Source organism: Eubalaena glacialis, chromosome X (genome assembly GCF_028564815.1).
Source record: "Eubalaena glacialis isolate mEubGla1 chromosome X, mEubGla1.1.hap2.+ XY, whole genome shotgun sequence".
Lineage (NCBI taxonomy): Eukaryota > Metazoa > Chordata > Mammalia > Artiodactyla > Balaenidae > Eubalaena > Eubalaena glacialis.
Genome location: NC_083736.1, coordinates 1,927,444 through 1,999,532, shown reverse-complemented (window position 1 = coordinate 1,999,532; position 72,089 = coordinate 1,927,444). Strand labels below are relative to the sequence as shown.

The window sequence follows — 72,089 nt, the reverse complement described above, 5'->3', positions numbered from 1 at the left end:
ACCAGGGTCTCCAGCCGCTCGGCCCTGGTGGGAGGTGTGAACAAAATCTCTCCCGGCACCCTTCTCTGTATGACAACGGCTTCAGAACTTGGATTGAGAAGAATAAGCGCCCAAGCATCTCTGCAAACAGACTTGTCTGTTATTTTTACCATAATGACAGGAATATTGCATCGCACTCTGGTGTTGCAAAGCCTCCCCAGAGGTCAGAGGCAATGAATTACAGGGGTGAACTCTCAGGGAAGAGTGAATGGCCAGACGGGGCAGGAAGGGATGGAAAAGACAAGGGTCCCTAATCCCCATAAAACTACTCACATAACCCCCGGTAACTATAAAGACCTGTGATACGCCTTGATCTCGTGTCCTAGAAGCTTCTACAACTTGGGAGCACCCACCCTTCCAAAAGGAAACAGCAATTCCAAACATCACGGGGTGAAAGAGAAGTCCCTCTCCAGCTTCAAGAGGCTGATTCTCAACAAAACTAAAATCCTTAGATCAATAACTTCTCTATCCTCGGAAAATCCCAGGAGCGCTCACACAGCTGCCACAACTACCATGTGTGTCCGAGGATGCCGACTTGCCCTGCTGTGCACAAGAAGGCAGCCAGTGGTCCTGAGGACGAGACCACAACTGTGAGAAAGGGACCTGTGGTCATTTCTTTGGGAAGAGGGATGAGTACGCCCCCTCTGAGCCTGGTGACACGCTCCTAGAAGTCTGGACACCCCCATCCCTGGGGACCAGGGTCCCCTCTGTTATTGTTTTCCTGAGAACAAGAAAAGGAGGCATGAGGCATTGTATACAGAGGGCAGAGCGGCATGGGCAGTATTTGTTTCCTGCTGTGCCCTGTTCCCCATCTTTACATCTTTCCCTATTTATTTTCTATCTATCTATCCATCTATCTATCTATCTACAATGTCCAATGAGATCCTTCCTAAGCTGTGAAGACAAGAAATCAGCATTTCAGCCCCCTTCTTCCTCTTGAGGCAGGAGATAGATGGGCTCCAGGCGAGACATTTACAACTGGCCTCCTGTTCACACCTCCTGGGGTGAGAGGAAGATAGACTCCAGGCCGGACATTCATTACCAGCCCCCTGTCTACATTTGCTGAAGCAAGAGACAAACGGGCTCCAGGACTACATGTTTATGACCGGAATCCTGTCTATATTTCGAGATCTGCACCTCGATATAAAAACCAGCAACAGAAATAAGGTAAATAACCGGACATCGGACATTTTTATGGCAGGGACAGAGTGGGACTAAACCCTGTTAAAAGATCAAGAGATCATACATTTCCCATCCTTGGGGCAAGGGAAACATTGCACATGTGCAGAAAGCCTCCTTGGGGGTCAAAAAGGAGGGGGCACCACCCCATAATAGGTGATGCTAAGGCCGTCCCATAGGCCTCTGGGCTGAAATCCATCTTGGACAAAAGTTCCGCACGTGTGTTGAGGAGGGTCCTAGGGCAGGGCAGGTGTGGAAAAATAAACCAGATAATTGGCCAAAGGTAAACAAAGACGGGGAAGAACTGCCCTATATGAATGAACTAACCGCCTCTTTCCTGGGCTTCTCCTCGTTAGGGGGGACACCCGCACGCTTTCTCTCCCGGTGTGCATCTCTGCCCTGCTTCTGTCTTAACTAAGCAAACCGTTTCTCTGTGTGCTTTCCCACTTGTTGCTGTGCTATGTCTCTAGTCATAAACTTTGTACCTGTTTTTACAGTTTCACCTCTGTGAGAAATGCATTTTTCACTGGGGGCAAGAGCCAGGGGGTGTGGTGGCTAGCATTCCTGGTTTTCATCCAGGCCCCCCAGGTTCAAGTCCGGGGCAGGGAATTAAGATCTCGCTTCACGCCACCGCTCCCTGCTGCCTCTCCTGGGTAACTGCTGTGGCCTTTCCCCCAGGGGTTGTTCATGATGCTTGGGGTTTGGGTCAGGGGCCTTTGTCTTCCATCCCTGACAGCTGGCCTCAGTCTAACAGAGATGCTTGGGAAGCCTTGAACTTCTGGATGCCATCCCTCTTGCGAAACCCTGGGCTCCTTGTATAAATGCATCCACACCCTCCACTGGGCTTCCACGGGGTGGAGGGAGATTTGGGTCAGCTCCACCATGTGCACGGCCCCAAATGGGAAGTATAGTTGATTTACAATGTTGTGTTACTTTCAGGTGTACAGCAAAATGATTCAGTTATATGTATACGTATATACATATTCTGTTTCAAATTCTTTTCCCTTGTAGGTTATCATAAAATACTGAGTAGACTTCCCTGTGCTGTATATACAGTAGGTATAGCACAGGGAACTCTACTCAGTATTTTATAATGGAAAAGAATCTGAAGAAGAATATATATATTTATCTATTTTATTTATAGTAATGTGTATCTGCTAATCCCAGACTCCCAAATTTATCCCTCCCACCTTCTTTTCCCTTTGGTAACCGTAAGTTTGTTCTCATGTCTGGGAGTCCGCTTCTGTTTTGTAAATAAGTTCATTTGTATCATTTGTTTAGATTCCACATATTAGTGAAATCATATATTTATCTTTCTCTGTCTGACTTACTTCACTTAGTATGATCATCTCTAGGTCCATCATCTTTTTTATGGCTGAGTAATATTCCATTGTGTAAATGTACCACACCTTCTTTATCCGTTCATCTGTCGATGGACACTTAGGTTGCTTCCATGTCTTGGTTATTGTAAATAGTGCTGCTATGAACAGTGGGGTGCATGTATTTTTTTGAATTAGACTTTTTGTCTTTTCCAGATATATGCCCACGAGCGGGATTGCTGGATCATATGGCAGCTCTATTTTTAGTTTTTGGAGAAAGCTCTATACTGTTTTCCACAGTGGCTGCGGAAATTTACATTCCATACACTCTTTTATTTTAATTTTGATACTCGTATACATTCTGAGTCTACAAGGAGTCCTTTCTGAATGCCTTCCACCCTCTTCCCTCTCCTCAACAGTCTTCAGAGCGCTGGTTCTCAAGAGAGGTGGCATGAGGTCCCCCTGAGGATGATCTGGAAATCTGGGGGTGCCTCTTGCTGTTCTCAGAATGACTTAGCACCTGACTGTCATCTGTGGGGAGTGTCCTTTAGACGAGGTACAGCGGGCTAATCACACGCTGAGGAACCTCCCACCGCTTACCGCACGACGGCTAGGTGGCGCGTCAGATGCTTGTGTAGAAAAACCTTTCAGAATGATCGGAGGCTAGGACCCCGCTCGCCTTTTACACGTGAAGCAAATTCTCGTACAAATAGAGGAGGATTTACTGAGAACATATGTGAGGTTCATGAGTAATAAAAGAGTCAAAGAGGAAAGGTCACATTAAAAATTGTTGACAAGAGAGACAAAGGGTTGCCAATATTTAAAACTCTTGAAGTTACTTAAAGGCAATAAAATATTTTCCCCCCATGTAATCATCCGGGAAACAGATGGGCCATTAGCCAGCTTTCAAAAAGTTCTGCTGGGCATGTGAGCAACCGATGGCCTGACTCAAATGGATGGGACGTGATGGCCAAGAAATCTTAGGAAAAGACTACAAATCAAAGAGTGTTCTTGTCACAGTTAATGATGAAGTTAAGCGGGTTCTGATGAAGGAGAGATTCTTATACACCATGGAACAAGACAGCTCTCTAAATGAAATAGTTTTCAGACATTTTGTTCACTATTTGGCATGTTTGTATAAATCTTGATTCAATTAAATAGTAAAATTGAATTATTAAGAAATAAAGTAACTTCGTATGCATCTAACTGTCTAGCATCTGTTTATCTATCATCTATATATCTATTTATCTATCTATCTATGCATCAATCATCTATTTGTTTTCTATCAATCTATCATCTATCTATCTACAATGTCCAATGAGATCCTTCCTAAGCTGTGAAGACAAGAAATCATTTTTGTTAAAGTTAAGGGGATTATCATAGGATTTATCATCATACTTACATTATGTATAAATAACCTTGCTGGTTACTTCTCTCTTTACAAGAGTCAGATGCAGATAGGCTCAAAAAAGAAAAAAAGAAAAAACCTGACAGAAGTAAATTTCTCTCTTTTGGATGTTTAAAAACATTTTGGATGTCAATCTTTATGGATGATTTAACAACATCACGTTGATTGGTTTCAAAGATCAATTAGATCCTACCACCGTACTGGGTAATGAATCCATTTGCAGTGAATACAGAACATTAGCTGTATTTACTTTAGGATGAGCTTTAAAAATAACTTTGAAGCCAAAGCACAATCGAATCAATCTAATCAGAAAGGTTCTGAGACAAGCTGAGACTTCTTTCCCCTCTTTGGAGAGGAGCTGCCTTGTTTGTATCACTCAGCATTTGGCAGTACGCCAGTGATGGAATCTGAGCGCTGGAAAAAACAGGGCGGACATCACAGATGCACGTTGACACCTTTATTTCCCGCAAACACCTGAGTGCAAGAGTGTGGGACTGCAAGGCAGGAGAGGCGGTTGGTTCCTGCTGATCTCGGCATCCCTGCTTCCACGATCAAGACACGGGAACCTACCCGGATTCTACATGTAGAACCATGACCACTTCCAGGGTGAAAACAGTCTCTGCTTTATTTTACATCTCTTCACCATCTGTGCTTTTTCTTGGCCGCCTATGGCTATTTCCATCTTATGTTCCTTTTGACTATCCTACACAAATATTTGTCATCTGTATTTATTTCTCCTACCCCTTGATTATATTCGTGTGTCCATCCCTCCAGCTGTTTGTTTCATGTGTGCACCATCTTATATAAATGGCTTTTTCCCTTCCTATGTCTCTTAAACTCAGATATATTCAGTAGACGCTAACCCAAGCACGTGGTTACTTTAACATAAGCTTGGTGAAATCACACGCCCAAGCATTTACACGGACATACAAATGACAACAGAGCTCGTTCACCTTTAATTCTCCTTTATTGTAGGTAGACATTGCATTTCCTTCTTTATTTGCATGCAGTGAGGTTAGAGGGACTTCAGCTGAAGGGCAGGAAGGGACTTGCAAGCTACCGATTATGAGAAGGGGCCCCAGAGAACTGAAGGGAAAGGGCATCCGAAGAAAGAGGAAGCTCTGGGATTCCCATACAAATTCACACACTCAGGACAGACCCCATGAGTCCCCCAGAGCCCCTCAGAAATTTCTGAATCGCTCTCCTGTTTAATTTAGGCAGGATATGACAAGACCCACAACCTTTTTGTGTTTTATTTGATTGCCCAAAACTGTAAGGTAGGGTAAAATCCACATACAATGTCCAAGAGAGAGGAAAGAATTCTTTCCAATTATGCTACCAAATGAAAATTCAAGACTTCTCCCGTGTGTGCATAGAACCAGGCGGAACATTTTGCTTATTAAGTTAGGCCCTGCCTCCTTTGATTTTTCTAATAGCTCTGTCTGCACAAGGCATTTGTCCAAAATTCTTTTGGTCTTCCCCACTTGTACGTAGGAAATGCAATCAAGCAGAAGAGCAGAGATAATAAAACATGAATTGTATACTCAAGTAACCTTGTTCTTATTTCCTAAATAAGACCACTCACCTTAGAACATTTAACTTCTATGAAATCTCAGCTCCGAGGAGATTTTAAGGTGTCTCAGAACACATGATTGGCTAGGGATAGAGTGAGTGTAAGGTCACTGACCCTAAAAGTCAACAGCAGACTCTGGGGGCTCCTTAAGCAACGATGGAGTGAATGACAAAGGGGTTGCAATTCAGGACTCTCCCTCCCTCATATCCTGCCTGAACTTGGAATCTCTGAGCTACGCTGATGTTAAGACCTAATTCACGAGGATGTTGGAATAATTAACTGAGGTAATGTCAATAAAATGTCGGACACATGGCAGCGGTTCAAGCATTGCTTTGATCAAAGAAAGAAACGTTTCCTTTCCAAGAAAAGAATTTGGTATATTACTTCAAAAATTGATTATCAGCCATGTACTGTAGGATTCCAACTCTATGACATTCTGGGAAAGGCAAAACTATGGAGACAGTAAAATTATCAGTGGTTGCCAGGGGTTAAGAAGCGAAGAGGGATGAATGGGTGGACCATGGGGGAATTTTAGGGCAGTGAAAATACTCTGATACTGTAATGTCATTACACATCTGTCCCAACCCATAGAATGTACAACACCAGGAGTGAACCTTAAGGTAAACTATGGCCTCTGGGTGACGATGACATGTCCGTGTAGGTTCATCACTCATAAAGGATGTACCATCTGGTGGGGATGTTGATAGTGGGGGAGATCGTGCATGTGTGCTGGGGTGTAAGGGATGTAGGGAAAATCTCTGTATCTTCTGCTCAATTTTTAAAAAATTTTTGGTCACGCTGCACGCGGCATGTGGGATGCTAGCTCCCCGACCAGGGCTCGAACCCGCGCCCCCCTGCATTGGAAGGCGGAGTCTTAACCACTGGCCCTCCAGGGAAGTCCCTTTTCTGTGAACATAAAACTGCTCTAAAAAGTAAAGTCTACTAACAATAATAATAATACAGTTTATTATCTGTGAAAACTTTGACGTATATTGGAAAACGTTGTGTTGTACCCGATGCCAAGCAAGATCCGGGACCAGACATTTTGCATATTTGTTGATTCATTTGAGAAACTCGACCAAGGTGCTTATTATGGGATACGAACTCTGCGTGCAAGGCATACAAGACAGAAAGCCCTAAGGACCTACCCTATAACGCAGGGAACTCTGCTCAGTGCTATGTAACAACCTAAATGGGAAAGGAATTTGAAACAGCATAGATGCATGTATATGTATAACTGAATCACTTTGCTGTACCCCTGAAACTAACACAGCTTTGTAAATCAACTCTACTCCAATAGAAAATAAAAAGTTAAGAAAAAGAAAGTCCTCCATGTTTTCCTACATCTATGTGTAAAACAAACTCTAAATAAAATCACATATATTTTTTAAAAACGGCTTAACTTTTTGACTGTATGACTCTTTATTTTCCCTCACCGTTAACTGGTTTGATGACGCAATTCTGCCTCACCAGAGGGGATTTCTGTGTTCGACAGGCTTAGTGTATTCAAAAGTGTTCACTTCAATCTGATTGACTTGTGAATGAATGATGCTACTAAATACCATGTCGGTTACTTATGGGATATTCTATGAATTTCCCTGTGGGTCCCTGTGAGGCATAAAGCACAGGGGCCCATGTAGAGCTGAGTCAGGGGGCCTGCCTGGCAAAGGGCTGAGGTCACGCAGGGCAGAGACGCAGCCAGGACAGTTGCTACGGTAGCTGAAACCAATCCCATTGCCCTCCGTCCGCCGTAAGGCAGCTTCTGCATTTACTTTTATGGTCCCATCGTAACTGCTGGTATTCCTGGTGTAAATATGCACCTCACTGCAGAGAACGGCCAGGTGTGAGGGCTCTGGGTGTGAAAAGTCTGAGACTACCCCTTGCGCCTGAGAAAGAGGATGGCCAGCAGATGCAGGGGTATGTGGAAAGTTTAGGTTCAGTATACTTATTCTGTCCTTTATCTTGTTGGCCAGACGTTTTGTGTTATCTATATCTATCTATCTATCTATCTATCTAGCCATCATCTAATATCATTATTTGTCATTTGTCATCTACCTATTATCCATCTTCTAGCTACCTATCATCCATCTATCTATCTATCTACCTATCTGTCATCTCTCTATCTACCTATCTGTCATCTCTCTATCTCCCATCTATCTATCTACCTATCTGTCATCTCTCTATCTCCCATCTATCTATCTACCTGTCATCTCTCTATCTCCCATCTATCTATCTACCTATCTGTCATCTCTCTATCTCCCATCTATCTACCTATCTGTCATCTCTCTATCTCCCATCTATCTACCTACCTATCTGTCATCTCTCTATCTCCCATCTATCTATCTACCTATCTGTCATCTCTCTATCTCCCATCTATCTATCTACCTATCTGTCATCTCTCTATCTCCCATCTATCTACCCATCTGTCATCTCTCTATCTCCCATCTATCTATCTACCTATCTGTCATCTCTCTATCTCCCATCTATCTATCTACCTATCTGTCATCTCTCTATCTCCCATCTATCTATCTACCTATCTGTCATCTCTCTATCTCCCATCTGTCTACCTACCTATCTGTCATCTCTCTATCTCCCATCTATCTACCTACCTATCTGTCATCTCTCTATCTCCCATCTATCTATCTACCTATCTGTCATCTCTCTATCTCCCATCTATCTACCTATCTGTCATCTCTCTATCTCCCATCTATCTATCTACCTATCTGTCATCTCTCTATCTCCCATCTATCTATCTACCTATCTGTCATCTCTCTATCTCCCATCTATCTATCTACCTATCTGTCATCTCTCTATCTCCCATCTATCTATCTACCTATCTGTCATCTCTCTATCTCCCATCTATCTACCTACCTATCTGTCATCTCTCTATCTCCCATCTATCTATCTACCTATCTGTCATCTCTCTATCTCCCATCTATCTACCCATCTGTCATCTCTCTATCTCCCATCTATCTATCTACCTATCTGTCATCTCTCTATCTCCCATCTATCTATCTACCTATCTGTCATCTCTCTATCTCCCATCTATCTATCTACCTATCTGTCATCTCTCTATCTCCCATCTATCTATCAACCTATCTGTCATCTCTCTATTTCCCATCTATCTACCTATCTGTCATCTCTCTATCTCCCATCTATTTATCTATTCAACCATCCATCCTTCCACCCCACTTGTCCAGCCATGTATCTATCCCCTCTATCTGTCTGTCTATCTATCTATCATCTATCTCTATCTATGTCTATCCCTATCTCTAACTATCCATCTCTCCATAGCCCTCTATCTATCTCTCATCTAACTATTTACCTGTAGAAACTCACCACATTTCCAAGTGACCACACGGACGCAAACATGAAAAATCGAATAGCCCCTGCATTTCCAAGAGAATGTGCTATGTAGGATGCTTTTGCAAAGAGTTCACATTCTTTTCCCTTCAGGAAGTGATCAGAGCCCTTCAGCACGGAAGCCAGCTAAGCTGTAATTCCATTTGGACTCCAGAAACAATTCCACGTAACTCTGCAAAAACAGCAAGTGAGTCTAGATTTCATGCACAATGTCACAAGTTCTGGGATATGCATTAACTAGGGGCAATGATTAACGTAACATTTGTCTGATATAAATAAAATTTGCCATAGATCTTTTAAAAAAATCTAGGTGTAGTTTCATCATCAAATTTTAAAATGACTCTCACCTGCTTTTGGTAAAGGTCATGGACGTCTTATGGTTTATGGTATATCCATCTGTTCAGAGTTTTTCCAACATTTTAGCAATTTCCGTTAATATTTCAACTCTACAGCTGATGATTAGAGAACTAAAGAGTTTAGACTCTGAGTTGATCCCGCTGTTTCAAAAGCACCAGTTGGGCTTATACTATTTGAAATGGAAGAATTTTTTTTCATGGGAGTGGAATTTCCGCTTGGTTTTTGAAAATCTGCTCTGATCCATGAGGTGAGAGATAATATACATCCTCTAGAATTGGAGTTGGGTGTATACCAAGCATTGGCAAACCCAGAAAGGCATGACGACCAAGAATGTTTATTTAATTTTACCAATAACCTGTATTGATAGACACATTTCTTTATACACAGAATCCCACATGGATGTGTAAAGCATGGGTCTCTATGGGTTTCCTGTGCTCTGATATTGCATAGATCAATCAGATTAGCATAGGATATAAGAGGAGTTTCAAAGAACCATTGCAGAGTCACCTTGAACTAAGATGGCACTTTTATATTTCCAGCCACGCTTTTCCTGCCAATATCAAGCAGTTTACTCCAAACCTTAGAATTCTTTCCTTTACCAAAAAAAAAAAAAAAAAAAATGCACTTTACTTTCCTTTATCTCTGAACCAGCAAGCTTTGTTTTTACTGAAAGGAAATCTTGAAAATTACCCTCTGTTCGTTTTCCTAGCCGTGTCTACCCAGCTATGTTTTCCATTGACGTAGATGTCTACGTGGAATTCTGCGCTCTCCCTCTTGGAAATTATATTTCTTTTGCTGTTTCGGAAGCATGAAAGGTGTCTGGTGAGCCATCAGGAGGTAGTGAGATTTTTAATGACTTTTAAGATTTCCCTTTACTGCATCCAAGACTCAAATCAAACATGGAACAGTCGATTCCTTGCTGTTTATTGTAAAGATTCATTAAGCAAATCTAGGGAAATTTTATTGTGCTAAAATACCAAGCGGTATGTCAGGAATAACATTATTATCATTGCTGCCTTTTCAACCTTTAAAAACACACAGAAACCCACCTTAATCCACTGCCCGCCAGGCAAATACCTAATATGGAAACTGTAGTGGTTTGAATGGTGACTCCTAAAAAAATATGCCCAGGTTCTAAGCCCAGAACTTTTGAAAGTGACTTTATTTGGAAAAAAGATTTTTGCAGATGGAATAAAGTGAAGGATTTTGAAATGAGGTCATCTGGATGAGGGTGGCCCTAAATCCAATGACAGCGTGCTTCTAAGAGACAGAAGAGGAGAGACACAGACACAGAAGAGAAGCCCCGGGAAGACAGAGGCAGAGACGGGAGGGATGCGGCCACAAGCCCAGGGACGCCTGGAGCCCCCAGAAGCTGGAAGAGGCCGGAAGGACACCCCCCTGGAGCCTCAGGAAGGAGCTCGGGCCTAGGACACCTTGACCTCAGACGTCTGGTCCCCAGGACTGGGGAGGATGGATGCCTGTGGTTTTAAGCCCCCGTTTGTGGTCACTTTTGTTACAGCCACCCCAGGAAACTCATACAAACACTTTCTTGGAACTCCTGCCTTTTCATTTTGTAGCTACACCCGTCTCCTTGGTCCCTTGGTGCAGAAACCTCTCCTGGAAAAGAGGAAGGCTGTGTGGCTGTTTTGAAGTGACACTGTGTATGTCTGGGCTTCGTCGGCACTTTCAGACGCTACTGCCTCTCAAAGAAGGTGTGTGGGGACTGCCAGCTGAGTCTTGCTTTCCTGACATAATAAAAATTGTCCCCCCTATGCTCTCCTCTCTGCTACATCTACCACTCATAGAATTGCACACAGAAAAGAATGGAGACAATACATCTGTCTACCAACTTCCAACAGTCAGAGATGCTTCCTGTAGGAAATTAACCAGACAGGGTAGAATGCATTCCCTTTAACAGAAAATAGGAAAAGCAGATGCGCATGGGAAAACACATCATGTTTAGAATGAATAAGTATGATGTGTTTAGTGTATGAGTTTTTCCCAACGGATTGTGGTTTTTGGAAACTTATAGATCCAAATCACTGTCATCCTAATAATGAGAAGGTGTGCCTTCGATCCAGGAGCAAAAGTCTGATTTTGAAATCATTGCAGTGACACTGGCGCTCTCAATATTTTTTGGATCCATCTCCTAAAGTAAAGGAAATAAAAGCAAAAGAAAACAAACGGGACCTAATCAAACGTAAAAGCTTTTGCACAGCAAAGGAGACCATGGACAAAATGAAAAGACAGCCTACGGAATGGGAGAAAATATTTGCAAATGAGGTGACCAATAAGGATTTAACATCCAACATATATAAACAGCTCATGCAACGCAACATCAAAAAGACAAACAACCTGATTGAAAAATGGCCAAAAGAACTGAATAGACATTCTTTCAAAGAGGGCATGCAGATGGCCAACAGGCACACGAAAAGATGCGCAACATCGCTAATCATCAGGAAAATGCAAGTGAAAACCACAATCAGGTATCATCTCACCCCTGTCAGAATGGCCATCATCAAAAAGAACACAAACAGCAAATGCTGGAGAGGGTGTGGAGAAAAGGGAACCCTCTTGCACTGTCGGTGGGAATGTAAACTGGTACAGCCACTATGGAGAACAGTATGGAGGTTCCTTAAAAAACTAAAGATAGAGCTACCATATGACCCAGCAATTCCACTCCTGGGTGTATTTCTGAAAAAACACTGGCACTCCCTCTTCTATTCTTGTGTCCCCTGGCTCTTGTGGGATAACACAAGCATTCTGCAAATTCTTCTTCAGCTTTGAGAAGGGCCCCCAAGTGGTGTCTCCTGGGCTCATGTACAAAGCAGACAAATGGATTTAAGGTACAACATGATAAATATAATGAACACTGCTGTGTGTTATATATGAAAGTTTGTTAAGACAGTAAATTCTAAGAGTTCTCACCACAAGGAAAATATATATTTTTTCCACTTAATTTTATATCTATGAGATGTCTGATGTTCACTAAACTTACTGTGATAATCATTTCATAACGTATGTAAATCATTACACTAAATGTATACAGTGCTGTATATCAATTATATCCCAATAGAGCTGGAAGGGAAAAAAAAAGCGATAAGCAGTGAGATCTGTAGAAATGTTCCCACCGACCACTTTCGTGAACTTGCCTCAAGCCATAATATCAGTGAGAGACAGAGCCAGGAGTGGAGTTCACAATCCCCCAGAGTCCAGTTAGCCATGCATTACAGGAAACCATGGCAGTTCTTGACTTAATTTTTGGAAAAGAAATATGGTCCGGATTATACTTACTACCTGTCCAAGCCAGAAGTTTTGTCCATATCACCCTAGGGAAATGCCCTGTGAAAGGACAACCCCCAGATCTGGAAGTTATTTCTCTGCAATTTGGTGGGTGACCACAGGCTTCATCTGATCAGACTACTTCCCTACAGCAGCCCCATAAAATTCCCCCAGATACCGAGGTGGGGATTAGCTCCTTATTCAGCCTTGATATGGTTCCATTATGGCCCTTTATTAACGGACCAAAAGCTCAAAGAAGACCCTTCATGAGAGTACAGCTTCTTTCTCAAAGATGGTGCAGAACAAGGAAGAAAGGAAAATATTGAGGTAGATTCATCCGAGGGTGTGGCTCTAATCTGCTCTCTCTGTCTTGTTGCTTTAACCTAAATATCTCCCCGGACCAGCCTAAACCCTTCCAGCTCTGATGCCAGGGGCCAGATTGAAGGTTTTATCATCTCTTACTTTCCTGACTGCAATGTCTTTCTCATTGGCATCTCCTCAAGACCCACTCTTGTTTAGTCCAAAACCCACTTGACAGCCAGGAGGGTGTAACTATATATCCGTCCATCTTGCATCCTATGGAAACTCACTTCTCCCAGCATTCATTAGGTAGGAACTGTTCAAGTCCTTAGCACACTCTCCTAAGTGTTTGTTGAATGAATATATAAAACAGGTGAAAAATCGGCTTCAAAGCTGCCTTGAATTCATGAGCTAAAATAATGACATCAAAACAGATGTGGTCATAAGTCGTGTAAATAAGAATTCTTTCATCATCTTGAGCGCTGGAATCACGCATAAGAAATGGTTCTCTGCATCTGGTTACATTCTACTCCTCTGGAATCTCAATTCCATGCAATGAAGTTGGGTTTGGAGGTTGTTGTCTGTTTTGAATTGTATTCACTTGCCTCTTACACGAGGGTTTTTTTCTGGTAGCACCAACAGGACCTCTTTATCATGAATATCATGGAGAGTTCTTTGAAGTACCTGAAAAAGAAAAAAGAAGTCATATTGCCAATCGGAAAAAAAAAAAGAAGTGTGGTCATATTCTAAGAGTTGAAATGTAGAAAGAGCTTCTGATTTTTTCTCCTAAAATGCCACCAGAAGCCACCACTTTGCTACCCTCCTAGAAAACTATTTTATCTAAGATCACCATGAAGCTCAGTTCCATGTCACAATGCCATTTCATGATCTAGCTACAGACAGCTCTGCTAATGTAACAAAAATTGCTCTACAGAAACACTTTTATGAGATTTTGTCCATAGCGCAGTAACACTAAGGAAGGAGTCCTTTGGGCAACATATTTGGGTACCATAACGATATTTGTTCACCCAAAATATTAAATATTCTTAATTAAATTGGCAATGATTTTCTGGGGGAAAAAAAGAGAGATGGTCAGTTCCCGATTTTACCTGGTCACGCATCATTCCCTTGTAGGTAATAACTTTATCAGCACAGACGGCAAATGATGTTGAACTTACTCTGTTCTTAAAAGGAGCATCGGTTGGCATTCTTGGAGTCTCAGAGGAGAAATAAAGAGTGAACTTGTTGAATTCATGTCCTCAGAAGACAAGAGCCAATTTGAACTAGCACAGGACATGATCAAGGAAACCAACAGGTGTGGCTGGAACCAGTCTCCCCAACTGCTTCTTCCTCATCTCCAGACCAATGGGGTCCTCACATCCAGCCTTCCCTTGGTATTTCCACTTGGGTCTCTCGGTGATAGCATCTCGAACTCAGAGCTTGCCGTGTGTAGGGTTTTCCCTTGAGCACCATCTTTGCAAATGGCACCGGCATACCTCCAGTAGCTCAAACAAGAAAACAAGAAGTCATCAGTGATAAGTATCCTGTCCGTTCTTCTGCACCCCAGCCCACAATCAATGACCAGCAAGTCTGGTTACTCCTATTGCCAATATGGGTCTCAAATATATGGGAGACTGGCTCCACCCACACCAGCTGGTTTCCTTGGTCATGGTGTTCTTTGCCATTTCTAGTGCTGTTACTCCGGGCAGGTCTACCATCCTCGCCCACCTAGCCTACTGTTGCCAGCATGTCCCCTACAGTCCCCGATTTACTGGCTATTACTTCCCACCACCCATTCTCTGCATCTCCCCACATGGCAGCTAGAATGAGTGTCAGGAAAGCCATGCTTTCCTTATAACCCACCAAGGTATTCCCTTCCCATTTTTTTTTTTTTTTTTAGGAAGAGCCATTATTATTTTTTTTTCTTTTTTTTTTTAAATTTAATTTATTAATTTATTTATTTTTGGCTGTGTTGGGTCTTCGTTGCTGCGTGCGGGCTTTCTCTAGTTGCGGCAAGCAGGGGCCACTCTTCGTTGCGGTGCACGGGCTTCTCATTGCAGTGGCTTCTCTCATTGTGGAGCATGGGCTCTAGGCGCGCGGGCTTCAGTAGTTGCGGCACACGGGCTCAGTAGTTGTGGTGCACGAGCTTAGTTGCTCCGCGGCATGTGGGATCTTCCCGGACCAGGGATCGAACCCGTGTCCCCTGCATTGGCAGGCGGATTCTCAACCACTGCGCCACCGGGAAAGCCCTTCCCTTCCCATTTAGAATATCCTATAAGCTGCTCATCATAATCTTCGGGACCTCAACCATCATTCTCCCATTTTACAAAGACCAGCACAGAGATGCTGGAAGCCACACCGCTTTGGCCATAAACCCTAGCTCCACGTCTTTTCCTCCCCATCCGGCTCTTTGCAAGGCTGGCTCTGTCCCGTCTTTCAGTGCTCAGCCAAAATAAAGCTCTTACCTTAAACATGAAAAGTCTAGGAACATGTCTGTGCTTGTCCAGCCCCACCTAACATTTCAGAGATGCTTTTGATAAGGACCGAAGCTTGTCCAAGAAGGCCACTTCAGATTCTAGGAGAGATTCAGAGGGCTGACGCCCACCAGCGGGCAGGCTTTGTGATGTGTGCCCTAAAGTGTCCTACACGGTCCCCCTCTTAGAAGGGCCTCCTTGCACTTGGGTTAATACTCTGCTATCACCATCCCAAAATTATTAAGCCTTTTTAAAGCAGGAGCCTGGCGTTTCCATTCTGCACTGGACCCTGCAAATTATACAGCCAGTCCTGACCACACATCAGGGCACACAAGGATTGAACTTGTCTGGGGCATAATCGTTCAGACTGAGAGCCAGCGTGGGTTTAAAGATATGAAACAATGCCCTCAAATGTGTGTGTTGCTTGTGTCTAGATTTTTGGAACATTCCTTCAACAGGGACCTAAATTTTGCTCTCCGGGTGAAAGTTAGAAAGTTTGAATCACTGATAAAAATTCTGCCAAAAAGCAGGGATTTCCTGGCGGTTTAAAGAAAGGATACAGGCGACGGAGATGTAGGGGCAGGGGGGTGTTTTGCATTTTCTGAGTGGAAGTTTGCTTGCCTGTTGTCTAAAGGCAATGGAAAATTGAGTAGGACATTTTTGGGGCAGCAGCAAGAAGCCTTCTGAATCCGAAATCTGTATCTTCCATTCTGCCACAACCTGCTGGCCATCCTGGAAAATGTGGCTGGAAAATGTCCATTGCTCCATCAAGAGGTGGCTGGACTACTGCCCCTCAGCCAAGAACCTTCACCTCAAGGAATCCAGGCAACCCACGCAGACTGTACTTTTCGGAGATGCGGGCTCTTCTGTATCTCGCCCTGTTTTCTGGAACAGTGTTAAGGAAGCTCCTCCTGGCCAGAGGCTGGACTTTCCGAAGCCATTTGCTCTGAGTTAACAGGGATCGCATAATCCCAGCCCTGGGAGTCTTTACCATCTGGATGTCCATCCTGGAGTTAGAATTTTCTCCTGAAACCCAGGAGCATCCAAAGTCACGTTTCATCGAGGGGGTCTAATGGTTGCATTCACTCATCAGTAACACACCTACAAATGCCTTGACTGAGAATGTAAGCTCCACTCGTGTAGAGACCTCCTTAACCACAATAGACACAAATACTGTGTCTGTGACAGTTTGAATGGATAAAGAAATGGTTCGGGAGAATAAGGAATAGGGACCAAGTTTGGACCAGGGAAGGCAAAGCACAAGAGTTAAAAAGAAGCCAGAACTCAGAGTCAGAAATGAGCATGGGAACGTAAATTGTCAGGAACTCACAGAAATATTGGGGGAGATACTGGACTTCCCACCGGACATGGGATGGGAGAGAAAGTTTTTTCTTCAGGTTTCAAATGTTAGAATGACTTCATCTAACATTGAGATTTTTCTTTCTCTGCTTATATATAATTTTACAAAAAATGTGTAATGGTCATCATGCTATGCCATAACTATTGGAACATGGTCTTTTCACTTAGAAGTAAATATGGATTTACATTTTAAAAAGTCAAGTTTCATAAAAAAAAATTTGGATTTTCAAATGCCATTCCAGGTAGAGGCACTGTTTCCTTAGATAATTTGTATCCAAGATCAGAAGAAGGGGTACTTATGGCAGCAAAGCATATTGGAATTACTTGTGTGCAAATCTTGCCTCCAATTCTTGTTTTTTGTTTTTCGTTTTTTTCATTCCTGGAACAAGAGGGTCTCAAGACAGAAGAAAGGATGCATCTTTGCTCTACACCTAGCTCAGTGCCCGGACTCATCTAAGTGCTCAATTAACGCTCTCCAGCGACGGGATGAATGAGTAAAATACATTGTAATCAATATATTATTACTCAGAAAAATCCAGATATTAAATCATGCACTTCGATTATTCCCTCTCTCTCTGTTTTTCTATAACTTTTGCTTTCTGCTATTCCTATCAGAACATTTACATCATACATCCTATCCCACCAAAGTTATTACCGGTTTGAGGGGCGTCTATAAATTATATTATTTAAGATGCACAAGGCAGGTGGGGGTGAACTTCTTGATCCAGTTGAAGGTGAAAAGTTGAAAAATGTGTCTGTCCCTTGCAAATTCCTTTTTTAGGAATGAAGTTTAAACTGACTTGTCATGGTCAGCTGTGTGACCCCAGCAAGCCCCTGGTAGTCCCAGAATCCATGTCAAGATCCATTAAAAACAAAACAAAAAAACTTATGCTACCTTTATAGAAGTGAAAGAAATGTATACATTTAAAAAGTTGTTTCAGGATTTTGAGTCAGACAAGTTCGCAGCTATATGAGTGTGCCCCCTAGTGGTTAAACAATCTAATGATTAAAAACACCTATTGCCCAGTAAGTCTTTTGATTATTGGCTATTGGGGATGGGAGAAAATAATTTTTTTATACGTATATAAATACTTTTTCAAGAGAAGTTTTAGGCTCACAGAAATATTGAGAGGAAGATACAGAAAACGAGGAAGATACAGAAAAAATTTTAACGTAACTATATTTGCAGCCAGAATTTTATAATTTATACCTTCATTTTGGGACAATGGTTAATTAGTGATCCAGTTTAGAGTGTTTTGACAAATGACAAAGCTTTGTATCATTTTGATATGTGATATATCTTCCATTTAAATTTTTAAAAATTTTTATTGGAGTGTAGTTGATTTACAATGTTGTGTTAGTTTCAGGTGTACAGAAAAGTACAGTTATACATATACATATATCCACTCTTTTTTTAGATTCTTTTCCCATAGAGGTCATTACAGAGTATTGAGTAGAGTTCCCTGTGCTATACGGTAGGTCCTTATTAGTTATTTATTTTATATACAGTACTGTGTATATGTGTCAATCCCAATCTCCCAATTTATCCCTCCCCCCCCCCTTTCCCCCTTGATAACCATACGTTTGTTTTCTACATCTGTGAGTCTATTTCTGTTTTAAAGTATCTTCAAAGCAGCTATTTATCTAGTGCTCTGTGCGGGGCTGCATGCTAAGTCTTTTCTAGGAGTCATCTCTGTGAATCTTCCCAACAATCCCATGATGTGGGCACTGTTTTTACTGGCATTTTACGAATGCAATTGAAGCAGAAATTTGCCCCAAGTCACTTGGCTGAAAAGAAGCACAGCTGCTATTGAATCCAGCCTGTCAAATGTTTTAGACCTTTTTTTTTCGCATCTCTATAGATACCACTATGCAGAAAAGAGAACGTTTCCTCATCTCTAGAAGGCTTGTTTTTCTTTTGTTGTATGATTTCATTTATTAAAGAATAAAACTAGAATTTCCTTCCAGTATATTCTGTCCAACTATGAAATTCATTTAGATTCTTTTAGAAAGAGCAATTCCAACTTAAAAAAAAAAACAAAAAACTGCTAGGCAGCTAACATACTCTGGTTCTCAGATTTTTTAAAAAAAACAAGGCAAGATTATATAGTGAGAGTAGGGAAAGCAAGAAGAAGTGAAATCACTCATGACAATCTGTCATATTAGCCATTATGCATTTCAACATCTGCAACTGAAAAGTCAAGTCCAAAAATAAAAACAAAAAAGATTCCCAGGGACTGCCTGAGAAAGTTGCTAGAATATTTAGCCCTCTGTTCATTTCATGTAAAAAATAAAGTATAAACAAGGAGGTGAAGGGGCTGGTGTGTAGTCAGGTGCGTTCACAGGTATGTACTCAGAGGGGGCTTGAGAACGAGGCCGAATGGAAGGCTTGCTTTTTCTGCAGCTTTTTATTCAACATGTGACCAGAGGAACTCGAAAGGAAGAGAGAAACAATCAGAGTCCCATTCACTCTACGATGTGGTCTTAATATAACCTTATATAACCTGTTTCCTTCATCCATCAAACAAGGGGTGAGACGGTCTCGGAAGAGCTTTCTTAGGCTAAACTTCTAAGATTCTGTTCTACCACATCCTAAATTCAAAAGGCATCTTCTCCTAAGGTGATAAAATAAGGATGTGTTGGAACCCCTAGGATAAGAAGCGGCAGAGAAATGCCTCCACCTTTTGTGAACTTATCCTTTTGTCCATGGATCGTTTCCAAGATGGTTGCCCAGGATATGTTAGGAATAAAAAAAAAAAAAACCTTTGTGTAACATCCAAGAGTAATATGACTATTTGTGTTTGACTTTAGGTTTTCATATCATGCTTTAGTAAAGACAATGAAAGAATAGAGGTGTGTTGATGTGTTTAAAAGAAATCGAACACACATAATTAGGTTACTCCTGGGCTTACACCTGCAGAGGCATCGTTGGGGATTTGGGGTTGGTGTGGCCAGGGGTCCAGTATTAGTCCAATAACTGACAAGCTGTGTCCTCCTAAGTAACTTACAGAACATTTCCAAGCCCCTGATATTTCTTGTATAGGAGTAGAGTGGGTTGAATTATCTCCCTGCAAAATGTATGTGGATGCCCTAAATCCTGGTACCTGTGAACGGGACCTTATTTGGAAATAGGGTCTTTGCAGATGTGATCAAGTTAAGATGAGATCCTATTGGATTAGAGCCTTGGATGGATGTTTTTACAAAGAGAAGGCAGTTTGGATTCAGATACAGAGAAAGGGAAGATGCAGGCAGAGATTGGAGTGATGCATCTACAAGCCAGAGAACGCCAAGGGTTGCCGGCCACCATCAGAAACTGGGAGGACACAGTGAAGGATTCTATCCAGAGCTTCAGACAAAGCAGGGCTTTGTGACTCCTTAACTTTGGACCTCTGGCCTCTGGAACGCTGAAAGAATAAATCTCTGTTGGTTGAAGCTACCATGTTTGTGGCGAATTGTTAAGGTAGCTTGGGAAATTTGTGCATAGGGTTATACCTAAACCATGAGGGTGAAGTAAGAAGGAAATAAGATACTCCATCAACGTTCTGGCACATCCCCGGGAGGAGGGGGGAGGGAAATCAATGCAGGTGCCCCTCCCAGGTTTTTGAGCCCAGGTTTGGTTGCTTTCAGGAATCTCCTTGCTCTGGACAATGTTTTATCAATGGTTGGAGAGCCTTCCAGACTATCAGAAACCAATTGTTATGTAGACTTCTACAGTGTGCACCGAAAAATTGTACTACTCTTGGTTCATTTTCTGTTTGGGGTGGGCAAAAATAAATCCTTTTGATTGGTTTGATGGCTCCTTTCAATAGATCCTTTCAATGCATTGTTACTTAAATGGCAGGTGTTTTGCATCTTTGATCAAAGAGGTTACCTTACAGGTAGAGTTTGCTTTAGAGCTACACAGCCATTGGGACAAACGGTTGTGGATGCTTCTTCTTTAGCACTGGACGACGTGTTTAAAAACCTGGAAATTAGATCAACGTTGAGCACCAAGAATCCAAACACAAATGAACGAAAAGCATTTACAACCAATAGACATCGAACCATCTGGAATGGGAGTAGAATGTATTGGCTTTTGTAGGGTTGGAAAAGTTTTCCTTTATTCCCTTCTAGGTTCATTAGATCACCTGATCATTAAATGAATATAAGACAGATGAACAGGAGAAAGAACAAATTTAATTACGTACGTAAGGGATTCCCACAAAGACATGAGCCTCCGGTGCAGTCAGGGCAACTGAGGTTTACATGCCAACTTGCGGTAATGAGAAGGCGGTAGGGGTCCAGGGCTTCAAAGGGCAGGAAGACAATGCCCAGAGATATGAGAAAAGCAGATGCTGGGTAGACAAGTGTTTCCCATCGTGGGCACATAAGTCTTTGTGATATAAAAAGTTACTCCGGTAAGTGTTCTCTTTCTGGTATAGATTCCCTATCTAAATTCTTTTAGGCAGTTATGGGAGAGGTCAAAAGCTTTTTCTGAGCCTGCTGGGTCTCTTTTATTTTTTCCAGTTTTACTGAGATATAATTGACATACAGCACTGTATAAGTTTAAGGTGCACAGGATAATGTTTGCCTTACGTATATTGTGAAATGATTACCACAATAAGTTTAGTTAATATTCATCATCTCTTACAATACAAAAAAAAAAAGATTAAGAAAAAGATTTTGTCCTTGTGATGAGAACGCTTAGGATCTATTCTCTTAACAGCTATCACATACATACACCATACAGCAGTGTTAACTACATCATCATGTTGTACATTACACCCTTAGTTCTTTTTTTTTTAATTGGGGTAGAGTTGTTTTACAGTTTGGGTTAGTTTCTACTGTACAGCCAAGGGAAGGAGAGTTCCCCGTGCTATACAGCAGGTTCTTATTAGTTATCTATTTTATACATCTTAATTGCCTTTAGCGCAAAACAATCCATCCCAGAAGGGCACATTTTAGGAGGGCATATTCTGCTCCCTTTCATCCCCAAATTCATTCCTTGACAATTTGAACATGCACCCGCGGGCGACCCTCATGGTTTGGTCTACTGCTGCTTTTCCTTACGACCCCAAACTTAGGAGTTCTCCTCCTTGTCACACAAACAAACTGGGAACACCGCACAGCAAGGCTTCAGCCACCTGACATCATAATTCAGTTCCAGCAGCTGGTGCCGGACTGCAGTGGTGCTTCTCTTGTGTTCCTTCAGGGCGTCTGCCACCGTCTTGATCACTAAATCGTAGAGGGCTTCTGTGCCAGAGGGGTGGACTCGGAAGGGTCCCTGCAGAGGTCGAAGAAGAGAGGAGGGTCATGGTAGGTGACCAGTTCCCCCAAACATCTGCAGTAGGCGGTCTCATAGCAAGCCTGAGACCCCAGTGGCTGGAATATCGGGGTCACATAATGAGCCTTCCACACTGCCTTGCCTGGAGGAGAGAAGACGCGTCAGGGACATACAACCCATATGCCACCTGCCCTTATGTTCTTCGACCTACTCAAGCATCTTTCTGGACTTCCTCTTTGCCCACAGCTTAATGCTACATATCATTGGATCCTTAAAGCTATAATAGAACTTCAGAATCCCCTAGTAGGACTTGACACATCTTTTTTTGTAAAATAAATTTATTTATTTATTTTTGGCTGTGTTGGGCCTTCTTTGCTGCACACGGGCTTTCTCTAGTTGCAGCAAGCGGGGGCTACTCTTTGTTGTGGTGCGTGGGCTTCTCATTGCGGTGGCTTCTCTTGTTGCGGAGCACGGGCTCTAGGCACGCAGGCTCAGTAGTTGTGGCGTGCAGGCTCAGTAGTTGTGGCACGTGGGCTCAGTAGTTGTGGCGCACGGGCTTAGTTGCTCCACAGCATGTGGGATCTTCCTGGACCAGGGCTCGAACCTGTGTCCCCTGCATTGGCAGGTGGATTCTCAACCACTGCACCACCAGGGAAGTCCTGAGATTTTTTTTTTTTAAAGTTCCCATAGGCAAAAATAGAATTTCAATAATAACAATTTCACGGACTAAATGCTGCCTTAGGACACAGAATCAGTGTATGTGGATTTAACTGTAAAACCTGAGACCAGCTTGGCTAATTTCTCTCCTAAGCCACATCCTTGAAAGAGAGAATCAAACCATCCTAATGACCAATGTTAGCACAGGGTTTGGCTTAGGCTTAGGCTTAGGGTTAGGGTTAGGCTTAGGGTTAGGGTTAGGGTTAGGGTTAGGGTTAGGGTTAGGGTTAGGGTTAGGGTGAGATCCTCTGGTTTTTTGTCCTCTGAAGCCTGGCTACCACATTCCTCTTAGTTAATCTTCTCTCAATAGTCTTATAAATGTAATCAATGAGTAGATATTCCACTCACTTAAAGACCCCCCGTAAAGATTAATAGTCTGTAATCTCATAGGGTTTCTGGGGAAACAAATTTCTAGATGTGTCTTCAGCATGGTGCCAGCCCTGACGGCCACTTTCCCTGGAAATGTTACCAGATTCAAGGTCAATTTCCTTGGTTATTGACCCTAGACTTTATTTCACCGAGCATGCAATACAGCGAACTTGTTTGGTCTTTCATGCATTCATCTCTTCATTTCATGGATGTTCATTATCAAGAGCATAAGAGAGCTTTTTCACCACCAGATTCCGTGGTTTTCTGTCCTCACCTTTGTATATTCCGTTCCATCCTCTGAGCTGGGCGTGGCCGCACCTCTCCTCCAGGTGCCCTCCGTGGTCTGACATAAAGTAGACCAGGGTGTGGCTCCTCAGACCCAAATCATCGATGGCATCAAGAATCTTGCCTGAAATTATAAAAAAGGGGACACGTAAAACTAAGGACATTATGAGACTTGGGCATTAATGAGTCCCAATTGGGACTCATTGCAAAAATCTCATCTAAGATGTACCGTTTTCTTTTCTTTTTTCTTTTTTACTAATAATATATGTATATGTTAGATTACATAGCATGGTGTATTTCATAGCAATAAATACATAAATGTATATGTTTAGGTTGATGGTGCTAGAAAGCATGTAAGCATTTTCATGTTTACTATCTAATCAATAATTTTTTTTAATGCTTCAAACATTAAGAACAGAATAAGTTCAAAGCATTGGCTATCATCATGCTTAAGGGTAAAATATTGAAACTATTTCATTAACATCGACTATAAAATAAGACTTTTTCTATCATTATTATTATCATAATCTATTTTTTCTGGATCACCTGACTAATGCAACTAACATAAAACTTAAATACATGTGTACTTAGAATAAGAGACAAACTTGACATTAGCTAGAATGGACATAATTGTCTACGTTGAGACCCTAGAAAATCTAAAAAAAACTATTATTATGTATGCACAGAATGTATATATAAAATTTGCAGAATATAATATTGTATAAAATCGATAATTATATAACATAATATATTAAAATATGCTAATCATTATATACTCATGATAAATTAATCTTATATACTAATATTATAATATATATTATACATGACAACATAATTATATTACAATATTATGTGTAATATATGTACTAATACTTATTTTATTAGACTCTAGAGTTTTCAACATAGACAACTATATTTTTTACAGATATCAAGTTACTTTGAGATATTTCTATTCTTAGTATCTACAGACATTAAATTTGTATTACAAATACAATATATATTTATATTTCTAGAATCAAGTGAAATAAAGATATGTGTAAATTTATATATATTAAATATATATAAATATTAAATTTATATTATACCTATATTGTATATTACACATATATCAGTTTATCAGGGTTTAGGATCCTGGGTCACGGCTGGACACCAACCCCACACTCAGATCTTGGTACCCTGCCGACTTGAAGTCAAGGTTTGCTGTTTAACCAAAGGGTATTGACATCTGAGTTGAGGTCAGGGCTCCATGGGAGACACAAGAATGTAGACAAAGATCCCAGTTGGGAAACAGGTAGGTGAAAAGAATGGATAAGAAATCAACGAGATTTTTGTGTCTTCTTTGTCCAGTACTTTTAGATATTATTACATCATTTGGTCTAAGACCAACCCTCCCTAGTAGAAATGATTCTTCTCACTCTTCAGACGATCACCCCAAACGTCTCCTTCACAGGCTGTGGGTGACCTGAACTATCAAAGATTTCACCGACTTTGGTCCTGACACTTACCCAGCATGGCGTCCATCTCCTGCATGTTACCTCCGTACAAGCCGTGCTTGCTGATGCCGATGAACTCGTCCGATGTGGGGAGAGGGGTGTGAACATGAAGAATGGAGAAGGAGAGGAGGAAAGGTCCTTCACGGTGCCTGAGAAGACGTCAACCACATCGCGTTTGAGTTTTCAATACCTCAGAAATTGAGCAACATCGTTCTTGGGCAAAAAACCCACAGTTCCCTTCTTACCTCTCCATGCCCCGTGAGAGCGGACGCATGTGATAGGCAGTCCCTTTGATAGACCGTAGTGGCTGGAGTGGATTTTAAGATCCTCCAGTGTCTGGACACACATAGTACTACTGCATTTAGAAGAAGCCCTGCCTGACTATTCACAGTAGCCAAGACATGGACACAACCTGTGTCCATAGACAGATGAATGGATAAAGAAGATGTGGTACAAATATACAATGGAATATTACTCAGTCATAAAAAAGAATGAAATAATGCCATTTGCAGCAACATGGTTGGACCTAGAGATGATCATACTAAGTGAAGTAAATCTGACAGAGAAAGACAAATATCATATGATATCGCATATATGTGGAATCTAAAAAATAGTACAAATGAACTTATTTACAAAACAGAAACAGACTCACAGACATAGAAAACAAATTTATGGTTACCAAAGGGGAAACCGGTGGGGGAGAGATAAATTAGGAGTTTGGGATTAGCAGATACACACTACTATATATAAAATAGATAAACAACAGGGACCCACTGTAGAGCACGCGGAACTCTGCTCAATATCTTGTAATAAACTATAATGGAAAATTAAAAAAAGAAGTGGTTGTGCCTGCCCCCAGGGAGTTAAAAGTCAAATCCAGCTCTGCTTCGCATGCTTTCCCATGGCTCATAAAGTCCCAGACTAGAGTCACACCCCAAGAGACACAGGAATGCAAACACAGCAGTGATTTCTTGAATCTTCAACATTTTCACAAACCAAGAGCAAGCAGCAACAGAAACCTCTTGGCAAGAGGTCCCCACACCTCTGGTTCTCATGAGAGGATAGATAGATAAATTATAGCTGCAAAGATAGAAAAATGATAGAGACAATAGGTGATACATGATGAATAGATATATGGTTGATGGATGGATGAATGAATAGATAGATAGGTATGACAGATACAAATAAATGATGGAAGATAGATGGGACATGCATATATGTATGTATGGGTGGATGGATGGATAGATGAATAGATAAATTTATGATAGATAGATATGTAAGGAGATAAGAGGGTGGGTAGATAGATGATACAGATAGATAGATGATAGATAAGCAGATATACATATAGACAGATAGATATAGATGATAGATATAGATGATGATAGATAAATAGATAGACATGTAGACAGATAATAGATAGACATAGATGATAGATAGGTAGATAGATATGATAGATAATAGATATGACAGATAGGTAGGCAGATAGACATATAGATAGATATAGATAATAGATAGACATAGATGATAGATAATAGATATGATAGACAGACATATAGATAGATAAACATAGATGATGATAGACAGACATGTAGATAATAGATAGACATATAGAAAGATAGACATAGATGATAGATAGTAGATAGACAGACATATAGATAGACATAGAAGATAGATAATAGACATATAGATAGATAGACATAGATGATAGATAGATAATAGATAATAGATAGATACAGGATAGATAGGTGGATGGTAGATAGATACATGATAGATACATAGATACATAGATAGACATATAGATAGACATATAGACATAGATGATATAGATAGATAGATAACAGATACATAGATGATAGATACATAGATACATAGATAGATAGATAGATACACAAATGTAGATTTTAATGATGGGGGATGCATTGAGTATGGATGAACGTGTGTGTGGATGGGTATCTGGCTGGATGGAAACTCTTGGGTCTCCCACTGGAGTTCATTGAAGTTAGGGATTTATGCAGTAAAACTTGCCACACCTTGAACCGTGGACTCTAGGAGACTCTGACAACCCCAGGATTCATCCCAACATCCTAGGCAATTCGTAGAAGACACACAAGAGATCAATAAGCACATAAATATATGCTTAGCTTCCTCAGCAACGAGAAAACAAGTCAATTTTAAGAATCATAAGGTAGTATGCCTCACTATCAAATCACCAATAGTTTTTCAAGTTTGATAAGTATGCGATTTTCACAAGGATTCAAAGAACGTTACCTTCCCCCACCCCCACCCCCCGGCGCTGATGAAAGTTTTTATGAGTGTAAGTTGCCACTAAATACTTAAAAAAATTTTTTTTAATGATCGTGAGCTGAAACTGAGCATTTGTACCCTTCACTTGGAGAAACAGACAGTAAAAAGGCAGGCATAAGGATGTTAATTGCAGCACTATTTTTGTATCCAGTCAAACTGAAACCACCTGAAATGTGCATTCTGAAGACGAATGGCTACATAAATTGGAATGTATTCGTTCTTAGAGAATTCCATGTAATTTCCTTCAAAATAAGAAGGGTGTACTCCTGATCTCCTGGGTCTCTTTGATGGTAAAGCTGTGTAATTCTACAAGCATTTCCCAACCGCAGCTGAACTCAAAAGAGTAATTACTTTTACGGGACGTTTCATCCAAGGATATAGCAATGCCACCGGCATGGTCTCTTCCTAAGCTCTTCCACTTCTCCATGAGGCGGGACAGTAATCATATCCTTGGTCCCATTTTCCACTGATGAAATGGGCTACAGGAGCAGGGTGCGACTCAGGGTCAAGCTAATAAATTTAAACACAGCCCCTCCACGAATTAAAATGTTGCCTCCTAATTTATCCCTAAATTAGGAGTTTGGGATTAACATATACACATTACTATGTATCAAATAGATAACCAACAAGGTCCTACTGTATAGCACAGGGAACTCTACTCAATAATTTGTAATAACCTATAAAGGAAAAGAATCTGGAAAAGAATAGATACATAAAGAATATGTATATATCTGAATCGCTGTGCTGTACACCTGAAACTAATACGATATTGTAAATCAAATATACTTTAATTTTTAAAAATTCCCTCTATTAATACTCACGAACTAAAATATTCCAGCTGACACCCATCTCGGAAGCGCCTGTATTCTTCCAATGAAAGAGAAGCACCTTCCCTCCTTCCCTAACACACCTGGAAAATGTGTAATTATCTACCAAACCCACAGTCGACTTGCAAAGTGGACCCCTAAAAATGGCTTAATGCCCAGTGGGATCCCCACGGTATCCTGATGGGAACAGTTGGTGAGGCTAAGACAGAATTACACGATTACGGGCACGATTCAGCCAAACTCGGCAGTTTCTACCAAAGCAGAGAAGAACAATTGACCCTACTCTCCATTTTAGCCTCCCCATCCTCTTTTTCTGCTGTGTGCTCAGAACCAAAGCTTGGAGGTGGGCGAGAGTCAATCTGGATAAACCAAACTCCCCGGTGATGCATAAAGAACTAAGAGTTCATGTGTGGATGTGACATGAAGGGAACAGGCACACCTGGAGAGTCAGGTAATGTCCTAGACCACTGTTTCTCCGTCTCAACACTACTGACATGTGGGGCTGGGTGACTCTCGGATGTGAGCCGTGCTGGGCTCTGTGGGGTGTGGAGCAGCTTCCCTGGTCTCCACCCGCCACATGCCAGCAGCCCCCTTCCACCCCCAATGGTGACAGCCATAAATGTCCCCATTTACTATTATCTTCTTGGGAAATATGAAGGATGCAAGATTCTGACTTTCTCATTCAAAGGGTTATTGATTCAGAATAGAAGCTCTGTGATTCTATTCTTTTTTTTCTAATTTAAATACATTAATAATGAAAAGTGAGGGGGCAGTTTCCTCGTTGCTTTATTTTACTAATTCCCCACCGGAAGGAATTTAACAAATTGAATGATGACTTTATCATACGGTTCCCCAATTATACAAGAGATTTCTAAAGAGATTCACGTAAATTCCAAAGGTCCTCCAAACCGCCTGATATTTGATGATCCTTGAATCATTACTATTATAAAGTATTAAAGAGAATACTCAACAAAATGGAAAATTTTAAATACATCTGTTACTAAAAACATTCTTTTTTTCCCTAACAATTAAGATAAATCCAGTTTTTGCATCAGCTGAGATAGACACCATCCCTCTATATTTGCTCTTAAGAAAAATTCTACTAATAAAAAATTAAATTAGAGCCATTATGAGGTAAATGTAAGCTAAGAAAATTCTTGTCTCTAGCAAATTATTAGGTTCTGTGTCAACCAAAGATTTTTAATATTTAGAGTTCATTTATTCATTGCAATGATATGAGCTGCATATCTCCCTTCAAGAATTACAATAGATACCCTCTCAAAAAAAAATCATAAAAGACCAATTTTGAAGTTCACAAACGTACTTGTACAAAGCCCTCATTTTACTACCAAGCAAATGTCACCCACGTCCATCATCTTGAATTTACCTACTTGCTTGTCCTGTGTATACTCTTAAACACATAAAATCCACTACAGAAAATAGGATTTGACACCCCAGGAGCCCACCCACAGATGAATCGATAAATCAACTCTGAGGCAGCCAGAATTCCTTAGAATGCCGTAGTACTCAGAGATAAAAACAAAAAAGGAGCAAACCATTGATAAAGGCAACCATATTCATGGATCGAAAACTAAATAATGCTGAGCAAAAGATGCCAGAGAAAAGAGTATATATTTCATGTTCTGTATATATATAAAATTCCAGAAAATGTAAAGGAGAGAGAAAAGAGAGAGAGAGAGAATTTCATAAAACTAATACTCAGTTCTCTCCACCCGCTTGACCATTTAAAAATATAAGCATACCCAACTGGGATTTTAGTAAATTAACCTATTTTACTCACTTGACGTAAGTTATTTCCCAAGCTCCTACGTTTCTGAATACTGATCCTGCAAGTCTAAATTCCTGCCGTGGCCCCAAGTTCCTGTACTCATTATTGTAATTAAACACGTATTAGGTACCCAGGCTGGGCACTGCTCAAATCTGCCAATTATTTTTATATTTAAATATAACCTAATGTGACCACTGTTAACATAGCTACTGAGGGAAGGAATCAAGCATCATAGACTTTCAAGTGGTACTAAACATACACAGAGAACAAAAGGGATTTCAGGACATGGAATTTGTTTTCTGCCAAGATAATTTTTTTAAAACCTAAGAAAGGACTCCAGCCAGAAGTTCAAAGGAGGGAAGAGAGGACAGATGTGTAACAAGGTGAATTTCAGCATCTTCCCGTGGGCACGCGTCTTATGGACATAAACACATCCCTGTAAAGCTCTGCGGAGGGTGAGTGCCATGGGCTGCATTTATAGGTGGAGGTTTCACGGTATCCAGACATCCTTCCTGCAAGACGCAGTCATGCATTCCTCTTAAAACACTTCTATCCCCGCACTTGTCCTTAGGGAATTCCAGCCTTTCTTAAAGACTTAGTATGTGTGTGATAACCAGGGGGTTACAGAAAGAAGAGATGCTCGTAATGAGAATGATCGAGAAAAAGACAACCAGGCAATCAACGAGCAAATAGACAACATAAGCCCAAAACTCTGTGATTTCTGGAGATCCAAGGAAGGTGACCTCATGAAAGAAGGTCGTAGTGCAAGGGTGTCACAACCCTCGGATGCTCCAAGCCCTTTCCCTGAAGTGCATCCTCAGCAGACAGACATTTGTACCTGGGGAGCACGTTTTGCTCTTGAAGCAATGCTGCTGTCTTCGTGCGATGCCTGTGCTGTTGTTGAAAGTTGTAAAATCCAACTTCACGCCACCGTGACGTACAAAAGCAAATGCTGTGGAAGCCGGGGGGCGGGTTGGGTAGACAGAGTTCAAATCAGTGCTTCTCCTGGAAAAAGAAATGTATGCAAGTGATGGAGACACACACCTACTCGTCATCTTTGAGCCCCCAAGTGACTCAAAACCAAAACACACAACGATCTGTTTTCGGTGCAAAAGAAAAATACATCTCTTGGGAGGCGCTAAATCCAGAGCATTAACACCTTGAAAGACAGAGAGAAGTTTGTTCCCGTGATTTCTCAGCTGCAAAGAGTAACCACCAGCCCTCGGGTGTTCCCGTGTGTGTCAACCCCACCCTGTTCTAAGCACTTTATGTGTAATCCCCTCATGACCCCCCCAGTGGGCATACATGCACCATCCCGCCAATGAGAAATCCAGGAAACAGAGAGGTTGTGCAACCTCCTTAAAGTCACACAGCTGGAAAGTGCCTTTGCCTGGCACCCGTTCCCAGTTCTGCTGTGATCACCCCGCCACACAGCCTGTGTGATCCAGGTCTCCCCTGCTTGCAGGAGTGAGACAAAGAACGATATCACCAGGAACGTTCCAGCAATGATCCTGTTGCCCTGAGGCCATAATTCACAGATTCAAAACGGATGAGTGATATGGAAAGATCCAGGCGTTTTTATCTTTTTCTGGGATTCTCACCCTGCACCCGAGCAAAACTCTGATGGCCAATGTGTAGCCTGTGTCCAGATGGACAGCTGGCTAACATGTCTCTCTTTTGACCTCTTCAGCGAAAACAGTGGAATTTGAGAACAGGGTTCCAGCACAAGCCAAGAAGTTTGCTCCCTCATAAGCGGTGACCTTGTGGCATCGTCAAAAGGAAGGGATTGGTGTGGCAAGAACTTGTTTACAACATTTTTGTAAATCTAATGTTGTTCTCTACCATCCCCGGTCACCTGGAGAGGGCTTTCCATTTCTGCCCCTGGTACAGTCTCGATGCGCAGAATCACCCAGTTTTTCATACAGGGTCTCTTCCTTCAGTCTTTTGTATTTTTGATTGTTAGGAAAAACTTGCTTTTATTTTAGTATTTATGTCCCTAGTTCAACTGCTGGGGAGAAAAGATGGTGTCCAGTTGGGAAGATTGGACCCATGGCATTCTGAGTCCTTTTGTTACCGACCAAGGTTCTTGGCCTCCTTAAGCAATAGAAATTGATCACAGGCCAGACAAGAAATTCAGGCGAGGCTTTACTGGGGTCCCTGCTGCAGCAGCGGGGGAGCGAGAACAGGTAACAGGTGCCCTTGCCCTGCTCCCCGAGGAGGGGCGAGCTGGTTCCTTCTATGGGGTGAGGGTAGGGGTGTGTCCAGGGGGTCGGGCTGGAGGGCAGGCGGCTTAGGTGGGCTGCCCACCCCTTAGGTGGTGTCGTGTGCAGGGGGCATGCGCAGTGCCTTGCTTTTGCTCCGGGCTCTTCAGACGTCACAGTTGGGTTTTTGGTCTCTTTGTATCTTTTGTCCAGAATTTGCCCCAACTGCGCATGCACGCAGTTATTTTTAGTCCCATAGAGTTTCTTTGTATTTCGTTGCTCAAGGAGAGGTGTGTTTAGGGGCAAGCCCTGCAGCACTGCCTCAAAGGGTCCCAGGTCCCAGCAAAGGGTCCCAGGACCCAGCCTGTCTCACTTTCATAGGAAAGATACCCTGACATGTTTATGAGAGGAAGGGGTCAAATTCCACATCTTTTCTCTCAGGGGAAGTGGCAGGATAGTTAAGTGGACAAGTTCAGGTCAGCCACTGCAGTGGGTCAAACAACTTACTAGAAATGGAATTTGGGGCAAGTTACAAGCTCTATGTTTATCTGTTCTACAACAGACATTTTTATCCCCAGGTTCTTTTCTCATTTCTTTTATTGTACTAAAATACACATAACACAAAACTTACCGTTGTAACCATTGTGAACTCTACCATTCAAAGGGTTTAGCACGCTCACAGTGGTGTATGAGCACCACCTCTGTCCAGTTCCAAAGCATTTTTATCATCCCAAAAGGAGACCCCTTACCCAGTAAAAGTCCCTCCTCCCCCTCCCCCTCTCCACCCCCTGGTGACCACTCAACTTGCCCAGCCCCAAATCTCTATGGATTTACCTATTCTGGACAATTTATATAAAATGAAATCATGCACTATGTGTCCTTCTGTGTCTGGCTTCTCTCACTGAGCATCATGTTTTTGAGGTTCATCCACCTTGAAGCCTGTGTCAGTGCTTCACTCCTTTTGACGACTGTAATATTCCACTGTGTGGATAGACCCCTAAATTAACTCCAAATGGATCAAAGACCTAAAAAAGGGGGCTTAAAAATACAAAGCTCTTACAAGAAAATATAGGGTTAAATCTTCACGACTTCGCATTTGGCAATGATTTCTTAGCTCTGACACCAAAAGTACAAGCAATCAAAGAAAGGAAAAATAGATAAATTTTACTGCATCAGAATTAAAAACCGTTGTGTGTCAAAGCACACAGCCAAGAGAGTGAAAAGACAACCCACAGCATAGGAGATTTTATTGGCAACACCCTCATGATGGTATTTCTGAATTCGAGATGCATTTTACCGTGCAGCCAGGTGGCAGTCACAACCTACTTATGCAGAAACTTTCTGCCCGCACCTTCTGGAAAGATCAGAAAAGTGCTGGTGACCTAGCATCGGATGTGCATGAGTGACTCACAGTATGTTCACTGTTATCATGACCGCAGTTTTTCCAAGTTGTCTTTTTTTGTCCCAGAAAGCTGCATCCAAAGTCAACCAACCAGGCATAAGCAATATCAATCCCTGTTCTTCCCAGTTTTCACCAGCTTTGGGGTGCGATATAGTCACATTGACAAGGCGAGCTAGAATCAGGTCTTCTCCTGCCCCCAAATAACCCCTTATTCCCTGGAGGAGTCTTTTGGGGGGTAACTGATTTGCTTGCAGATACATCTATAAATGGAACATTACTCAGCCATAAAAAGGAACGAAACTGCGCCATTTGCAGAGACGTGGATGGACCTAGAGACTGTCATACAGAGTGAAGGAAGTCAGAAAGAGAAAAACAAATATCGTATATTAACACATGTATGTGGTATCTAGGAAAATGATACAGATGAACTTATTTGCAAAGCAGAAATAGAGACACAGATGTACAGAACAAACTTATGGCTACCAAGGGGGGAAGAGGAGGTGGGATGGACTCAGAGATTGGGATTGACATATATACACTACTATGTATAAAATAGATAATTAATGAGAACCTACTGTATAGCACAGGGAACTCTACTCAGTGCTCTGGGGTGACCTAAATGGGAAGAAAATCCAAAAAAGAGGGGATAGATGGATACGTAGAGCTGATTCACTTTGCTGTACAGCAGGAAACTAACACAAACGTGTAAAGCAACTCTACTTCAATAAAAAATTTTTTAAAAAAGAACCACAAGACCCCTTCGTCTGCCGGGTTTCTCTGTGCCACCACTCCTACATTTGCCGTTCGATCGGGGCATTGCTGTCTTTGTAGGGACCCACCTCTTATGACAGGGATGCCATGAGTGGTGGAGGTGACCACATGACGCCTCTTGTTCTCCACGTGCTGTGGATTGAACTGTGTCCCCCCATAAGGCATGTAGAAGTCCCCCCTCCAGCACCGGTGAATGCGACCTTATTTCAACCTTATGGGATCTTGAGTTCCTGGAATAGGGTGGGCCCTAAATCCCACAACTGGTGTCCTTACAAGAAGACGAGACACAGACCACACACAAGGGAAGACATTTATCTGAAGGTGGAAGCAAAATGGGGGTGATGCATCTACAAGCCAAAAAAAGGCAAGAATTGCCAGGAGCCACCAGAAGCTGGAATATGCAAGGAAGGATTCTCCTCTGAGCCTCCAGAAGATTCCAACCCTACTGACCCCTTGATTTCAGACGTCTGGCCTCCAGAATCGAAAGACAATAATTTTGTTGTTGCTGTTTTCGGTCACCGACTTTGTGGTATTTTCTTACAGCAGCTCTAGGAAACCAACACACTAGCTCATAAATGAATGTCTTTGTTTGACCAAAATGGTACAGTTATGGCTTGAATTGTGTCCTCTTCCAAAAGACGCTGAAGTCCTAACTAACACAACATTGTAAAGCAACTATACTCCAATAAAAATTAATAAAAATAAATAAATAGCCAAGAAATTTTTAAAAAAAATCTATGGCCCAAATATCCTGTCTTTGAGAATCTTGAAAATGACCCTCCATGGTCTTCTAACAAAGTTTTACTTTTGGAAAACCTGAAACAATTTTGACTTTCTTTCCTTCATGAGTGCCCAAGTACCCAAAAGATTTTCTTTCCATTTTTTCTTTAAAGTCCAGTAGATCTACAAGAATATATCTTCCAGTCAGTCACTTGGTGTGGATTTTCCCAGGTACATGGTGTTTCTTTTCAATATGTAGTTTCATGGTTTGCTTTTATTTCAATGAAATTATCTTGAAAGATTAAAAAAAAAAAAAAAAAAAGACTTTGAAGTCCTAATCCCCAGTACCTGTGAATGAGACTTTATTTGCAAATAGGGTCTTTGCAGACGATCAAGTTAAGATGAGGTCATTAGAATGGACCCTAATCCAACATAATGGGGGTCCTCACGAAAAGGGGAAATTTGGAAACAGATGCACGCACACGGGAAGAGTACCATGTGAAGATGAAGGCAGAGATGGGGCTGATGTGTCTTCACACCGAGGAACACCAAGGATTACCAGCAGCCCCCCGAGGCTGGGGGAGATGCATGGAGCTGATTGCTCCTCAGAACCTTTAGAAGGAAGCAACTCTGCTGAAACCTTGATTTGCGATATCTACCTCCAGAACAGCGAGAGGATGCTTTCTCTTCTTTTAAGCACCCAGCTTGTGGCACTTAGCTACAGCAGCCCCGGGAGCTAAAAGCACTTTTATCCAGGCGATGCTTTTCCACACCCTGCAAGCATCCACTGGGTACCACGGCAGCCTCCGCAGCAGAATAAAGATGCAGGAGATCAGCTGCTCCTCTCGTACCGGCACCTCCACCGCTTCTCCCTCTGTCACCCGCCGTGTGATGTACAGCTGGGCAGGACCAGGGCACGGTCGGGCGCACACCAAGCTCTCGTTCACAGTCGAAGTCTGATGGAGGGGCACCAAAGCCACGGCGGCCGAGTTACAAGGCCTCGTAGAGCTTTGTGAAGACCATGTGTGGTTTGTTTTGACTTCTGGGCAGTGGTCCCCAGTTATAGCACTGGGCAGGGAGCCGACTGCCAGGACAGAGTTCAACCTTGACTCAAAATCCGTCTTCCCGCCAATCCCAAAGTTCTATTGCCTGGTCCAGCTCGTCCTTCTGGCTCTGTCGTTTGCCAGATGTTATTTCTCCAGGGAGTACTATGCCCCCAGGCAGCATTCAGCAATGCCTATGGTTGTCACAGTGTGTGATTGGGTGAGTCCTACCAGTAATATCTGGTGGGTGGAGACTAGGAATGCTACTCAACCCCTCACAATGCACAGGACACCCCCTCTATACACAGTAAAGAATTACCTGGCCCCAAACATCGGTAGGGCTGTCCTAGAGAATTCTCATTCTCATCACTGAGCAGAGAAGAGTGGGTTGAATTTCAGGCGACCTGGGAGTTTTGACTTGGATCCCAGAAATGTGTCTCCTTTTGGTTGAAGTTGCAGAAAAATAACTGCAAGCATTTTGACAATCTTCCCTCCTGAGCAGACCTGACCCAGAGCAGTAGGTATTCCTAAGTAAAAGGCAAGTACGCTTTATTCTTTTGATCTGATAAATTCGTAAAGAAGTTTTGCAGCTGTGTAGTTCCAAGACGGATATTTGGCAAGCATGAATCTCACATCAAAACGCGTCAAAGTTCAGGCCACAGAGAATGAAAGTGCAAAATGGCTTTACGGATGGCTGTCTTTACACAATTCAGCACCTAGAAGTGGGCAGAAAGTTCCTGTTATTGAAAAAGTCTTTGAGGAGAATCATTCTTACATAAGATGTCAACTGAGATATATGTTCTGAGAACATATGGAAAAATGTTTACATTTGCAAATAGAAAAGAAAAAAAATTGGCATGCAGCCAAAAAGGAGTTTACACATAGAGTCATGTTATCAGGTAATTAAACATCATTTGCATCTAGAGGTGGTTACAGCGTAGTCAGAGCTATTTTCTGTCTTCTTTTTATTTTGGAGGCGGATGCCAGAGGGGGCAGAAACACGACATTTCAGGACTGTTCCACAGGGATTTTCAAGGCAACTGCTTTCCTGCTTTGAGACACAGCCAGCAAATGCCCTGTCTGAAGTGACCAAAGGCCAGGCGAGTTGCAACCTACTTGTGAATGAAAGACTCCCTGTTTCCAGCAAGAGTTGTCAGAGATCCCTCTGCAAGTGTTACAGTTTGTAAATGAGAACAGAAGGTCTTCTGTAGAAACCTGAAAGGCACGGACAGCAGATGCCAGGGACTTCCCGGCCCCTTTTCTGGACAACCTAACTTGGTTTCGGTACGATCCTTGTTGCTTTGAAGAGTGAATCAGCCGGCACATGCGTGGACCGGAGAGAAGTCCTTGACTCAGAGCTGAGATCGTGTCTCCTGGCAAGAGGACCCAGAAGACTGGTCCCCCGGAGAAGCAGCCGCTCCCTGACCTGCAGCTGGCCTGGCCCAGAGACAGCCCTTCAGGTAACCGGCTTTTCTTGAGATGCTAGCGAGGCCGCTCCAGCCCAGCCAGCGACCCTTGGCAGCCTCCCTAAGTACACGTGGCTACAGGGCACACTGCAGCATCTGGCCGTATTTTAGAGGCAACTTTCTTAAAAATGGAAAGCAAAGATATCCATGTCAGATTTTTGCCTTGGGTGATTTCTGCAAGAAATGCAGAATTAAGTTCAGAAAGAGAGCGAATGTAACTACACGAGATGCTAAGAGATTCTGGAGCGTGTGTACTGGACGTTGAAGCGATGCCAAGATTAAAAACTGAACCAGGTTTGGGAACAGGGCCCAAGTGTAGTGGAGAAATGAGACATGCTGCCTGGGGTCTGGAGGACAGGGGGGAACCAGGGGTTGTAATTCTTTCTCCCCTGGAAGAGCATCAAAGGCTACAGTATGGGTAATACTTCATTGAAGGGCTTTCTTTCTCTTTTTCTGTATCTTTTTTTTTTTAATGGTCAAATTATTTCACTTTTTTTTTTGGTAAGTATTTTTTTTTTTCAAATCTTTATCGGAGTATAATTGCTTTACATTGTTGTGTTAGTTTCTGCTGTATAACAAAATGAATCAGCTATACGTATGCATATATCCCCATATCTCCTCGCTCTTGCATCTCCCTCCCACCTTCCCTACCCCACCCCTCTAGGTCGTCACAAAGCATGGGGTTGATCTCCTTGTGCATATTGAGATATAATTAGCAGATAACATTGTGAGAGTTTGCTGCGTACAAAGGGTCAGTTTGATACATTTCTGTGTTGCAATATGATTGCGACAATAGCGTTAGCTAACACTGCTATCACCTCCCGTAGTTGCCATTGCTTTTTTGTGTTGAGAACAATTGAGATCTAGTCTCTTAGCAACTTTGACACTTACATTACAGCAGTGTTGAGTGTAATCGCTGTGGGGCGGGTTAGCTCTCCAGAATGTATTCACCTACATGTTGCAAGTTTCCATCCTTAAACATCCCATTTCTCCCACCCTCCCACTCCCTGCGGACCACCACCCTACCCTCTGCTCTTTCTTTGTCTCTTTCTTATGGAAAGTTTTCTTTGGTAGCAGGGATCCAACATGAAGAAAAGCATGCAGTGTTCTAAGGGATAAGATGCTGTGTTCATTGGAACAGAAGACTATGCTCTTTCTGTGTAGCTAAATATAGAAAGCCTATCACTTAAGAGGTAAACCAAAGATTTGATAAAACTAAACCTCGTATGACATTTCCACCATGCTCAAGTGGCGTATATACACTCAACTCTAACCCACCAATAGAACAAGTATAACCAGTCACATTCTCCAGAAAAAGTCAGAAGAAGCCAATAATATGCTTTTTCTGGGGGGAAAAAAAAAGATTAAAATAGTTGTAAAGAAAACAATCATATCTACTTTATACTATATTATATATTTTCATATTTGTATATATGATTATTGTGTATTATATATTTTATGTATACATGTATCTATACATACATATACATAAATGTATATTATTTCATATATAAATACATATAAATAAAAATGTTGATATAGACCTCCTGAGAGGTAAAGATTTGTAGCCAAAAATTGCAAAATGGAACAAACGAAAGGGTAGGGCGAATGCCGATGGTATGAAAAGAAAGCATTTCCAGCTTCCCTCCTCGGCTCAATTTGAGATATGCCGTCCGAACTGTCTACATGTTAAAACAGGTCTAGTAGGCAAAGTCTCCAATGTTGTGTCCTTCCATCAGAGAGTGGAGTAGTTTCATCCACGACATACATATTGTATGAGTCCAACTCCATGACATTCTGGAAAAGGTAAAATTATGGAGGCAGTAAAAGGATCAGTGGTTGCCAGGGGTTCAGATGGGAAGAGGGGTGAATAGGCAAAGCACAGAAGATTTTTAGGGCAGTGAAACCACTCTATATGATACTCTAATGGGCGGGGGGGGGGACATATGGCATTGTACCTTGTCCACGCATGGGATGTGCAACACCAAGAACGAACCCTAAAAGCTAACTCTGGGCTTTGGATGATACAGAAAGCAAACAGACACAATCACCGTGCAACAGGTCACCCGCCTGTACACCAGCTACCAGAGGCGAAAAAGAGGCACCATGCCAGGTAGCTCACACCTCACTAAAATCCTTCCTCGAAATGTACAAGGTAAATAAACAGCCTGTGCCTTGGTTCTAGACCTTGCACAGCCACGGTAGGTCTCACTAGGCGTGATGGGAACCCTCAGGCTTTATCCCAACTGAGAACTTCCCCACACAGAGGCAGTGACCCCAGAGAGCCATCCAAAGAGACCTGTCTGTGGGGTTTCTTGCTGCCCAAGCCCTGTCCCAGTTGCATGCAATGGTCATCCGGCTGACCACAGGTGCGCTGCCCTGTCCTTGCGCTGAGGAGGACGCAGCTTGGGGAGGTGTGAGAAAGCACCTGAGTTGCAAGGGAGCTTGGAAGGAACCACCTCTGTCTTGTGGGCAAGGGCTAATGTCCAGAGAACATGAAGAACTGGGAAACATCAGGCTAGCTCAGAAGGAGAAGGGTGGAAGCACACTGGGGCATTTCTCCTTGGAGAAGGCCCTCCATGCAGTGGTCCACGCCACTGCACACACAGCCAGCCAGCAGCTAGTCTGCACCTTCCCAGGGGACAGCTTAGATGGAGAGGGTGAAACTCCAAAAGGCAGGATGCCCCCAGCTCGGAAGCTCGCCCACCACGCGAGCCAACTTCTCTTCAAACAACTCATGAGCAGAGCTTCTGGGTCACTGCAAAAGCCATGCCAGGTCAAGGGCCACTGACCCCCAGGAGCCCCAAGTTGGCTTCTCTCACGTCTTCATGGTTCCTCATGGCCACAAACAGGCTGCCAGGGACCAGCATTTTTACTACACATAATGTTGCCCAGTCACCCACTGACATTCTACCTTTATTGGGTTTCCAGGGAAACAGAGCTAGAAAGTTAGCCCAAGGTCTGATTCTCATGCATCAAGGGACAGGATTGCCAGTTATCTGCAGAAAGCAGCTGTTGTCACCAGATGGCTTTGTAGACAAGCAAATATACGTGTTCTTCCCCTTTCCTATTATTGTTTTGTACGGACAGCAGCATACCACGCACTCTCTCTTGACTCTTTTTTATTTTTATTTTTTTCATTTAAAATATATTGGATAAACAGAGAATGTGGTCCATCCACACAGTGGAATATTATTTAGCCATGTCAGGGAATTCTGACACAGGCTACAACATGGGTGATCCTTGAGGACATTCACTAAGTGAAATAAGCCAGACACAAAAGGACAAATACTCTGTGATTCCACTTGTATGAGCTCTCTAGAGTCATCAGATTCATAGAGACAGAAAGTAGGATGATGGCCTCCAGGGGCTGGGGAGCAGGATGGGGAGAGAGTGTTTAATGTGGACAGAGTTTCCGTTTGGGAAGATGAACAAGTTCCGAAGATGGATGGTGGGGATGGCTGCATAATGATGTAAATGTGCTTCATGCCAATGACCTGTACACTTAAAAATGGTTAAGATGGGAAATTTTGTTATGTGTGTTTACCACAATTTAAAAGTTTTTTAAATATGAATTGGAAGTCATTTCATACCAATATTTTATCACTTAATTTTGCATTTTCCTTTATAATCCTGCCTTCTATATCGGGCATCAGGAATCTCTGGTCTGTTTGGCAAACTCTGCCTGTTTTTGGAAATCAAGTTTAATTGGAGGACAACAAGGGCCAGTCATCTGTATTGTCCGTGGCCATTTCCATGCTATGACGGCAGAGTGAAGTAGTAGCGACAAGACCATCTGGGCAGAAAAGCCCAAAATATTTACCGTCAGCTGTTGATAAACACATGTTCTACATTCTTTTTTTTTTTGGCCGCGCCTTGAGGCTTGCAGGATCTTAGTTCCCCGACCAGGGATTGAACCCCGGCCCCGGCAGTGAAAGTGTGGAGTCCAAACCACTGGACCACCAGGGAATTCCCTACATTCTTTTTTTTTTTTTTAAGTCACATCAGGACTCAAACGCAAAAGGCAGACACCCCAAACCAGCTGGTTTTTCCTCGTCAGGCTGGAGCAGAATTCCAACCAGGACAGAGCCACTCCAGCTCTGCCCACAGCCTACCTCCTATATTCTGCTCCCAGATACGTCGTTTGCACACTGGCTCCATTTCACCCAAGGGCCTATCTCGAGGGCGTTCATGGCTTCCTCAAGCTGAAACACGTTCCACTGGAGTGGACCATCCACTTTGTCCAGAGCTTGTGCAAGTAAGAGCCGTGAGCCACGACCTTGGTGAGGCCCCAGAATTCCAGAACCTTCAGCGGAAACGTGGCTTTGCTTACTTGCTCCATGTATGGGATTCAAGATCCATCTGGACCAAACATGGTTTCTGGCAGCCACGCCTGGATCTGGAACACCTCGGGAACTTTCACCTACAGGGAGATACCTTTCTGTTCTGACAGAGTGCCTCCAAACCAATCACACTCTGACCTAAGCTAGAGCTAACAAAGTCCATGTTCTACATTCTAAAGACAGTGTTCAGCATTTGTAAAGCTTTTTCAGTAGGGAAGAACACTCATTCCTTTTGAGTTTTTAGTAGTTAAGATGTTATTGATAGCATCGGAGAGAATCAAAGTTTCCCTTCTCGTTACAGACTTACTATCTTACTGCATTAGTTCATTTTCTGCTGTCTGTGTTAATATAAACCTCTATTTCTTACAGGAAATACAAGGAAAGAGAGGACATGTTACACCTGGAACATTTTTGGTAAGTTAGGATTATGGGCAATCGTTCATCTTCTATGTCTGCCTCTGTGTTACTTCATGTCGCTTTCTCAGAATGCATTGATAGTAAACGGATCTTTCTCGATTAGTAATTGATCACTCCCCTCCTGACGGTTCACGATTAATATACATGTTCCATGCACCCTTTCCTGGGAGGTACTCCCCAGCAGCTACAGAAGGAATTCCATCTCACTCTTCCCAATCCAGCCGTGCATCAAGCCTTGCCATGGGGCAGGTGTGTGGTTTTCCGGGAAGCCCACGACGAAAATTCCACCAGATTCAGATTTCCATCTTTATTTCATGATGTTGCTGGGGATTAGAACCCCATTGTCCTGCTGTTTATTTGCGTGCCCAGGGTGGCATCCATAAAAGAATGAGTCGTTTTTAACTTTAAAAAAAAAAAGAAAGAAAGAGAGAGAAAAAAATCAAATGCCTAAGAGGTGTATTCAAACTCTTCTGAAATGGGATGATAATATCAAAGTCCACTAAAATAGTGACCCCAACTTCCCACTTACAGAAGTAGTGTAAATAAGATGGAAAGCAGCATGAAGCCTTGTTGGGTAGCTTGTTTTTCAGGAGCTGGCTGGCTCTGACAGTCGGTGTGCTTCTGGATTTGAAGCCCTCAGCTTGCAGCAGTCTATCTGGTTCCCGTCCAAATATCCTTCTTCTGATGGCAGACGATCTTGGCATTGGAGATGTCGGCTGCTATGGCAACAACACCATAAGGCAAGGACCAGAGAATTGCTCATCTGACACCCCGGTGCAGAGGCCACTGATAGCGCATCTGACCCTTGTTCTGTGCAATTCCAACTATAACAGAATTGTACACACATCATTTCTTTGAACGCCCTTGATCCTGCCTTCTTCCCACACCTGCACTAACCCCAGCTCAAATGCATCCTGTGTATGAATAATCGCTTCACTGTTAAGTATGATCTCCATCAGCACAGTCTCTGGTAGACAATGGTTTTTAAATCCTTGCTCTTGCCTGTAAGCCAAGGACCAATATCAGGTTTACCTCACTCTCCAACCTCCATCCATCAAACCAAATCCACCCACTCACGCATGATTTCAGTGCTCCCGGATCAAAATGTCTGTTTCAGATAAGTCCCTGTCTTCCTCACCCCGAGATATGACAGGCGCATCTCCCATTGCTAGTTCACCTATCGTAAGATAAACCCACCCCATCAGCGTGGTCCCTTTCTCCTTGTCCTTGAGTACCAGCACAGGCCCTACCCTGAAGCTGCATCTGAATCCCACCCTCACGTACCACCGACAACGTGTTGGTAGTGTGGAGTCAAATCTTCCAGTTAGGATTAGCATGTCCACACAGCTGTGCTTAAAATGCGTAACCAACAAGGACCTACCGTAGAGCACGGGGGGGCTCCGCTCAATACTCTGTAACGACCTAAATGGGAAAAGAATGTGAAACAGCATAGATACATGTCTGTGGATAGCTGAGTCACCGTGCTGTACCCCTGAAACTAACGCAACGTGGCTCATCAACTCCACGCTAATATAAAATAAAAAGTGGAAAAAAAAAAAAAAGACTGTGAGTCCTAAGTGAGAAGTCACTGTGGAGTCTCAATTCTGGATCTTCTATCGTATCTGTCTCAGCACCAGTAGTATAATTGTGGAAACTTGGTAAATAATAAGGCAGTGGATATTTCTTTGATGTTTCTGAAGACGTTTGAAGTTTTTCCACTGCCTTTTTAAAAATTATTAATTGTCATTGGACTATAGTTGCTTTACAATGTTGTGTTAGTTTCTGCAGTATCACAAAGTGAATCAGTTATAGGTACACATACAGCCACTCTTTTCCAGGTTTCCTTCCCATTTAGGTCACCACAGAGCACTGAGTATAGTTGCCTGTGCGATACAGTAGGTTCTCATTAGTTACCTATTTTATATATAGTAGTGTGTCTATGTCCATCCCGTTCTCCCAATTCATCCCACCCCCCTTCCCCCCGCCCAGTATCCATACGTTCGTTCTCAACGTCTGTGTCTCTATTTCTGCTTTGCAAAGAAGTTCATCTGTACCATTTTTCTAGATTCCACGTAGAAAAGATATTATACGGTATTTGTTTTTTCTCTGTCTGACTTACTTCACTCTGTATTACAGTCTCTAGGTCCATCCACAGCTCTGCAAAGCCGTTGCCTTTTGGTCATTCCTAAGAACGCATGCATGTGTTCATTGGTGACTGGCAGGTTTTCTATTAAGTAGGATGTCACTATGTTTATGGAGAAAGCCTGTGTGTTTGTTTGCTAAGGAATAAAGCAGTTAATGTTTCCGTCTGTAGGACTCCGAACATTGACGGCCTTGCCGCGGATGGCGTGATGCTCACACAGCACATCGCTGCTGCTTCTGTGTGCACGCCAAGCAGAGCTGCTTTCCTGACAGGCAGATACCCTCTCCGATCAGGTTTGTCCTTCCTCCTGTCTAACCACACAGTGGACAGGACCATGCTTTTTTTGACTCATCACGTGTGGATTCTCCAGTACAGTGGGAAGAGAATGCTCTAAGTCCCCCATATTTTTGACCATCAGATTGGAGTCAGTAAGAGCTATAGATAATGAGGTGACACCGGTAGAACCTGGTCCATTCGATTGTCTCCTGTGATGTGGATAACCGTATAAGGCAGGCGTTGGCAAACTTTTTCTCTAAAGGGCAAGATATTAAATACTTTCATCTTTGTGGGCCATATAGCCTGTGATACAACTACACAACTCTACTGTTGTAGCTTGAAAGCATCTCTAGACCTTACATACATAAATGAGCATGGCTGTGTTCTGATAAAACTTTATTTATGAGCACTGAAATTTAAATCTCATATAGTTTCATATGTTATGAAACATACTACTTCTTATTTTTTCCCCAACCATTAAATAAAACGTACAAAACCATTCTCCACCTACAGGGGTTATGCAAACAGGTGGTAGGCAGCATTTGCCCCAGGGGGCATAGCTTTTCAACCCCTAGTGTAACATACATAATAATCTACCCCGAGGGATATTAAGGGACCTAACAGGCAATATCATGACTCTGGTTGTGCAAAAGTTTAAGTAACCAAATATGTTTAATCTGAAGAAGAAGGGATAGGGGTCTCCAAAGATTGTTTTCAAATCTCTGCTCGCCCCGTGGAAAAGGAATTTCTTTTGCTCTCTGTGGCCCCAAGAAAAAGATCTGAGACCTCGGAATGAAGGAAATACGTCGACAGAATATTTCTCCTATTCCACCACAGGGGCTCCAAAATCATCCTCTTTTGCATTAAAAGTCATGCAGATCTTTTGTTATAAAGTTCTGGGGTTCTTGTTTGGTTGGTTTTTGGTTTTGGTTTTGGTTTTAGTTTTGTTTTTTGGAGGGTTTTTGGTTTGTTTTCTTTTGTTTCTTTGTTTTTTTGGCTTTTTTGTTTTCTTTTGTTTGTTTTTGGGGGGTTTGGGGTTTTTTGGTTTTTTGGTTTTGGGGTTTTTTTAATTTGTTTTTCAGAGGGGTTTTGAGGGTTTTTTTGGTTTTTTGTTTGTCTGTTTTGGCTTTGTTCTGTTTTTTTCTCCCAATCTTCTATCTCCCTGGGGATTTGGGTAGAAAGTAGACTAAAAGTTTGAAAGTCTGTAGATGTCCTTCTGCCCTTTGACCCTGAGGCTGACTCCTGGGAGTAGGGACAGACTTCAGACCCTGTATCAGTCAGAGCTCTCCAGAGAAATAGAACCGAAAGGACCTATCTATCTATCTATCTATCATCTATCTATCATCTGTCTATCATCTATCATCTATCTATCTATCATCTATCTATCTATTGTCTATCATCTATCTATCTATCTATCTATCATCTATCTATCTATTGTCTATCATCTATCTATCTATCTATCATCTATCTGTCTATCATCTATCATCTATCTATCTATCATCTATCTATCTATTGTCTATCATCTATCTATCTATCATCTATCTATCTCTCATTTGTCTATCCATCTATTATCTATCTATCCATCCATCTATCATCTATCTATCATCTATCTATCTATCATCTATCTATCATCTATCTATCTATCTGTCATCTATCATTTATCTATCATCTATCTATCTATCTATCATCTATCTATCTATCATCTATCTATCTCTCATCTATCTATCCATCGATCTATCATCTATCTATCCATCCATATATCATCTATGTATCCATCTATCATCTATCATCTATCTACCTATCTATCTATCTATCATCTATCATCTGTCTATCCATCTATCTATCATCTATCTACCTATCTATCTATCATCTATCTATTGTCTATCATCTATCTATCTATCTATCATCTATCTATCTCTCATTTATCTATCCATCTATCTATTATCTATCTATTCATCCATCTATCATCTATCTATCATCTATCTATCTATCATCTATCTATCCATCTATCTATCATCTATCTACCTATCTATCTATCATCTATCTATCCATCTATCATCGATCTATCAATCTATCAGCTATTTATTTAGGATCTACCATCTCTGTCTCTTACTCTGTAAAGAGATTTATTTTAAGGAACTGGCTAGTGTGACTGTGTGGTTGGCAAGTCCAGAATCCTCAGGGCAGGACAGCAGGCTGGAGACGCAGGTGGGATCTGGTGTTGCAGTCTTGAAGCAGAATCCCTTCTGTGTCTGGAAACCTCAGCTTTTGTCCTGGAGACCTCCAACGGACTGGATGAGGCCACCTACCTTCACGGGGGTCACCTCCTTTAGTTGAAGCCGACTGATTGCAGATGTTAACCAAATCTACAAAAGACTTTCACAGCAACACCTAGACCCATGGCCTAGTGTTTGCATGACTGGGGACCGTAGCCTGGTCAAGTTGACCCATCAAAGTGATCCACAGAGACCCTCCTATATATAGTTCCCTGGAACCTGCTCAGGGAAGAATAAATCCTGGACAACATAAGCTGAAACACCCCAACTTTCTTTGTCCTGACCAAGAACTATTTGGTTTTCACTAGCCTTCATTGAACCAGACGCATTCTTGAGGTTTTGGAAAATCTCAGAATTCTCCACATTTCCAAAGCATGATCACTGAGAACTTCATTCTCTCTTTGAACCAAGTGGATCCTCTCTGATTAGACTGAGCTGCAGTCATCAAAAAGGTCTAGGAGACAAAGAGCAACTTCTGAATCTTTGGTTCTCAACTGTACACGGCAGAGCTTTATAAAAATATTGAACCTACATTTTTAAATGATTGGGTAGAGGTCTGGGATCTATCAGGGTCAGGATGAATTATATCCGTGGTTCCCTACCTTTTCAGCACATTAGAATCATTTGGGGAGGGACCTTGTAACCATTCCAAATTCCACCCCAGACCAACTAATATCACAATCTCTAGGGTGATATGATAACCAGGTGTCAGGATATTTTGGAAACCCCTCCCATGATTCCAATGTGCAGACCAGTTTGAGAAGCACTGGATTCTATCAAGAGTTTGGTGAAATCATAAAATCATTTTTAATTCTGTTTTCCCTTTCATTTAATTCTCTTTCGGTTTTTAACCTTCACATAGCAGGACCGTAAGTCTTCTCACTAACATTTTCAATTAATGAATCATTTCCTTTGCTGACAAAAATAAAACCCATGAGGCCAACCCAAGTTGGAAGTAAATTTTCAACTGAATTTTGAATAATGGAGATTTCCACCAAATGTTCTAAGTTAAAGTGATAATAATGATGATACAAATCGATGTCTGATTGTAACATTTCTTTGAAAATGATTGATCAAAGGTATGGTGTCCAGTAATGGTTACCGTGTTCTTCAGTGGACGGGCGTATCTGGAGGACTTCCACCAAATGAAACAACTTTTGCAAAAATATTGAAAGATAAAGGCTATGCCACTGGACTCATAGGTATGGACATTTTCTAAGTATAAAGCACATTTTTTTTTAACATCTTTATTAGAGTATAATTGCTTTACAATGGTGTGTTAGTTTCTGCTTTATAACAAAGTGAATCAGCTATGCATATACATATATCCCCATATCTCCTCCCTCTTTTGTCTCCCTCCCACCCTCCCTATCCCACCCCTCTAGGTGGTCACAAAGCACTGAGCTGATCTCCCTGGAGCACATTACTTTTATAGGGAGGTGATAGTCAAGTAAGAAGTTTGGAAATGAAATCATTGGGACACAGTGGGATTTCTCACTGGACAGAAAGCCCACGCATGCTGGAATCATGTTACTACCCACATTGCTTCGTGCAAAGTGGATGCTCAAGAAATATCAGCTTAATGGCATATTTGGCATTTCATACAATTTTCTGAGGCACCATGATTTAAAAAATTAGAAGTTTTGGGGTGGAGGGATAGATTGGGAGGTTGGGATTGACGTATACACACTGCTGTATTTAAAATAGACAACCAACAAGGACCTACTGTAGAGCACAGGGAACTCTGTTCATTGTAATGTAACAACCTCAATGGGAGAAGAATTGGAAAAAGAAGAGATACATGTATATGTATAACGGAGTCACTTTGCTGTACACCTGAAACTATCACCACATAGTTAATCAACTGTACTCCAATATAAAGTATAAATTAAAAATAAAAATACAACTGCAAATCATCTACAAGACAGCTTTGGTGGCATCACAGGTGTGACAGTAACAAGTTTTCCACAGAATGCGAAATCCAGTTCCAAGCTCCCCACTGCAACCCACATGGAATTCTAAACTAGATGACAAACAACAAGAACCAGGCAACTCACAGATATTTTAAACGATGATCAGGTGTAGAAAGATTTTAACTATATGTCAGTTCTGACTTTTTACTCAACACAATGAAGAGTTTTATGAGCAATCCTTTCCTGAGGTATCGGATCATACTAAGTCATGATAAAAGCAAAAATAAATCCATTAATGATCTTTCAAAACATTAGCATTTTTTTTCTAATTTTACCAAATTACCAAAGATTTTCATAATGCTGATTTTCCCCATTTCCTGCCTAGAAATGTGACTACACAGCTTAGAACCTTCCTCTCTGCTTCCATAAGGAGCAGGCTTATCTTTCTATACGTCAACAAACCACTTACGTCATATGTAGAATGAATTAAAATTAGGGACGGCAGTTTCTTGAAAGGGGCCCAAGGAGTCATGATCATTATCGTGTTATAGTAATAAATTTTGCTAACAGTCTCCTTTGTTGATCAAAAAGAGCAAAGCTAACTCTTTAGCTCTTTGAATATAGAATCCAATAGATTCGTGGATATTGCTCTGGAAATCACATGAGGTTTTCTGGGCGAAGGACACCATTGGGCTGCTGAGAAGGTACACAGAGCGTATCAACACTGCGGCAGTGACAGCACGGAAGCTAATCACCTTCCACTGATTGAACACAACAGGTGGGGTCTGCAAAACCTGTCACCCACCACCACCCTGACTATGATTATAACGAATTAGCAAAGGGACGGAGAATTGTAAAGTCAGGAAATCTTTTGCTCACGCTGGTCACATCAGATGGAATTTTCTAGAGCGGTGTGACCACTGTGTGCCTTGATTATTGCTCTCCTGTAGACAATCGCAAAATCAGGTGGAGTCGACTGAATAAGGGTCACCGAAGATAGCAGGTCCTAAATGCTGGAACCTGCAAATATAACCTTACATAGGAAAAAAGGGTCCTTGCAGATGTGATTAAGTGAAGGATCCTGAGATGAGGAGATGATCCTGGTTTATCCAGGTTTCCTTATATACAAGGGAGGACAAGGGTCCTTTCAAGAGAGAGACAGACACATATCTGACTACAAAGAGGAGATAGTGAGACCATTGAGGCAGAGACGGGAGGGACGCGGCCACAAGCCCAGGGACGCCTGGAGCCCCCAGAAGCTGGAAGAGGCAGGAAGGACCCTCCCCTGGAGCCTCAGCACTTTCCAAGTAGACAGGAATGGGACCTTATTTGGAAAGAGGGTCTCTGCAGATGTGATGAAGTGAAGGGTCTGAGATGAGGTCCTCCTGGATGAGGGTGGCCCTACATCCAATGACAGGGTCCTTCTAAGAGACAGAAGAGGAGAGACACAGACACAGAGGAGAAGCCACCTGAAGACAGAGGCAGAGACGGGAGGGATGGGGCCACGAGCCCAGGGACGCCTGGAGCCCCCAGAAGCTGGAAGAGGCGGGAAAGACCCTCCCCTGGGGCCTCTGGAGGGAGCACGGCCCTGCCCACTTGCCTTGATTTTGGACTTGCTCTCCAGAGCTGTGAGAGCATAAATTCCTGTTGTTTCAAGCCACCAAGTTATGGTACTTTGTTCCAGCAGCACAGGAAACGCTGCTACACAAGGTCCTCATCCCCTTGAAGTGACCTGGCCGGGCTGTGGTACAAACAACAGCAAACACTGCCCCCACCTCCTCTACATCCCCACCTCATCCCACCACCCGGCAGAGAGCCTAGAACTTGGCAAGCACACCATACCTACTCCCCCAGGGATGATCGGACCATTGTCACGTGTGCATACTTCTTGCCTTTCAGGAAAATGGCATCTGGGTCTCAACTGTGAATCCTCCGATGATTACTGCCACCACCCGCTCAGCCATGGCTTTGACCATTTCTACGGAATGCCGTTTTCCATGATGGGAGACTGTGAGCCCTGGGAACTGTCTGAAAAGCGCGCAGGCTTGGAGCATAAACTCAGCGTCTGCTCGCATGTCATGGCGTTGGCCGCCTTTACGCTCACCGTTGGGAAACTCACCCGCCTGGTAGCGGGCTCCTGGACTGCGGTCACTTGCTCAGCCATCGTGGCCGTCCTGTTCTGCACGACCTCCTATTTCATGGGCGCCCTGATCATTCACGCGGACTGCTTTCTGATGCGAGGCCACTCCATCACCGAGCAACCCATGTGCCTTCGAAGGACGACGGCGCTTATGCTCAAGGAGGTCTCATCCTTTGTCCAAAGGTGAGTGTCAAAGGTGGCTTCGGGATGAAAATGAAATCGGAATCTGCTTCTTCTCTAACGGGTACTGGCGTGGTGAAATGGTCCCAGCTCAGAAAGACATTTTTTGGTAAAACGGGGCATAAATGATGTTCCCTGGAACTCAACTGGATCCATTGAAACAACTGACCAGTCAGCTGAAATTTGCTGCTGTTCCTTCTTATTTTAGAGCCAGACCAGGGAATTCCCTGGGGGGTCCAGCGGTTAGGACTCTGTGCTTCCACTGCAGGGGGCACGGGTTCGATACCTGGTCGGGAAGCTGAGATCCCACATGCCGCGGCATGGCCAAAAAATAAAAAATTGGTGTGGACTTTTCAATAGACTTTAGAAGGAAGAAAGTCATCACACTGAAGATTCTCAGACACAGGAGCATCATGCCGTGGAACAGATCTACGCATTTGCTTCTGGTGGGTAGAGCAGCAAAGTCATGTATCTGAGTAAGGACGTGACAATGGAGATATGTATTTAGCATCTGTAGGAGCTCAATCTCAGGTTGACCGAAAAATAACTCCCATCACATTGTGTCTACTTTCAGAAACAAGCAAGGACCTTTCCTCCTCTTCGTGTCCTTTCTACATGTGCACACCCCCCTTATCACTACCGAGAACTTCCGAGGGAGGAGTCCCCATGGGCTGTACGGGGACAACATAGAAGAGATGGATTGGATGGTGGGTAGGTACCTGTTCCAGGTGAGAAAGAGATGGTTCCTCGTCCAGAAACTGCAGGAGGGAAGGATGTAAAGAATGAGAAGACCAGACTACTTAAGGTTACCGATAGGAGAGGCATCCTTTGAATGTCGAGGGTCCTCCTCACTCTCGTGTTTTATTTCTCTTTCTTGGATGGGTTGATTTTCTCTTCTCCCCCCAAGAGAATGTAAAATGCCTGTGGGTTGGGACTGCCTTGCCTTCTTCTCCCACTGCATCCCCTGGGTTTAGAACAGTGCCAGGTGCGAAAAAGTGAACATTTCCTGACTGAGTCAGCGCTTGAATGCCTGTGTGGGTGTGGATGCAGCCACTTCGCTGATTCTCCGACAAGGGCTCGGTACCCCTGGGTTTCCATGGTGATGAGCTGCAGAGTACTCATCCTCAGAGATTTTAGAGAAAATGTACCTTAAAGAATCTTTTCGCAACATCATCTTGGAGTAAAAAGTATGATTTCGGTGAACTGTTGGGGAAAATGAGAAAAATTGGAAGACGGTTGTGCAATTACTCATGTCAAATCTCTTCCCCGGAGGGCCCGGCCCCATTCCCTTCAAGACAAATTCACTCATCTTTGGGTAGAAAAGATTAAGAATGACTGGAAAACATAGGCTATTTTAGGTGATGTCAAACATTGAGTGTTTAAAATGGAATTTCCAACACCACAATTTGGGAAAAAATATTTTAAACGAATAAATGTACAGATGTATGTAATCGAATAAGTATTGAATGATAAAGACTGAAAATTTACAGTACAGAGTTAAGAACCCATAAGTTCATCAAGATAAGGAACTCTTCATGAGATACATTTAGAGAATCTTTTCTTTTTTTAAAAATTTTTATTGGAATGTAGTTGATTCACAATGTTGTGTTAGTTTCTGCTATACAGCACAATGAATCAGTTATACATCTACATATATCCCCTCTTTTTTAGATTCTTTTCCCATGTAGGCCATTACAGAGTATTGAGTAGAGTTCCCTGTGCTACACAGTAGGTCCTTATTAGTTATCTATTTTATATATAGTAGTGTGTATATGTCAATCCCAATCTCCCAATTTACCCCTCCCCCTACCTTCCCCCTCCCCCGCCTTGGTAACCATAAGTCTGTTTTCTACATCTGTGACTCTATTTCTGATTTGTAAATAGGTTCATTTGTATCATTTTCTTTTTAGATTCCACATATATGATATTTGTCTTTCTTCTTACTTCACTTACTATGATAATCTCTAGGTCCATCCACGTTGCTGCAAATGGCATTATTTCATTCTTTTTTATGGCTGAGTAATATTCCATTGTATATATGTACCACATCTTCTTTATCCATTCCTCTCTCGGTGGACACTTAGGTTGTTGCTTCCATGTCCTGGCTATTGTGAATAGTGCTGCTGTGAACATTGGGGTGCATGTATCTTTTCGAATTATAGTTCTGTCTGGGTATATGCCCAGGAGTGGGATTGCTGGATCATATGGTAACTCTACTTTTAGTTTTTTGAGGAACCTCCATACTGTTCTCCATAGTGGCTGCACCAGTTTACATTCTCAACAACAGTGTAGGAGGGTTCCCTTTTCTCCACACACTCTCCAGCATTTATTGTTTGTAGATTTTTTTAATGATGGCCATTCTGACCGGTGTGAGGTGATACCTCATTGTAGTTTTGATTTGCATTTCTCTAGTAATTAGCGATGTTGAACATCTTTTCATGTGCCTATTGTCCATGAAGAATCTTTTCTATGTCTCCCCTTTCTCTCTGTCCCAATTTAAAACTCAGTCAAGCAACTGAATGATACATTTTTTTAAACAAAAATCATTTAGAATGTAGGTTGGTGGAGTTCAGATTATTAGGGCAGGGAAACTCTTCTGTCTGACACTATAATGCCGGACACAAGACATTGCACGTTTATCAAAACCCACAGAATGCACAACACAAATGAAAACTATAGACTTTAGTTAATAACAGTGTATCAATATTGACTTATCAATTATAACATTGTTCCGCTAATCTATAAACCTAAAACTGTTGTAAAAGCCAAAATCGATTAATGAAGGGGGAGGAAAATCAATAGGGATACAAATTTTAAAATCCTTGTCCAAAAGAAAGCAACTAAAGAGGAAGAAATGGCCAAAGTACAGAGGGAACAAAGAGAAAAAAAAAATTAAAAGCAAAACACAAACAAACAAAAAGAAGCAATATGGTTGATTTAAAACTAACCGTATAGAGACTTCCCTGGCGGTCCACTGGTTAGGACTCCACGCTTCCACTTCAGGGGGCCCAGGTTCAATCCCTGGTCGGGGAACTAAGATCCCACAAGCTGCAGCATGGCCAAAAAAAAAAAAAAAAAAAAAAAATGCACACCTGGTCAGACTGTATAAAAAAGCAACATCCAAACACCAAAGAAACACACTCGTTTTTTAAAATCTGTAACGTTTAACCAACCACCTTCACCCATTTTTTCCCACCCCTCACCCTCACCTGCAGTAGCCACCAATCTGTTTTCTCTTTTTGTAGGTGTGGCTTTTTGGATCCCACATATAAGTGAGATCACACAGTATTTGTCTTTCTCTGTCTGACATATTGCACTGAGCATAATGCCCTCAGGGTCAATGCATGTTGCTGCAAATGGCAGGATTTCCTTCTTTCTCAAGGCTGGATAATAGTCCGTTGAATGTCTACACCACATTTTCTTTATTCATTCATCCATCGATGGACACTTGGGTTGCTTCCATGTCTTGGCTATTGTAAATACTGCTGCTATGAACATAGGGGTGCAGATATTTTGTATGTGACTCTAAGAAACTTAGAACTGCCACTGAAAACTATTCTTCATCCATGTACAAATGCCTTTATCAGCGGCCTTCCTAGCCTATCCTGCTCCCTATCCTTTTTTCTCTGTCATCTTCTTTTGCCTCACTTTTAAGAGTTCACGATGTTGTCCTATGCAGCATGTACACTTGTAGCTTTCCTGAAACTTTTTGGAAACAGGATTGGGCACACACAAAGACATTTATCGATTTTAGATCAAGGATGCTTAGAATAGCACAATTACATTACTGCTTACTCCCATTATGCTTTAATACTAAAGACTCATTTTAATGAAACGTTCCAAAATTTGGTTTAAGAGTTTCTTCTATTTTGACTGGCACAAACGCATTTATTCTTTGCAGGGCAGATCCTTGATACTTTGGACACGGAAGGTTTGACCAATAGTACCCTCGTTTATTTTACGTCGGATCACGGGGGATCCTTAGAGGCTCAGTTTGGAAACAATCAATATGGTGGCTGGAATGGGATATATAAAGGTAAGGGTGAGACATTCCCAGATCCATGTGTACTGTCTTTATCTCTTCCCAATAATTCCCAACCCTTTCTCTGGAATGGGAGTTTACAAAGCAAAGTCACAAAAACCAAAGGAACCCAAATGATTGTTGTGGTCAACAGAATAATGTCCCCAAAGATATCCATGTCCTGACCCCCGTGTGGTGGAAAACCAACACCCAGATTAATAAATAAAACAAAATCTATGCTCTGCCAGGGAGGAATGAAATGTCATCATGTAATTAAAGAGGGAGGGAGAGAAAGAGAGATTTAAAACAAAAAGGAAAGGTTAAATCACCCGGGTAAGCAACCACTTTGGATTTTCAATCACATTCTTTCCTGTTCATGTTTAAACACAGGTGGCAAAGGCATGGGCGGCTGGGAAGGTGGGATCCGGGTCCCGGGGATACTCCGGTGGCCCGGGGTGCTGCCCGCTGGCCGCGTGATCCACGAGCCCACCAGCCTGATGGATGTCTTCCCCACTGTGGTCCAGCTGGGGGGTGGCCAGGTGCCCCATGACAGGTACAGAGCAGCCCAAAGAAGGCAGTTGCGTTTTGTGTAGAGCCAACATGTATGTCAAACATCACTGTCACTTTTGTTTGGCACAAAACATCCGTGAGATCAGTATCTGGAAAAACGCTCATCATCCTCTGCTGGGATCCAATGTCTGCTTCATTTTACGCACAAAATGTCCTTCTCTTCTTCTCAGTCTTGAGTGGAGCCATTTGATTTTAAGGATGATTGTCACTGAAATGCATCAATGAATTTACTAACGATTCATCCCAAGAGATTCCTTTTGATGTAGCGTGGTAGGGACTTTTCATGATCCCAGTTTTTCTTATTTATTTATTTATTTATTTATTTATTTTTGGCTGTGTTGGGTCTTAGTTGCTGCGCACAGACTTTCTCTAGTTGTGGCGAGCGGGGGCTACTCTTCTTTATGGTGCACGGGCTTCTCATTGCGGTGGTTTCTCTTCTGGCGGAGCACGGGCCCTAGGCATGCTGGCTCAGCAGTTGTGGCTCGCGGGCTCAGTAGTTGTGGCTTGTGGGCTTAGTTGCTCCGCGGCATGTGGGATCTTCCCGGACCAGGGCTCGAACCCATGTCCCCTGCATTGGCAGGCGGATTCTTAACCACTGCACCACCAGGGGAGCCCGATTCCAGTTTTTCTTCCTTTAAAAATTATAGAAAATTTGGGGGGAATAGAAAGAAAATAAAATTATTTCATAAACTTGACAACATAGAGATGAATACATAATTAAGTTATATGATACCTATATACTATATATATTTAGATATATTTTATATATTTTTTTATATATTTGTATAAAATATGTCAGTATGTATCTATAGATATATATGTACATATCTATATATATTTAGACACTTTATGCATGGACAAAAATTTTAATGGCTTTACAGTATTCTTTCAACTAACCTCTTACAGGTGGACAGTAGCCCTGTTCTTTTTTGAAAAAAAAATGTGGCTTTGTCATTTTACTGCCTGTCATAATTACCTTCTTAGTAAAAATCCCTGTAAGTTGAATCCCTGGGTCAAAGTGTATGGGCATTTACTAAATCTCTTGATACATTTTGTCAAATTGTTCCCTAGGAATTGCTACTGGCGGTATGTGAGAGTATCTATTTTTAAAGTAATAGAACTAAAATCAATTTAATTTATACATGTAATTTATTTATTATATATATAAACGACACATACAGTATGTGTGTATGCACATATACATACATATGTGTGTTATCATTTCCATTGCTTTATCAGCAGAGATGTTGAATATTACAGACCTTTAGTTTACATTCTCCTGTTTTCTCTTTTCTTACATTGAATATCACGTCTCTGGTTGATTTTTTTTTCTCCTAATTGGCTGCTAATTTTTAACATTAATTTATAATACCTCATTTGTTTTAAAAATAAAAATGTGTCCATCATGTATATCACAAATGTGTTTTGCTAGAAGATAAAATTCAGCTATATATTGTTGCTTGGTTTTATTTATATATACATTTATATATATTTATACACACACGTATGTAAACATATGTGTGTATGTGTGTATGAATACACGTTTGGAAATGATATATATTGTGTATATACATGGTGTCTATATATATGTGCTATATATATGGTGTGTCTATGCGATATGCATATATTTTATCTATATGTGGTGGGTATATATATCACATATCTATGGTATATGTATATGGTATGTGTATATGTATATATATTGTATATACAGTATACATAATATATAGTGTATATATTGAATATATAATACATATATTGTGTATATATTATATATTGCATATATTTGTATATATGTATATTTGTGTATAATGATATATATTGTGTATATAATGTATATATATTTTTATATAATAATGTATATTGTATATATACACTATATATGCATATATATTTCTTTTATTATATATATTTATGAAATGATTCCAGGTCTTGTTGAAGAATACCGCATATTCTATAACGACTTAAAGCTCGAATCAATAGAAAACCAAGCAGGTGTTTCCATTTTGTCCCCCTATTTGTGCCTTCAGAGTAAGGCTGGGTGGACCATTACTTCAGCCGAGCAAGCTGGACCTCCAAGATCTTTTAGCCATAGATGCTGTGTGCAGGCGGATGGTGTGCTGACTGCCCCAGGGCTGCCCTGGGCTTAAGGCTCACGCCCCCCTTCCAGCAGCCCCGCCCTGAGTCCCTGTGTTCCTGCCGGTAGGGTGATTGACGGCCGGGACCTGCTGCCCTTGCTGCTGGGGACAGCCCAGCACTCGGGCCACGAGTTCCTGATGCATTACTGCGAGAGCTTCCTGCACGCAGCCCGGTGGCACCAACGGGACGGTGAGTGGCCTGCATGAAGGAGTCACGTCTTGGCCTCCGTTCTCATTTTCTGCTTCTTTATGGCTTGCATTTCCACACGAGCTCCTTTATTTCCTTCTTGGCGGTATTTTTCTTCTGACGCCGGCAACGTCCTTTAGCAGTCGATCATCCTGTGGTGATCGCAAGGGAATTCTATGGTTTAGGCTCTGGCTCTGGCTTTCCTGTCCCCCAGCCCCATGAGGTGAGGTGCAACTTTTATCATCACACACACACACTTGTACACACACAGGTGTTCCAACCTGATTCTAACCTTTCCAGTCTGTCCTCTTAATCTACATTTGCTTTCCGTGTGTCTTAATTCATGACACCATCTCATATCTGTTATATTAATGATAACTTTGTAAAACAAGCAGTGACATGTTTAGTGAATAATTTTTGCATCTCAAACTTTTCTGGGCTGTTTTGGCCCAACGGTCCTTTCAAAAGAATTGTAAAATCATTTGCAAGTATTTTTTTTTAATCCCACAGGAATATCAGTGACCATTGTCTTCAACGTATAAATGATTTTGGGGGGGAAAGTGGTATCTTTACAATATCAAGTTTTCCCAAACTGAGGCATGTTATGTCTCTGCACTTATTTAAAAACTATTCGTTTTACCAAGCACTTTATTCCCTTACCAAGTCATTTCATTGTATTTTAATTGCTTCCATATTTATAGCTGGATTCTCCATCATGGTCTGACTGGAGTTGCTTGAGGTTTTCTGTTTCTATGAATCTGTTTCTCTGAATCTTTTTAAATCCAGCTCTTGGATTTACTAAACAACTGTATTTTTAAATTTTCTAACTGCTTGAGTTCTGCCTCTACCTTGGTCTGTGATAACAGACTTTCAGCTATTTGAGTTTCTTCTCTTTTCTTCATTTCTGTTTCCCTCTCTATTATTCTGCCTTGCCCTGACATTTTCTCTCTTTTTTGTGGATTTGCCTTAAGGACTTGGTTTTCTTCCAGGGTTTGGGAAGGCCGATAGACCTCTTGCAATTCAACTCACTCTTTTTTCTTTATGCCTCAAAACCATTCTCTGGACATGTCCAGTTGTCTGAAACAAGAATAAAAGAATACCTTTTGGAATCCCCCTTATTTGAGGAAGTTACCAATAGATTTTTTAAAAATCTCCCTCCTTTTCCTATCCATCCTTTTCAGTAGTATCATCATCTGGGATGATTTTTATTGCTACATTTTTGGGTTTTTAAGAATTACATATCATAGATTTCCCCTTTTAAGATTTAAAAAAAAAACTTTCGTTCAGGGACTTCCCTGGAAGTCCAGGGGTTAAGACTCCGTGCTTCCACTGCAGAGGGGGACGGGTTCAATCCCTGATTGGGGAACTCAGATCCTGCATACCATGGGGCGTGGCAAAAAAAAAAACAACTTTCATTCAATTACCTAGCACAATCTACAACTATTTATGCTTACGGATAATTTTTATTGCTACATTTTTGCTTTTTTAAACTTACATACTATAGATTTCCCCTTTTACAATTTTTAAAAAAACTTTCATTCAATTGCACAGTTCAGTCTACCAGCATTTATGCTTAGGGATGATTTCTATTGCTACGCTTTTGATTTTTTAAAGTCACATATTATAGATTTCCCTTTCTAAGGGTTTTTAAAAACTTTCCTTCAGTTCCACAGCCCAACCTTCAAGCACTGCGGTGAGTGGCACCGATACCTGGGATCAACGTTCGTCCTCTTTTCCTTTACCCCATCACTGAACCTCTCTTCTCTCAGTTATTGGGCAAATATCTCAATTTTTTTTCAAGGTAGATAGAGAGTGTGTTCCTACTTTCTTTTTTTTTTAACTTTTTGTTTTTCGGCCGTGCCACGTGCCATGTGGGATCTTAGTTCCCCAACCAGGGATCGAACCCGTGCCCCCTGAATTGGGAGCGTGGAGCCCTAATCACTGGACCGCCAGGGAAGCCCCCTGTTCCTACTTGCCGTGTCTCTTCGAAGGCCCCCTCATCGGCCTCGCCAGGTCCACTCTTCATCCCACTCCCATTGTCCATTTAGCCCTCCATGAAAACCTTTCCAGGACCACCCACCATACCGATTCCTCCCTGTGACGTGAGCCAGCCCCTCCCCTTCTCTGGAACAAGACCTCTGACCCTAGGAGCCCCCAGTCACCAAGCTCCAGCAGAACCATGCCCTGTGATTCTAGAACCTGCAGTTACTGCCTCAGGGCCTTTGCACGACCCATCACTGCCATCGAGAACACGCTCAGAAGGCTGACCATCCTCCATTCTTGACCTTCACGTCCCGCATCCACTATTACCCCACCCTGCACCTTGCACACACACAAACCTCCACGTCCACCTTCCATCACCTGGACCGCTTGTATTTTCTTCCAGGCATTCAGCACTCTTGGCAATTTTCTCATTTCTGGTGCCTATTTACCACTCTCTGGCCTGAGTCCCCTCCCTAGGACTCTGTCTGTCTTCTCTCTGTACTCATTTGCTGAACAATGAAAACAATCACAGACATTGAATGAGTGTTCTCCCGATGCCAATGAACTCATTTTACTCTGAAAACCCCAGCAGATGACAATTCCTGTCCCCAGTTCACAGGTGACAGAACTGACACTTGTTAAGACAACAGGTCGCAGGGCTTCCCTGGGGGTCCTTTGGTTAAGGCTCCACGCTCCCAATGCAGGGGGCCCAGAGTTCCATCCCTGGTCAGGGAACTAGATCCCACATGCCACAGCTAAGACCCAGCGCAGCCAAATAAATAAATAAATATAAAAAAAAAACACAAAACAACAGGTCACCATAAATGCTTAGAAGGGAACAGAAGCCAGAGATTTTAGTCGTGGTCCCATAAAAACACCAAACCACAGTGGTGCCAGCCTGGGAACCAGGGCTCGGGCAGGGAAATCTGGTGGCTGTTGGGACGAAGGGAACGGGATGCCCGTCTGAGCATAGGTCTTGGTTGCCCACACTTGCTGGCTGCATGGGGATCCCTGGCCTCATCCTCCTTTCCTGCCCAGGTCCCAGGAGCAGCCCCAGCCCTGCCCCGTCTCCCTCCCTGGTCCCTGGTCCTGCTCCAGGATCCAAGGGAACCCTCCCGCCTGGTCCTGGAAGAGGCACGGCCACCGGAGTCCTGCTCACTGCCCTCTGGTTGCACGTGTGGCTTCCCCAGACTTGCTGCCCTGCGAGGATGCCGGGGATGCCAGAGGGAGAGTAGGGGGCCTCCTTCCCCAAGCAGCAGGAAGCCGCAAGGCTCAGGCTGTGCAGTTCTGGGTCTGACCCGCGGCCGGGGGGCAATGCTGGTGTGAGGACACCCTCAGTCTCTCCTTCCATTTGGTCAAAATCGCTTCCTGAGGCTGAGCTAGGTCTGGTGCCAGCTGACCTCTAGTTAGTAAGTCTTCTCAGACGCTGGAGGATGTCTCTTACAGATGCGTGCTGCTCTCTCCCTCCCTTCTTTTCTTCCTTCCTTCCTTTCTTCCCTCCTTCCTTCCTCCCCTCCTTCCTTCCCTTCCTTCCCTCCTTCCTTCCTTCCCTCCTTCCTTCCTTCCCTCCTTCCTTCCTTCCCTCCTTCCTTCCCACCTTCCTTCCCTCCTTCCTTCCCTCCTTCCTTCCCACCTTCCTTCCCTTCCTTCCTTCCTTCCCTCCTTCCTTCCCTTCCTTCCTTCCTTTCCTTTCTTCCTTCCTCCCCTCCTTCCTTCCCTCCTTCCTTCCCTTCCTTCCTTCCCTCCTTCCTTCCCTCCTTCCTTCCCTCCTTTCTTCCTTCCTTCCCTCCTTCCTTCCTTCCTTCCCTCCTTCCTTCCTCCCCTCCTTCCTTCCCTCCTTCCTTCCTTCCCTCCTCCCTTCCTTCCTTCCTCCCCTCCTTCCTTCCCTTCCTTCCCTCCTTCCTTCCTTCCTTTCCTCCTTCCTTCCTTCCTTTCTTCCTTCCTTCCCTCCTTCCCTCCTTCCCACCTTCCCTCCTTTTCTTGGTGGAACCTTCACAGCTAGAGAGAAGCTCGGGAAAAACATCATTGAGAACAGCTACTGCACTCTTAAACCTCAGAGAATTCACTTAGGAAACCACTGACCAGACAAGTAATTCATTCTTTTTTGTAAACAGCTCTGTGGCGCTGTCATTCACCATCTTAGCTCGGGCTGCCAGAACAAAATACCACAGACCAGGGAGCTTAAAATAACGCACACTTATTTCTCATAGTTCTAGAGGCTGCAAGTGTGAGATCAAGGTGCCAGCACGGTCTGGTTCTAGGGAGGACTCTCTTCTGGGTCAGATTCGGCCACCTTCTCCCCGTGTCCTCGTGTTGGGGAGAGAAAGCTCTGGCCTCTCCCTCTTCTTATAAGGACACGAATCCCATCCTGGGGGCCCCACCTTCACAACCTCATCTAACCCTAATCACCTCCCAAGGCTCTATCTCTTAATCCCATCACGTTGGAGCTCAAGGCTTCCACAATGAATTTGGGGTTGAAGGGGTGGAGGACACACAAACATTCAGTCCATAACATTCACATAACCATAAAATTCACCCTTTTCGAATGTAAAAATTGAGTGACATTTAGCACATTCACAATGGGTGCAGACCTCACCGTCATCTAGCTCTATAACATTTTCATCACCTCCAAAATGAAACTCCAAACCCATTAAATAATCACTCCCCCTCCCCCTCCCCCTCCCCCTCCCCCAGCCCCTGGTAACCATGAACCTACTTTCTGTGTCTGTGGATTTGCCTGTTCTGGACGTTTCCTATAAATGGATCACACACTGTGTGTCCTTCTGTGTCTGGCTTCTCTCACTGAGCATTGTGTGTTTAAGGTCCATCCACGTGGTAGCCTGTGTCAGGGCTTCACTCCTTTTCATGGCTGAGTCATATCCCACTGTGTGGATGGACCCCATGCTGTGTGTCCATCCATCACTTGAGGGACACTTGGGCTGCTTCCAGCCCCTGGCACTTGTGAATCACCCAGCTCTCCAGCAATGTGTCCTGTTTCTCCATGCCAACCCTCCCCAATTCTTGTCCTTCCTCCAGGAGGGGCAGTGTGGAAAGTCCACTTCGTGACCCCGATGTTCCACCCAGACGGAGCCAGTGCCTGCTACGGGAGAGGGGTCTGCCCATGCTCTGGGGACAAAGTAGCCCATCATGACCCACCATTGCTGTTTGACCTCTCGAGAGACCCTTCCGAGGCTCACGCCCTCACGCCAGACACAGAGTCCTCATTCCATCAGGTGATGGAGAGCATCACAAAGGCCGTGGAGGACCATCGCCGGACGCTCCGCCCGGCTCCACTGCAGCTGGACCTGCCGAACAACATCTGGAAGCCGTGGCTCCAGCCCTGCTGTGGTCGGTTCCCCCTCTGCTGGTGCGATCGGGAAGCTGACCCGTAATAGCCGCCCGCCCGGGAAAACTAGGTCCCTGCTCCCTGGAGATCGTCGTTGGGGTCAAAATAAAATGGCCTGACGTCAAGCTGTCTGCTTGTGTGGGGCTGAATCGTTTCACCAGCTCTAAAGAGAAAGTGTTACCGAACTCAGGTGCAGCTTCTCGCCGCTCAGGAATACAATACTAAATGGGTACAAATGAACTTATGTACAAAACAGAAATAGAGTCACAGACACAGAAAACAATCTTATGGTTACCAGGGGGGAAAGGGGGTGGAGGGATAAATTGGGAGATTGGGATCGACATATACACACGACTATATATAAAATAGATAACTAATAAAGACCTGCTGTATAGCACAGGGAACTCTACTCAATACTCTGTAATGACCTATGTGGGAAAAGAATCTAAGAAAGGGTGGATATATGTATATGTATAACTGACTCACTTTGCTGTACACCTGAAACTAACACAACATTGCAAATTAACTATACCCCAATTTAAAAAATTAAATTATTTCCAAAAAAGAATCAATACTGAGAGACAAGTGTTGGCTGAAAAGAAAGATAGCTTTATTGAGGAAGCCATCAATCCTGGGGAGAAAGTGGACCCATGTCCCAAAGAACCAACTCCCAACCCCCCAAGTTTTGCTTGGAGATTATAGAGGGGAAAGAAGAAAAGTGTTACGTGCTGAGGAGAGGGACTGTGGGTGTATGATCAGCTCGTGGGCATTCTCCTGATTGGCTGCTGGTGAGGTAATCGGGAGTCCACATCATCAACCATCTGATTCCAACCGATTTGGGGTCTACATGCTGTGGACAGCATGCAGTTAACTTCTTCCACCTGGTGGGGATTTCAGGGTCTGCAAAACAGCTCAAAGGATATGGCTCAGAATATGATCTACAGCCCTTGAGGAGGAACTAAAGGTCGTTGACTGTGTTTAATGGCTCAACTATTATTATTTTCTCTTGTTTAACTATTTTCCTTTGTTTCTGTATTTTCTCATTTCCCTGATTAAATTTTTTCTTTGGCTAAACTTTTTCTCCAGCCAAGAGGAAGGTGGAGGCCATGGGGGGAGGGGCAGTGGTCTGTCCTGGAAAGGCCCCATGGGGTCCTGCTCGGTTACAAAAGGGACGGGAAGAAGTAGTAACATAGAATCGCCAGGAAATAAAATGCACCATTTAGGGGCTGCCGAGACCACACTACAGGCAGGTCAAGAGTGGAGTTCTTCCTGCCACCTGGGGGAGGCTGCCCTGTCCCCAGAAAGAGCTCAGATCCCAACAGAAGATGTTTCTATGTCACACAGATTTCCAGATAATTGTCAGGTGGGCACCAAAGGTAATAACTGTCCCTGGTTAAGATGTGGCTGGGACCAATGCATAGAATGTAGGTGTATCATTTTCAACATTGACAAGGTCGTACCGTGTTTCAAACTGGGACTATTTTCAAGCAATGATCCTTGGTGAACAAATGCCCCAGTGACCCGGGGGAACCCAGAATTTGGGAGGCGTGCTGGGTATGCAATGTCCTACCCTCTCTATTTTGAGAGATCACTATGAGATCGGGCTCCCTTGCCCGCTGGTTTTGCACTGGACCAGCCCAGGACGAGACAGCAGCAGGAGGGAGGAGAATGAGGGGGGAATTTTATTCCAGGCACCCCCTACCCAATCTCCTCTCTGTCCACGCGCACACACACACACACACACACACACACACACACCCCTAGTACCAGCTAGGGCTGCCATAACAAAGTTCCACAAACAGGAGGGCTTAAACATCAGACATTTATCCTCGTCCCGGAGGCTGGAAGCGCAAGATCCAGGTGTGGGCAGTGGTTCCTCCTGAGGCCTCTCTCCTTGGCGTGTTTAGCCAACACTGAGCCAGAGCTTTTGGCCAGCTGTGCGTGCATCCCTGGCCCACTGCGCCACCTCTGGGCCACTTAATAGGAGCTGTGCTCTGTCACCTCCCTCCCAGACCCGTCCACACCCTTGTCCCTGATACTTTGAAGCCACTAGAGTCTTTGTGTTCCTTAAAGTGAATTCAGACCCATAGGATCAAGGCCAGACCCCAGGACTGTTACCCGGAAACTGGGGTCGCCTCTGTGGGTATGGAGCCAAAAGACACAACCAAGCCAAAATCAGGAGAAGGATTTATCATTTGCAGCAAGTAGGGAGAACACAGGGGACCTTTCCCAAAGCAGTGTTTCCCGAACAGCAGAACTGGGGAAGCTTTAATCTCAGGGTACATGCATATTCATGAAGGGGCTTGAGCAGAGGAGAATTCAGCATCGCACTGGGGCCAAGGTCCACAGAGTCTAAGCTTTAGTTGAGTTGAAGTCACAGGGTCAGAAAAGGTCTATATCATCCTCCTCCTTTAGGTCCCAGTGGATCTGGTGGTTGAGGCTTCAGACTAATCTTCACCACTGAAACAGAACTGGGAGACTTTACCACTGGTTTGTTATCTTTGCTATTGTTCCTTCTCTTGCCTGATAACAGTTTGGCCCTTGGTTCCCTTAAGATCATTAATGACCATTAGAGAAATGCAAATCAAAACTACAATGAGGTTATAACCTCACGGTCAGAATGGGGATCAGCAAAAAATCTACAAACAATAAATGTTGGAGAGGGTGTGGAGAAAAGGGAACCCTCCTACACTGTTGGTGGGAATGTAGTTGGTGCTGCCACTATGGAGAACAGCATGGAGGTTCCTCGAGAAACTAAAACTAGAGCTACCATATGACCCAGCAATCCCACTCCTGGGCATATAGCCAGAGAAAACCATAATTCAAAAAGAGACATGTACCCCCCCAATGTTCATAGCAGCACCATTTACAACAGCCAAGACATGGAAGCAACCTAAATGTCTATCAACAGAAGAACGGATAAAGAAGATGTGGTACCTATATACAATGGAATATTACTCAGCCATAAAAAAGAACGAAATTGTGCTATTTGCAGAGACATGGATGGACCTAGAGACTGTAATACAAAGTGAAGCAAGTCCGAAAGAGAAAAACAAATGTGGAATCTAGAAAAAAGATACAGATGAACTTATTTACAAAGCAGAAATAGAGACACAGATGTAGAGAACAAACATGGATACCAAGGGGGAAAGGGGGGTGTGGGATGAATTGGGAGATTGGGATGGACATATATACACTATTGATACTATGCATAAAATAGATAACTAATGAGAACCTGCTGTATAGCACAGGGAACTCTACTCAGTGCTCTGTGGTGATCTAAATGGGAAGGAAATCCAAAAAAGAGGGGATATATGTACACGTATAGCTGATTCACTTTGCTGTACAGCAGAAACTAACACAACACTGTAAAACAGCTATACTCCAATAAAAATTAATTTAAAAAAAAATCATTCATTACCAAGACCTGTTCAAGGGCAAGCATGGTGGCCAGGCTGAGATCCCAAAATGGCTCAGGCCCAAAATGGCTTCTCTTATGTCAACAAAGCCATGCCTGGTTCCTTCTTACCTGCTTATGCAACCTCCCCCAAATAGTACTTCTCGGGGCAGCAGCTCCCTGGCCCCCATCCCTCTTTGCCATTCCAAAACCCTCAGGACAGCCTGTATTTTGTTCGGGTACTTGGCCCAAGTGTCCCCAGGGCTCCTGTTCTGCACATTTTTGGGGAATCTTGACTGCCTCCAATGCAGAATTTCTTCAACGGATCAAATCTGGTCTCCACCCTTGCCAAACTCCATACAAAGCTACTCCTGGGCTCCTGGCTTCCTGCCCCTCCCTCCAGGCCTCAATCTGTGTGGTATTTCCCCAGGAGTCCTCCACTGATAAAAGCGCCTGTAGAATCATCAATAACCCAGGACAAAGAGTGAAGCAATAAACAACGCCCAAGAATGAATCCAGCTAAAGCCATCACCCCGTCAAAAACAAGCCAACTAAATCTACCCAGGAAAAGGCAAAGGTCTCTGCTCCAAACAGAATCTCCAACCCCATTTCTGGAAATTCCAACACCCCGTTATGCCCCAGGCTTTTGGTTAACATGGATTTCCAATCACCATCTGGTAAACATGCAGAAATGAGTTGGAAAAGTAAAAATAAAAGAACTGGAGGGCAGCTCACGGGGACGGGGACCTGGAATTGCCCACCAGGCAAACTCCCACCGGCCCGCAAACAGACGCACACACAGAAAGTCGGCTGAGGGTCCAACGAGGCCAACACATTTAAACGCCTCTCCCCTTGGCCATAGAGTAGAAGTCTGGCATCCTGGACCCTCGTGAGTCTGGATTCACATCCTGGTGGCCAGCCTGCAGGAGGAAGACCGGGGTGGGGGGGGGGGGTGTTCACAGGTGGCGCTCACCGTGCCCAGGCCCGGCCACGATTAATCAGCTCCTTCCTAGCCCCAGTCTCCTGGGAGTGCCCGCCCCGAGAAAGCCACCCAGGAAAACCTGTTTACCAGATCAGTTCCGCGGAGGCCCCAGGACTTTCAGCGGATTAGGGAGGGAGGGGACGCCACACCCCGCATCACGTGGGCGGGCCCGGGACACGGAGCGCTCGCGGCCGAGTCCTGCGCTCCGGGCCGAGCTCGGCCATGGGACCCACGGCGCACGCGGGACTTGCCGCGCCCGCCGCCAGGTGCGCGGGACCCTGCGCCCCGGTGCCTACTCGATGCCGGGGCTCGGGGCACGGAATCGGGAAGAAGAGAGTCGGGAAGGGGGGGGCGGGGGCCCAGGAAGGCCCGGCTGAGCATGCGCGCCTCGGAGCCACCAAAAGGCAGCTGGAGGCCGGCTCTCTGGCCTGGACACCCGCGGGACGAAAGCGCTGGGGGGCGGGCGGGCAGTTCTCGCCCCACGAAACGGGGGGCTAGGGGTGGCGAGGACACCGGAAGGGAAAGGGACAAAAGAGGGAGAGTCGCGAAGAGCAAGGGGACCTGGCGAGCCGCGCCCCTGCAGGGAGCGGCCCAGCCCCGCCCCCCAACCCCTCCCCCGCCCCCCAACCCCTCCCCCGCCCCCCCAACCCCTCTCTCCATACACTTCCGGTCCAACCCCAGGTCCCCGCCCCCTCCCCTCCCCCCTCCCCCCTCCCCTCCCCCCCTCCCCTCCCCCTCCCCTCCCCCCTCCCCCGCTCTCCATACACTTCCGGTCCAACCCCAGGTCCCCGCCCCTCCCCCTCCCCCGCTCTCCATACACTTCCGGTCCAACCCCAGGTCCCCGCCCCCTCCCCTCCCCCCTCCCCCGCTCTCCATACACTTCCGGTCCAACCCCAGGTCCCCGCCCCTCCCCCTCCCCCGCTCTCCATACACTTCCGGTCCAACCCCAGGTCCCCGCCCCCTCCCCTCCCCCCCTCCCCCGCTCTCCATACACTTCCGGTCCAACCCCCAGGTCCCCGCCCCTCCCCCCCCGCTCTCCATACACTTCCGGTCCAACCCCCAAGTCCCCGCCCCTCCCCCTCCCCCGCTCTCCACACACTTCCGGTCCAACCCCCAGGTCCTCGCCCCCGGGCGCGGCCGCGTCCCCTCCCGCACTCACTAGGGCGCCACCTCTCAGGCTCCCTCCTCCGGGTGGACCCCCCCCAGCGCGACCACATTCTCCTTCCTGTATTCTCTCGCCACGCGTCCCCCCCGTACCTCCATCCCGAGCGCCGGCGTGTCCCCTCCACCCCAAAACGAAGTTGCACCCCGTCCTGCACTGGGACACCCCCCCGCCTCCCCCGGAAGGGTGGCCGTGTTCCCCAAACCCTCCAGGATACGCGCCGTCCGCCCCTGGGCCTCCCCCTCCCCCCTCCAGCTGTCCGGCCGCGACCCGTCCCCCCGTTCCCCCCCCCCCCACCCCGCCCACCGCCCCGAGTCCAGATCCCCGTCCCCGGAGCGCAGCGGAGACGCGGGGAAGGCGCGCCCGCCCTGCAGGGAGAATTGACTTACCCAGCGACGGGAAGGTGGAGCCTGCGTGCGTTCAGTGAGAGAAACCGCATTTGGGCCGACCACGACTTCCAGAACCGAAAGCTAGCCGTTCAACCTTCCTGCGGCGCCTGGGATTAGGCAAGTCTTTGGGACCAAAGGATTCAAAAGCTGGAGGCCGTCCTTTGTTAAATCCTAATATAGTGGAAAAATACACACACCTTCCCAGCAACCTGGTTTGAAAGGCCGACTTTTCATTCCAAGGGAGAGACGTTTATTTCTGCGTTTTTTGTTTTTTGGGTTTTTTTTTTTCTGTCCGGGGATTCTTTGGCGGTTCTACTCACGGTGTGTTTGCTTCTGAGGACTTGAGAATTAAAAGCAGCGAATGCGTTTAAACCGAATATTCTACTGACAATGGCAGACGATCTTGGCATTGGGGATCTTGGTTGCTATGGGAACGACACACTGAGGAATCCATTCCTGTACTGATGGATAATTTGGATTCTTTCCTCTTTTTAACTCTGAGCAATAATGCTGCTATGAACCGTTCTGTACAAATCTTTGTGTGGACACAGCTTGTTCCATGTCTCTTGGGTAGAAACCCAGGAGTACAATGGCTGGTCCTAGGGTCCCAAGATCTTGCTTTACATCAAGGAAACCCTTCAGTTGGAACATCGCCTCTTGGCTTTTGACCAAAGCAAGCAATAATTTAGATCCAAGTCGACCCCTCTGTGGCCAGTGGGTTTGGATTGACCTTGAAAACCACCAGGATGTTGGGTCTGACTGCCCAGCACCACCCGTAGAAACAGCCTCCGTGATTTTATGTCTGTAGTTTGTCTCTTTCTACCCCAAATGCAGGCACATTGGGAGCAGGGTCCTGGGGGCGCCCTATAGCCAGCAAAGAGGTTCTCTTAATTTGTTTTGTTGTTTTTTTGGCTGCGCCGTGCAGCTTGTGAGATCTTAGTTCCCCGACCAGGGATCGAACCCGTGCCCCCTGCAGTGGAAGCGCAGAGTCCTAGCCACTGGACCGCCGGGGAAGTCCTGAGGTTGTCTTCATTTAAGTCATTGATTCGTTGTGGAAAACATTGAGGCCACTGGCCACGGGCGTTGCTGCATGCCACGTCCAGCTGTGGGGCTAGACCCCAAGAGCATGGTCCACTGGGAGTGTTGGCATTCTTCCACAACCTGCTGAGTCGCTTGGTCACCCACCCCCAGCCCCACCAGCCCGTCTGCAAGCAGGGCACACCCTGTCTAGGCATTCTGCCAACACAAGCTTGTAAGGGGACAGGTGTACAACCTACTTGGTTTAGAGAAACTATCTTCGGTTTCAAGGTGGGAGGACGCCATGCCCGGTACATCGTCCTTAACTTCACCTCTCAGTGATTTGCTATGAAATCCTTCACCCTTGCAGCGTAAGCCATTCTCCTCTTGTCAGTCAGTCCCATCTAATTCTTTCCGGCCACCAGGTATCAGAAATATGTACCAAACACGCTGAAAGACTTTTTCGTTCCAAATCAAGGGGTTGAGATCAGCAGTGCTTTTCTGTGAGGGCCCACATGGGACTCTCATAGGCTGCATGGACCACATAAGGTCTGCCTTACATACCCTTCTTTTTGTTCTGTTTATCTTGTCCAACTCTTGAAAAAAACGTGAAAACCATTCTTCGCTCCAGAGGGACTTACAAAACTAGACCCAGGGTCAGATTTGGCCATCAATTGCTGACCTTTGTCCTAAATCATCAGACAATGAGGCATCCCTCACGGAGCAGAGCTGGAGGATTCCGTGGAGACGTGGGTCCAAAGGTATCCTCTTTGGCTGTGGTTAAACACTTCGCGCTTTCGTCTGCAGGCGAGGGTAGGGTTTGACAGCCTGGTGACTCGATTTGGGTTTGTGATGGCGACACAGGCTCTCCCTTCTTGCCTAGAAGTGAGGTGATGCTGGACGTGACCGTATAGCCTGCAGATGGTCAGGGGGACAGGGGTCCAGACAGGAAAGGGAGCCCCGAGACCCCCAGCTCTCTGGCCACCCCTGCCGTGCTTCGGGGTAGCTGTGTGATCACTCATGCATCCTGCCCGTCTCTGGGCCTTACTTTTTTTTTCGGTCATTGGATGATGTCCAAGTTTCCTTCCAGCTCCGTGGTGCAAAATAGAACAGTGAGCCTTGATGTTCTGACAGCAGAGCTGTACCCAGAGATGTGTTCCAGACGGGGCAGAGACTTCTGTAAATAAACACATGCAACCTGTTCATTTTATTAACCTACTAGGGAGAAAAATCTATCTGTTCTCTTAGCAAATCCTATCGACACATTGCTACTCCATCCCTTTGCTGGGAGACAGCAAGATATTTCTCAGCATATCATCTTCAGATGCTCTGGAACTTTCTATTTTTTTAAAAATAAAAATAACTATGATTCCACAGGCCAGAGTGCTATTAAAAAAGAACAAGAATGCGTAAAGGAATGGGAGATGGTTGAGAGCAGTATTTTAGGACTGTATTTGTGAGTCAACTCGATAAGGGAAAAAAGAGAATGATATACATTGGCTGAGAAGTACAAAATTTTCAATCACATTTAAATATATTAAAAAAGTAGGGTTTTTCCTGTTTTAAGATATCTTTTAACAAGTGGAGGAAAAAGATTCTGCAAGAGAAGGTTGCTATGTTGAGGTTCAAACCCATTGTGTTTTTCATCCCCAGTGTAGACAATCATGAAGCCATTGTAAGAGATAAATGTTTGGAAGATAGATAGACAGATGGTGGGTGGATGGATGGATGGATGGATGGATGAGTGAGGGGATAGATGGGTGGATGGATGTATAGATAGATGGGTGGATGGATGGATGGGTGGGTGGGTGGGTGGATGGATGGGTGAATGGATGGATGGATGGTTGGATAGATGGGTGAATGGATGGGTGGATGGATGGATGGATGGGTGGGTGGATGGGTGGAT

The 72,089-nt window shown here is 43.8% G+C and overlaps 1 protein-coding gene and 2 long non-coding RNA genes across 3 annotated transcripts; 1 reads left to right on the top strand and 2 right to left on the bottom strand.

The window, feature by feature from the left end:
• Positions 1-37,181: 37,181 nt before the first annotated feature.
• On the top strand, positions 37,182-63,760 carry LOC133082743 (arylsulfatase L-like). The gene is made up of 11 exons (XM_061179536.1): positions 37,182-37,297; positions 42,016-42,060; positions 42,642-42,803; positions 44,378-44,499; positions 47,838-47,960; positions 50,571-50,994; positions 51,566-51,702; positions 54,893-55,027; positions 55,403-55,565; positions 57,789-57,910; positions 62,927-63,760. Exons 2-11 carry the CDS (start codon positions 42,038-42,040, stop codon positions 63,280-63,282), a joined length of 1,767 nt encoding a protein of 588 aa, XP_061035519.1. The 5' UTR covers positions 37,182-37,297; positions 42,016-42,037; the 3' UTR covers positions 63,283-63,760.
• LOC133082746 (uncharacterized) lies at positions 57,518-60,269 on the bottom strand. Its single transcript, XR_009698986.1, has 3 exons — positions 60,247-60,269; positions 58,937-58,984; positions 57,518-58,059 (listed from the first exon to the last, which is right to left on the bottom strand). It is a non-coding gene; the product is annotated as an uncharacterized LOC133082746 (long non-coding RNA).
• Positions 63,761-65,409: 1,649 nt separating the features above from the next.
• Positions 65,410-68,181, bottom strand: LOC133082745 (uncharacterized). Its single transcript, XR_009698985.1, has 2 exons — positions 67,703-68,181; positions 65,410-67,553 (listed from the first exon to the last, which is right to left on the bottom strand). It is a non-coding gene; the product is annotated as an uncharacterized LOC133082745 (long non-coding RNA).
• Positions 68,182-72,089: the final 3,908 nt, after the last annotated feature.

Bases quoted from the DNA above. Each gene is read 5' to 3' on its own strand.
- LOC133082743 (XM_061179536.1), top strand. From the start codon at position 42,038: ATGTTACACCTGGAACATTTTTG. The intron at 47,961-50,570 runs GTATGGACATTT...CTTGCCTTTCAG, and splicing joins CTATGCCACTGGACTCATAG to GAAAATGGCATCTGGGTCTC. The intron at 51,703-54,892 runs GTAGGTACCTGT...TATTCTTTGCAG, and splicing joins AGAGATGGATTGGATGGTGG to GGCAGATCCTTGATACTTTG.